The following is a 56647-nucleotide window of genomic DNA, read 5'->3' as shown; positions in this document are numbered from 1 at the left end:
CCTTGCTGCTTTTCCTTCATTCTGTGGCCCAAACCATCTCAATTGGGTTGAGGTCAGGTGATTGTTGAAAAGCATTCCAGGTGACTACCTCATGAAGCTGGTTGAGAGAATGCCAAGAGTATGCAAAGCTGTCATCAAGGCAAAGAGTGGCTACTTTGAAGAATCTCAAATATAAAATATATTTTGATTTGTTTAACACTTTTTTTGGTTACTACATGATTCCATATGTGTTATTTCATAGTTTTGATGTCTTCACTATTATTCTACAATGTAGAAAATAGTAAAAATAAAGAAACCTTTGAATGAGTAGGTGTGTCCAAACGTTTGACTGGTACTGTGTATATATTTACAAAGCTTGCAAGGTGGTTGTTATTTTCCCTCTATATGTTTCCTGTCTCACTCTGTCCTTCTTTGTCTCGCTTCTTGCCTTTAAGCTTCAGATTATACCATTTCCTCTCACAACCACGACTACTGTGTCACATCCTGATCCCTTCACCCCCCTGCCCTTCTTTATCTATCTCCCCCTCTCTCTCTCTCTGTCGATGTAGGTAAGTGACCGCTTACGCTACCTCTTTCCTATTCAACTTTGAGCAATTATTTGTTATGCATTTTCTTGTCATGTAGACTACTGTGCGCATCAGTGTACTGGCATGAATGTGGTATCCCTCCCTCAAGGGGATTTTGTTTTGGAAAAAGATTTCAGCTGTGTCCTTTGTTCCTCTCAGCCTGTGGTCTAGCTTACCTGTGTCACCATGGTGACGGTACCTGGTGTACTGACGACCCTTGTGTTAACAGGATTGTGTGTGTGTGTCCATATCACAGGTGAGTCTGTTTCTCTCTTTACCCACCTTTCTTAACCCGATCCCTCCATATTGGGGACAGTGACTGATCTAATTTACACTATCTATGGGGGGCTCACCACAGAGTTACTCTATATATGGTTTGATCTCAATGGTTTACATGGCTAACTAAAGGTTAAAATAGTGTCAATCATGTTAAGTATGTGTGAGTTGTGTTTACGCATAGTTATCCTTGTTTCTGTGAGATCGTGAATAGGAAAGGGTAGCCTATGTGAGATTGTGTGTGATCTATTCCTGTGTGTGTGTTGACTGAAGTGTTCTGTGTGAACTCTCAGGATCATCTGGGGCCGTCTGTACCACCATTGTGCATTCCCTGAACTTAAACTGTGTCCTGCAGTGGGATTGTCCCCAGGCCAACGCTACCACCACCTACACCGTCCAAACTAAGACTCAGGGGTGTGTCTGTCTGTCTGATTCCTCAGTGCTCACTATTGACTTAATGGACTAGTATCTAGCTCTAAATGTCCTCTCAGCTAAATTACTGTTCTAAGATTCGGGGGTCTGCCTCGGTCTGCTCTCTCTATTGACCTAATCGATCTAGCCCTAATAGTATGCTGTATTACTGTTCTGCTATTTTCTAGAATTGGTAGCGAATTGTTTAATAGAAAACCACTACATTGATCTATGACAATGTTCTGTATCTTATTCTGTAATGTTTGTTCTGTGTGTAACTACTACCTAGTCATTTAAATAGAGTATTTTAAATCAAGTCGTTGTTTGTTTGAAAGTTGTAATCAGTATCCTGATAGTCATTTACTTTACAATGACAGTTAATATGAATAGTGCAACTGTTGGGAGTGTGAGGGGAAAGCTATCCTAGAAAGGAAAGGGAAAGCTAATTATTGTGTGAGAACAAACCGCTCTGATGACGCATGCGGAGAGGAGCCGGTGAGAGGGGTAGAGTGAGAGCGGTAAAGCGAGAGAATTTAAAACGTGTGGTTTTGGCAGAAAAAACACAAAGGGTTTTAATCAGAGGGATGAATCAGTCACTCCAGTCCATGGTTGATTGCCCTTATGGATAGATGGGCTCTGATAGATGGGCACGATTGTTTTCTACTACAGCCGTGAAACTCTGGCTTCTCCTCTCCCCTGCCACCTGGTTTCAGTCATAACCACCACCACCACCACCCAAGTAGTCCAACAACCAGTGTGTATGTGTTATCTTGTGTGGGTATTGCATATTTTCAGAAACATTTCCACATACATTTTAATAAATAGGAATAATAAATAAACACTATATAGTTTGTATCTCTGTGTTCGTGTAAGTTTCTCTATATATGGTACCAGTCAAAAGTTTGGACATGCCTACTCATTCCAGGGGTTTTCTTTATTTTTTTTACTATTTTCTACATTGTAGAATAATAGTGAAGACATCAAAACTATGAAATAACACATGGAATCATGTAGTAACCAAAAAAAGTGTTAAACAAATCAAAATATATTTGAGATTCTTCAAAGTAGCCACCCTTTGCCTTGATGACAGCTTTGCACACTCTTGGCATTCTCTCAACCAGCTTCGTGAGGAAGTCACCTGGAATGCATTTCAATTAACAGGTGTCCCTTGTTAATTTGTGGAATTTCTTTCCTCAATGCGTTTGAGCCAATCAGTTGTGTTGTGACAAGGTAGGGGGGTTATGAAAAATGTATGCACTCACTAACTGTAAGTCACTCTGGATAAGAGCGTCTGCTAAATTACTAAAATGTATACAGAAGATAGCTTTATTTGGTAAATGACCAAGTCCATATTATGGCAAAAACAGCTCACATAAGCAAAGAGAAACGTCAGTCCATCATTACTTTAAGACATGAAGGTCAGTCAATACTGAACATTTCAAGAACTTTGAAAGTTTCTTCAAGTGCAGTCGCAAAAACCATCAAGCGCTATGATGAAACTGGCTCTCATGAGGACCGCCACAGGAAAGGAAGACCCAGAGTTACCTCTGCTGCAGAGGATAAATTCATTAGAGTTAACTGCACCTCAGATTGCAGCCCAAAGCTTCACAGAGTTCAAGTAACAGACACATCTCAACATCAACTGTTCAGAGGAGACTGTGTGAATCAGGCCTTCATGGTCGAATTGGTGCAAAGAAACCACTACTAAAGGACACCAATAAGAAGAAGAGACTTGCTTGGGCCAAGAAATCTGTCCTTTGGTCTGATGAGTCCAAATTTGAGATGTTTGGTTCCAACCGCAGAGTAGGTGAACGGATGATCTCCGTATGTGTGGTTCCCACCGTGAAGCATGGAGGAGGAGGTATTATGGTGTGGGGATGCTTTACTGGTGACACTGTCTGTGATTTATTCAGAATTCAAGGTACACTTAACCAGCATGGCTACCACAGCATTCTGCAGTGATACGCCATCCCATCTGGTTTGCGCTTAGTGGGACTATCATTTGTTTTCAACAGGACAATGACCCAAAACACACCTCCAGGCTGTGTAAGGGCTATTTGACCAAGAAGGAGAGTGATGGAGTGCTGCATCAGATGACCTGGCCTCCACAATCACCCGACCTCAACCCAATTGAGATGGTTTGGGATGAGTTGGACCGCAGAATGAAGGAAAATCAGCAAGGAAAAGTGCTCAGCATATGTGGGAACTCCTTCAAGACTTTTGGGAAAGCATTCCTCATGAAGCTGGTTGAGAGAATACTAAGAGTGTACAAAGCTGTCATCAAGGCAACGGGTGGCTACTTTGAAGAATCCAAAATATATTTTGATTTGTTTATCACTTTTTTTTGGTTACTACGTGTGTCATTTCATAGTTTTGATGTCTTCTATTATTTTACAATGTAGAAAATAGTAAAAATAAAGAAAAACCCTTGAATGAGTAGGTTTGTCCAAACTTTTGACTGGTACTGTATGTGTGTGTGTGTGTGTTACAGGGATTTGTGGCAGAACGTGGAGAGCTGTGTGCGGTTCTCCTCCCAGCTGTGTGACCTGTCCGATGCCTTCTCTGACTTTGAGCTGTACAACATGATCCGCCTGGGCCTCCACCAGGTCCCGGGGAGTCCAGTCTGGACAGAATCACTTGTGTTTGGCCCCAGTGATTTCAGTCAGTAGCCTGCTTCTGCTCTCAGACCTATCACATTTCTTGCCTTGGTGACTTATTGTTCAAATCAAACAAAACGTAGAAGAGCATTTAAACATCTTAATACACTGCAGAGTTCAAACATAGAGGGCTAAAATTGCTAAAGGCGCTCACATGAAGAGATTGTTGTGATTGGAATTAAAGTGGCTTCTTTGTTTCTCCTCTCTTCAGCCTTCAGCAGCCCCTCTGTCTTGGTCTCTCTGTCTGGAGAGAGGCTGTTAGTGGAGGTGCACTTACCTTGTTCTATCAAAAAGGAGTGTCTTCCTCTGCAGAGCTGCTGTCCACTGTCAAAATTCATTCACCCCTGGGTCACCGTGACAGTATATAACCAACAGAACCCCTCTGACTACATGGTACCCCTATTGCCATCTGTAATACCACTTTTTGCTCACCCTCCATTTCTCTTGCTCTCTCTCGTTCACATGTTCCCTCCTTTTTCCTTTTACCTGCTGCTATGTAAGTTAATCTAAGTAGTACAATAGTGAAGGAGTGAGTGCTCAAACCAGAAACTACACTCTTATGTTGTTTCCAGTGGTGTAAAGTACTTAAGTAAAAATACTTTACTATTTATATTTTTGACTACTTTTACTTTTACTTCACTACATTCCTAAAGAAAATTATGTACTTTTTACTTTCCCTGAGACCCAAAAGTACTCGTTACATTTTGAATGCTTAGCAGGATAAGAAAATGGTCTACGTCACACACTTATAGAGAGAACATCCCTTGTCATCCCTACTGCCTCTGATCTGGCGGACTCACTAAACACATGCTTCGTTTGTAAATTATGTCTGAGTGTTGGAGCGTGCCCCTGGCTATCCGTACATTTAAAAAAACAAGGAAATGGTGCTGTCTGGTTTGCTTAATATAAGGAATTTGAAATGATTTATACTTTTACTTTTACTTTTGATACTTAAGTATATTTTAGGAACTACATTGACTTTTGATACTTAAGTATATTTCAAACCAAATACTTTTAGACTTTTACTCAAGTAGTGTTTTACTGGGTGACTTTCACTTGAGTCATTTTCTTTACTTTTACTCAAGTATGACAATTGGGTACTTTTTCCACCACTGGCTGTTTCTTTGTCTGCTGCATGTTTTTTGTGTGCCTTGGGTTAGTACAAGTGTCCTTGATTGGCTCTCTGTGAAACACCATCTGATACAGCCTCTCTGACTGGCATGTGTCTAATACAGCGTTTGTGATTGGCTGATCCTGATGCATGTGTCTGATACAGCGTTTGTGATTGGCTTGTCCTGTTGCAGACGCAGACTGGTTCGGCCCAGAAGGTGGTGTACGGGGCAGAGTTCTCAAACCTGGCCCCAGGACAGGACTACTGTGTCGTGGCTAACTTCTCAGTTGAACCCTCCACCTTCCCCCAGGCCTCGTCTCCTCCCTCCAACCCCCACTGTGTCCACCAGGCTGCCCCAGGACCAGGTGAGAGGTCAGAGGTTTACGTTGTGTTAAGGTTGAGCCGGGGTGTGGACATGAAGCTAGGGTTATGAATACGACCCTAATTACACAATGGACGTTTGTTTGTGTTTCCCAGGGTTGCAGCTAGTGTTGTTGGGGATAGGAGTGTGTGCTGTGCTCTTCTCTCCTCTCCTTGTTCTGGCTCTGTACCGGCTGAAACAAAAACGAGATGCAGCAACCATAAACACACTCCCCAAGTGTCTAGTAAACTGTTCTTGTCCTCTTGACACACACACACACACACTGAGTATTTCATTTCATTTATGTGTATAGTACTATATTAAATGCAGTATTATATTGAATGTCCATGGTCCTTGGGTATATCATTACACAGTGTTTTTGTGTATTTTTTTTAATGCAGGCATCTCTTCAGGCATTCCTCCAGGACCCCCCAGAGTCCTCTTCAGACCCTGTTGACCCCAGTGACATCCACGTGGAGGTTGTAGACGACCACATCTCCTTCATGTCCTCTTTCTCCAACTGTGTCTGCATCGCGGCCCAGGCCCCAAGCCTGGGGGATGGGTACAACAGCAAGCCCTTCCTCAGTGACTACAGTTCAGGCAACGTGCACTGGGACACTGGGGGAATGGAGCTGGGCCTGAACTCTGGCAGCACCCTATCCCTGCCGTGCTCCACTGTGCATATAGGCCTACATATGAACCAGTGCAGCTTAGATTCACCTCGACAACCACATCCAGGGCCCAATGTGCCAACACTACCCTACCCTGGTTCTCTATCTCTGTCAGAGGCTGTGGAGGGTCAGGGGGTCCTGCTGTGCTCAGTGAGGTTTGGGGGGGCGAGTGAGGGGGAAGGGGGTGAGAACCTGGAGGGACTACAGTGGTGTAACCTGTAGCACATTGAACTTCAGTACTCATAATGCTATGTTCAACATATTCCTATGAACTCCACAGTGTTGAGAGGAGTTCAAAAACTTTATTGACCAAAATTGTAATTGTGTCCACAGTTTATAGGCATACATTGTCAGTTCCAACCGGACTGTGGTATGGTCCAGCACCATATCAAGATCAACCATAACAAGTAAGGACAATACTGGACTGTGCTATCATAAACATATACACTCTTAGAAAAAAAGGGTTTCAAAAGGGTTCTTCAGCTGTCCCCATAGAATAACCCTTTTTGGAACCAAAAGTGTTCTTCCTGGAACCAAAAAGGGTTATCCTATGGGGACAGCTGACAAACCTTTTTAGGTTATAGATGGCACCTATTTCTTTCTAAGGGGGGTTTATTACAGGGATGTAGATCAGTTGATAGAGCATGGCGTTTGCAACGCCAGGGTTGTGGGTTCGATTCCCACGTGGGGCCAGTATAAAAAAAAAAAAAAAAAAATGTATTCACTAACTGTAAGTCGCTCTGGATAAGAGCGTCTGCTAAATGACTAAAATGTAAATGTAAATGTAATTATTCTGACTCCCCTTCATTGCCTTTGCTCTCTGCCTTGCTTCTGACTCACTGTTGGCCCATCCCATCTCTGGCCTGGCTCTCGCTGTCTCTTACCCGTGTCTGACACCTCATTCTGGGGGAGGAGGGCAGAGGGTTGTGGTACATCTCGCTCCTGCCTCATTTTGCTGGTGGTGCACTCTTCCGGAACATTAGGAAACCCAGGGGGGTGAGAGGGAGAGACAGGAGACAATGAATGGGAAACAGTGTTGTTTGGCCCCATAGTTCTGGAACCCCCATAGCCTTCATATGGCTCATAATAATCTCACTGTGTCAGGGGGATTTTGATTCATAGTGTTGGTCTTGGGGGTTGGATCATGAGTGAGTCCAAACTAAGCAGTGTGTTTGCCTGCTAATCATAAATGTTACTTCTCAGGCGTCCAACAGAGATAGCATCTAACCTTGAACTTTTGGGGCAGCTTTTTATGGGTTCTGCTATATTTGCAGTCAATTCACTGGAATCCTGATTCAAGATGGTTGCTTTGTGGCTCTTCACTAATGTGTGCTGGCTGGCTCTGCAGCTGTGGTGGTGGTGAAGTTGGATGGGGGATTTATGTGGTGTTCGACAGGGTGACCTTTTCTAAAATGACTAATTCATGTGTCAGCTGAAACAGTCTCTGCTAGTGTCTAAAAGTGAATCAATTATACATTTGCTTTCCATTCAGTGCATACTGTTCTGTAAATGTCAAATTTCATATTTACCGGAGAGGAGACAGAAATGTATATGAGAGTACAGCAGAGCTTGAAAAATCCACCACCAACAAGCCTAATCAAAACGCTTGAAATGACAGAGGCTCTGCTAAATGAGAGCAACCATTTGAGTTCGCTTATAAGACTTTGTTGCACAATGCTAGATAAGTGTAATTGCTGATGTTCTTTATGTATAATTCACATTCCAACACCATGAGGGTAAATTATGAGTGAACAATAAATGTTTATCATTTGAAGTGCTTTTGTGTGTAATATCTTACATTGTTCTTGATTTCCCTTACCAGTTGTTCCCACGGGGGGCCAGTATGAAAATAAAAAAGAATAATGTATGCACTAACTGTAAGTCGCTCTGGATAAGAGCGTCTGCTAAATGACGTAAATGTAAATGTAAATGTTGTAAATGGATGTCCTTCAAAAATACAGAAGGGCAATTGAGTACTACTGTTCTTTCGTGTGTATATATGTTTTAAAAAAGTATCTAAAATAAAAAGCAACTTAAAGGTTGTTACATTTGCACCTGTGATGGTAAATTCATAAAGTCCTGATTCCTTCATAAATGCAGAAGTGTACATGCAATGTGCAGTGTCCTTTCTTATACCTCATATAAAACATATCTGATAATGATCTGACATCTAAAGTACATCTAAAAAGCAACTTAAACGTTACAATTACGCTTGTAATAGTATAAAGTCTATTCCCATCAAACAAATTGATGTTGTGTTGCTCGTGGTCAGGGTATCAGCTCAAACATGATAAACCACACAGGCATGACCACACAACTAACCACCTGTTACCTCAATCTACAGCGTCTTCAACTGACCTAGATTGAGGATGAAACCAACCACATGTTCTAAACTAAATTGACCTTATTTTTAAAGATAAAACATTGCTTTGTATGGTGATGGGGTTTTAAAAGTAACCATTTGAAAGTCCTCTGTTGGAATAATACATGCATATTCATGAGGAAAATAAATTGCCAGAAACTGCATATTGCCCTTTATGACCATGATAAATGACAATCACAGCTACATATGAAGGAGAAGAAATGGCGGTTCATCTCTTGTACAGGAAACCCTGACTCACAGGATTAACCCGGTGCCTTCACCCCCAGCATAGTCATCATAATAACCATCCCCATATGTGTGTTGATGCTCAATAGACACAGCCAGCCATAACTGTTAATCATGTCAAAGATTGATGTATTTGTATGGCATCCCTGGAGACAAAGCCGACTACGGCACTCCAGTCCTCTGTTGGTTGATACTCTACAGTGAGACACTGGCCCCGTTTACACCGGAGCTACTACAATAACCATTGTACCACACACAAGTCCCAACGTATTATTTTGCGAATCTGTACACACCGAATCCCTGGGAATCTGTACACACCATTCACTGAACGCTTGTGAATGCCATGTGTGTTAACGACCTGAAACACAACTCACACACAAAGACAAGGCAACACCAGTGTTGTACTGTATCAACATGGTTTTATTTGGCCATTAGTTTAATAATATCTATATATAATATATACAAAATGAAAACATCAGTCAGCAGTGTCATTTTTAGTCATTTAGCAGACGCTCTTATCCAGAGCGACTTACATGAGTGCATACATTATTTTCATACTGGCCCCCCGTGGGAATCGAACCCACAACCCTGGCGTTGCAAGCGCCATGCTCTACCAACTGAGCTACACGGGGCCCATCATGGATGGATCATCTCAATCTCTCACACACACAGGGGCGGGGGACCGGGTGTTACTATGGATACAACCCCTCCTGTCTGTCCATCCGTCACGTCTCAGACAGTTCTGTCCTTCTCATCTGCGCCAGTACTGGGGGAGAGATGGGACACCACCGTTAATGAACCTCACACATCTGGCTCCTCTTTTCAGTTCACTGCAGCTAGCGACTGGAACGAGCTGCTAAAAATCACTCAAACTGGACAGTTTTATCTCCATCTCTTCATTCAAAGACTCAATCATGGACACTCTTGCTGACAGTTGTGGCTGCTTTGCGTGATGTATTGTTGTCTCTACCTTCTTGCACTTTGTGCTGTTGTCTGTGCCCAATCATGTTTGTACCATGTCTTGTGCTGCTACCATGTTGTGCTGCTGCCATGTCGTGTTGCTACCATGATGTTTTCATGTTGGGTTGCTACCTTGCTTTGTTGTTGTCTTAGGTCTCTCTTTATGTAGTGTTGTGGTGTCTCTCTTGACATGTTTTGTCCTATATTTTTCTATCCTAGCCCCGGTCCCCGCAGGAGGCCGTCATTGTAAATAAGAATTTGTTCTTAACTGACTTACCTAGTTAAATAAAGGTTGAATAAAAAACAAAACTCAGTCTTTTAACCAATCAGATCAGCTCTTTTGCCAATAATTGGGCTGCCTGTTTAAACGCAGCCTTACATTGCCAAATACAGTGTTATAGAAATAAACACTGTTACAGTTAATCAGTTAACCCAGAACTAAAGTCACGCATAATTGGTCAGATGCTCGATTAAGTATTGGGTCCATACATGTTAAGAGAAGAGATTGAACAAGGTTCGGAACCGGAACAAAGAACTCCACCCTCTCTCTTTGCAAGTATATGGTCCAAATGTCCCCTAATGAAATTCTAAAGATGCTAACACCTGCGAAATTGTGATTTGCACAAAGCACCGGAACTAATGCTGCTCGTTATCTCACACATCCTGTTGTATCATGACAGACCTACAGTACCATTTATGTTTATGTAGTCTGTCCATGAGATACTAAGTAATCAGTCATCCCCCCTGTTGTGAGACACACCAAACCCCTGTTGTGAGACACACCTGGGCAAACTTGTGTATCTGCTCCACCACGGCAGCAAACAGAGCTCCCACGCTCTCATCAATCAGACTCTGCATGTAATGCACCGCCTCCTCATCCGACAGGTCCAATCGGAACTTGTCCTGCACCTGGAGGAGACAATATTCAGCGAACGAGTGGGGGAGTTCCTTCGTAATGGGACTCTTACAATGCACATAACCGTTCGCTTTACAGTGAAGTACACACACACCTTCTTAACAGTCTTGTCAGGCTCCAGGGCGATGTCGGGAATGTTGGCGTCCACCATGAGAGAGAACAGATTTAGGATGAGGTTAGAGTACCTGAAGAGAACAAGAGACAGGGATGAGAACGAAAGAGAAATGAAAAAGGTAAATCACAGCTGATATAAATGAGTGTGTACTGTGTGAGTGCCTTCGTACAAGCATCTACGTCTGCATCCGTGTCTCTCTGGCTGCGTTTACACAGGCAGCCCAATTCTGATCTTTTACCCAATTATTGGCAAAAGATCTGATCTGATTGGTCAAAAGACCAATTAGTGGTTAAGATCAGAATTGAGCTGCCTGTGTAAACGCAGTGTGTGTGTTTGTCCTACCTCCTGAGGTGTAGGAAGGCAGTGTAACACTGTTTCCTGAACTCCTGGTACTGTTCACTCTGCATGCCACCCATCCCCTCCACCATCTCCTTACTCAACTTCATGGGCGGAGGCAGCGGCTTGGGGTCACGACCCAGGATGTAGCCAAAGTCTATGTGGAACAACTTTCCTGAAAACGGAAGTTGGAAAGGTATTCAAATCAATCAAATGTGTTCATGAAGCCTTTTTATAACAGCAGTTGTCACAAAGTGTATTCAGTCATACAGAACAGAGTGGAGCAGCATTTGAAGGAAAGGACTAATGATCAGACAATGTATTGTACAAATCCAACCATAGGGTGTTGGAGGTACATTACACATAATTCCTATAGACTCACCAGTCTTTGTGAGGAGCAGGTTGTCCAAGTGTCTGTCTCCCACACCCAGGATGTATGTGATGACACAGTAACCAGCTGGAACAAGACAAAAATGAATGTCACCAAGGCCAGGGATTGGTCAGAGACAGTGAGGTGGGAGGGTGTTAGTGGTAGTAGACTCACCACAGCTCTTGACGTAGGTGTCCATCACCTCAGGGCTGATGCCATAGGGCCCCTTTTCACTGGGGGCGTGTTTTCTGAAGAAACTCTGGAGAGACACAGGAAGAGAGGAGAGTCTTACTCAAATCAAATCAAATTTTATTTGTCACATGCGCCGAATACAACAGGTGTACAGCTTACCATGAAATGCTTACTTACAAGCCCTTAACCAACAATGCAGTTAAGAAAAATAAGAGTTAAGAAAATATTTACTAAATTAAACTAATTTCTCTCTGCCTCCTTCTTTCCACTCCTCTCCTCTTTTGACCTCACCCTCTCACCGTCCCCCCCCACTCACAAGGCAGGCAATACGCTTGACCTCATCTTTACTAGATGCTGTTCTTCTACTAATCTCACTGCAACTCCCCTCCATGTCTCCGACCACTACTTTGTATCCTTTTCTCTCTCGCTCTCCTCCAACACTACTCACTCTGCCCCTACTCAGATGGTAATGTGCCGTCGCAACCTTCGCTCTCTCTCTCCCGCTACTCTCTCCTCTTCCATCCTATCATCTCTTCCCTCTGCTAAATCCTTCTCCCTCCAATCTCCTGATTCTGCCTCCTCAACCCTCCTCTCCTCCCTTTCTGCATCCTTTGACTCTCTATGTCCGCTATCCTCCCGGCCGGCTAGGTCCTCCCCTCCCCTCCTGCTCCGTGGCTTGACGACTCATTGCGCGCTCACAGAACAGGGCTCCGGACCTGGCATCTTTTCACTCCCTCCTCTCTACATTTTCTTCATCTGTTTCTGCTGCTAAAGCCACTTTCTACCACTCTAAATTCCAAGCATCTGCCTCTAACCCTAGGAAGCTCTTTGCCACCTTCTCCTCCCTGCTGAATCCTCCCCCTCCACTCCTCCCTCTCTGTGGATGACTTCGTCAACCATTTTGAAAAGAAGGTTGACGACATCCGATCCTCGTTTGTTAAGTCAAATGACACTGCTGGTCCTGCTCACACTGCCCTACCCTATGCTTTGACTTCTTTCTCCCCCCTCTCTCCAGATGAAATCTTGCGACTTGTGACGGCCGGCCGCCCAACAACCTGCCCGCTTGACCCTATCCCAGCCTCTTCTCCAGACCATCTCCGGTGACCTTCTCCCTTACCTCACCTCGCTCATCAACTCATCCTTGACCTCCTCCCAGAGTTCGAAGAGCCTTGGCGTGACCCTGGACAACACCCTGTCGTTCTCCGCTAACATCAAGGCGGTGACCCGATTCTGTAGGTTCATGCTCTACAACATTACACAGGAAGCGGCACAGGTCCTAATCCAGGCACTTGTCATGTCCCGTCTGGATTACTGCAACTCGCTGTTGGCTGGGCACCCTGCCTGTGCCATTAAACCCCTACAACTCATCCAGAATGCCGCAGCCCGTCTGGTGTTCAACCTTCCCAAGTTCTCTCACGTCACCCCGCTCCTCCGCACACTCCACTGGCTTCCAGTTGAAGCTCGCATCTGCTACAAGACCATGGTGCTTGCCTACGGAGCTGTGAGGGGAACGGCACCTCCGTACCTTCAGGCTCTGATCAGTCCCTACACCCAAACGAGGGCATTGCGTTCATCCACCTCTGGCCTGCTGGCTCCCCTACCTCTGCGGAAACAGTTCCCACTCAGCCCTGTCAAAACTGTTCACTGCTCTGGCACCCCAATGGTGGAACAAGCTCCCTCACGACGCCAGGACAGTGGAGTCACTCACCACCTTCCGGAGACACTTGAAACCCCACCTCTTTAAGGAATACCTGGGATAGGATAAAGTAATCCTTCTACCCCCCCCTTACCCCTCCCCAAAGAAAAAAACAACAACATATTGTAAAGTGGTTATCCCACTGGCTATAAGGTGAATGCACCAATTTGTAAGTCGCTCTGGATAAGAGCGTCTGCTAAATGACGTAAATGTAAAAATAATAATAATAACACTATCACTTACAACAAGTTAGACCAGAGAAGACGTCACAAGACTTGTCTACAGACGTGTCTGCACAGAGCAAAGATGCTAGACAAACACATTTTACATTTTAGTCATTTAGCAGACGCTCTTATCCAGAGCGACTTACAGTTAGTGAGTGCATACATTTTCATACTGGCCCCCCTGGCCCCCCGTGGGAATCGAACCCACAACCCTGGCGTTGCAAGCGCCATGCTCTGAGCTGAGCTACACGGGGCCACAAATACCTTAGATAGCAAATAATGCTAACAGTCTCTTAGCCATAGATACAGTAAATTCTTACCTGGATGTTTCCTTCAGTGGCCAGGACCTCAGCCACAGGCACTGACTGGACAAACTGCATGAACCCTGGAGGAAGGAGAACACACAGGTCAGAGGTCACTTCACACATGTCCTGACCCAGTATTCTATCACTAGCTACATCAGTGGTGCTCACCATGTTTGGTGCTTGTGGCCAGCACTTTGTAAGGTGTCAACTTCAGGTCCAGGTTCTCTTTCCTGAGCAACTGAGAGAGAATTTACATAATTTACAATACACTGCCTCTTAACCTTCTAGGTGAGGCTGAAATATAAACAACAGCCTGTGTATTTACATTTCAGTCATTTAGCAGACGCTTTTATCCAAAGCGACTTACAGTAAGTTTGCAATAAGGTAATATGATAATACAGTAATAATTTGCTTGTTTCAGACCATGTCCATAACAATACAGTATTATGTTTATACGATAATGACATGGCAATAATGTTCGTTTCTGACTTTGTCCATGAGAGAGATGATCTGTAGGATGAGCTGGTCTTGTCTCAGGTCGTCTCCATGTTTAAAGATGACGGGGTACATCGCCCCATCCTCCGCCTTGAAGATCAGCTTGGCTGGCATCAGAGCGCTCTATAATACACGCACAGATATACAGCAATGAGATGATAAACACTTATTAAAAAGGTACATTATCATATAATCATAACAGTTACAAATAAACAGCAAGAAAGTCCAAACTACTACTACATACAAAACCAAAGAAACGGAAGAGAAAGTGAGGATGAAGAGGAGGTAGAGGAGAGGAAGGATAGACAGCGAAGGGAGATGGAGGGATGGTGGGTGCTGTACCTTGAATAGCGTGGCGGTGTCTGGTACGATGCCTCTGATTCTGACCGATGGTTCCAGAGGTAGCGGGATGGGGTCAATCTCACACAGGTTCACCTTCTCATTGTCCGCCAGCAGAGCCTGCAGTCGCTCCGTCTGAAACACAGGGGGGGCGCCACTGTCAACCAATCAATCATAAACACCAGTCACAGGAAAGACCTGGGTCATGTTCATTAGGCACCAAACGGAAGGAAACAGACGGACACAGGGAGGAGTGTACGTGTACGTGTTATAGGTCTCTCGTACCTTCTTCTTGCGGTTGCCGCTCTCTCTCTGCACGGCCTTCATCAGCTGTACCAGTCTGTCCACAAACGTCTGCTGGGACGCCAGGAGAGACCGCATCACCCTCACACTCTTATCACCCTGGAGAGAGAGGGAGATGAGCAGAGAGAAAGGGAGTACAGAGAAGAAAGTGGGATAGTGAAAGAGAGGGGGAAATTAGTTATACTCATGGTTACCAAACAAAAACACTTGTTTTTACTGTGCTGTATCATTCACTGCACATGCAAATTCATAGTCCTGAAAGTGTAAATTAACTGAAGGATGAAGTAAGATATGAGGTGCGTTGAAAGTCTAACCTTGAGCAGTGCTTGGCTAAACCTCCCGATGACGTTGAGGTACATCTTGTGGGTCTTCAGGTCTCTCTGCTGAGTGTCCTGGTCCTCACACTCCACTATTACATACCTGAGGGAGCACACACAGATTTAGTACACACACACACACGTTTATATACACACGCACACACACATACATACTAATTGATCCTCACCAGTACAGGTAGTTGGCCAGTGTTGAGTTCTTACAAGCACGGGAGATGAGGAAGGTACAGAGGTCCTGCTGTAGAAACACAGAACAAACATTCATTACTACCTAAGATAACAACCAATGCCTCTCTCTTCAGTCAAACTTCTGTCCTCTCTCTTTCCTGTACATCTTTCACCTCTGGATTCTCGCTGTCCACCCCTTCCTTTCCATTCGGGACAGGTGAGGGCACTGCTGGAGCAGTCAAGATCTGGGAACTGGAGACATGCAGACAGTTCATTACACTGTTACAACACAGTTATATAGCACAGTAGACAACCAACACCAGACATATCTAGGACCAGGAATTTTTTCCTGTCCAACACTGGCCAACTACCTGACCAGAACAAACTCAGGGCCCTAGGCTATAAATTAGGCCCAGAGTTTTCCCTGATTCGGTCAAACTTTCAACCCTCCACCTTGACCCCCCCTCTAACCTGTCCAGGTCCCCCAGGGTGGAGCTCTCTCCCAGGCCCTGGCTGTCCCGCTTGCCTCCTGGCTCCAGCCCACCCTGGATGTCGTTGAAGTTCTCGTACTTCAGAGCCTGGACCAGCTGGAGAAGGTACATCAGCAGGTCCTGGAGCACAGGGAGAGAGATACGTAGATGTGTGTGTATGAAGTGTATATATATATATATATATATATATATATATATATATATACACATACATACACACACACAGTGGGGAAAAAAAGTATTTAGTCAGCCAACAATTGTGCAAGTTCTCCCACTTAAAAAGATGAGAGAGGCCTGTAATTTTCATCATAGGTACACGTCAACTATGACAGACAAATTAAGAAAAAAAATCCAGAAAATCACATTGTAGGATTTGTAATGAATTTATTTGCAAATTATGGTGGAAAATAAGTATTTGGTCACCTACAAACAAGCAAGATTTCTGGCTCCCACAGACCTGTAACTTCTTCTTTAAGAGGCTCCTCTGTCCTCCACTCGTTACCTGTATTAATGGCACCTGTTTGAACTTGTTATCAGTATAAAAGACACCTGTCCACAACCTCAAACAGTCACACTCCAAACTCCACTATGGCCAAGACCAAAGAGCTGTCAAAGGACACTAGAAACAAAATTGTAGACCTGCACCAGGCTGGGAAGACTGAATCTGCAATAGGTAAGCAGCTTGGTTTGAAGAAATCAACTGTGGGAGCAATTATTAGGAAATGGAAGACATACAAGACCACTGATAATCTCCCTCGATCTGGGGCTCCACGCAAGATCTCACCCCGTGGGGTCAAAATGATCACAAAATCCCAGAACCACACGGGGGGATCTAGTGAATGACCTGCAGAGAGCTGGGACCAAAGTAACAAAGCCTACCATCAGTAACACACTACGCCGCCAGGGACTCAAATCCTGCAGTGCCAGACGTGTCCCCCTGCTTAAGCCAGTACATGCCCAGGCCCGTCTGAAGTTAGCTAGAGTGCATTTGGATGATCCAGAAGAGGATTGGGAGAATGTCATATGGTCAGATGAAACCAAAATATAACTTTTTGGTAAAAACTCAACTTGTCGTGTTTGGACGACAAAGAATGCTGAGTTGCATCCAAAGAACACCATACCTACTGTGAAGCATGGGGGTGGAAACATCATGCTTTGGGGCTGTTTTTCTGCAAAGGGACCAGGACGACTGATCCGTGTAAAGGAAAGAATGAAATGGGACCATGTATCGTGAGATTGAGTGAAAACCTCCTTCCATCAGCAAGGGCATTGAAGATGAAACGTGGCTGGGTCTTTCAGCATGACAATGATCCCAAACACACCGCCCGGGCAATGAAGGAGTGGCTTCGTAAGAAGCATTTCAAGGTCCTGGAGTGGCCTAGCCAGTCTCCAGATCTCAACCCCATAGAAAATCTTTGGAGGGAGTTGAAAGTCCGTGTTGCCCAGCGACAGCCCCAAAACATCACTGCTCTAGAGGAGATCTGCATGGAGGAATGGGCCAAAATACCAGCAACAGTGTCTGAAAACCTTGTGAAGACTTACAGAAAACGTTTGACCTGTGTCATTGCCAACAAAGGGTATATAACAAAGTATTGAGAAACTTTTGTTATTGACCAAATACTTATTTTCCACAATAATTTGCAAATAAATTCATAATAAATCCTACAATGTGATTTTCTGGATTTTTTTTCTCATTTTGTCTGTCATAGTTGACGTGTACCTATGATGAAAATTACAGGCCTCTCTCATCTTTTTAAGTGGGAGAACTTGCACAATTGGTGGCTGACTAAATACTTTTTTCCCCCCACTGTGTGTGTGTGTGTGTGTATATATATATACACACAGTGGGGAGAACAAGTATTTGATAACCTGCAAAATCGGCAGTGTTTCCTACTTACAAAGAATGTAGAGGTCTGTAATTTGTATCATAGGTACACTTCAACTGTGAGAGACGGAATCTAAAACAAAAATCCAGAAAATAACATTGTATGATTTTTAAGTAATTAATTTGCATTTTATTGCATGACATAAGTATTTGATCACCTACCAACCAGTAAGAATTCCGGCTCTCACAGACCTGTTAGTTTTTCTTTAAGAAGCCCTCCTGTTCTCCACTCATTACCTGTATTAACTGCACCTGTTTGAACTCGTTACCTGTATAAAAGACACCTGTCCACACACTCAATCAAACAGACTCCAACCTCTCCACAATGGCCAAGACCAGAGAGCTGTGTAAGGACATCAGGGATAAAATTGTAGACCTGCACAAGGCTGGGATGGGCTACAGGACAATAGGCAAGCAGCTTGGTGAGAAGGCAACAACTGTTGGCGCAATTATTAGAAAATGGAAGAAGTTCAAGATGACGGTCAATCACCCTCGGTCTGGGGCTCCATGCAAGATCTCACCTCGTGGGGCATCAATGATCATGAGGAAGGTGAGGGATCAGCCCAGAACTACAAGGCAGGACCTGGACAATGACCTGAAGAGAGCTGGGACCACAGTCTCAAAGAAAACCATTAGTAACACACTACGCCGTCATGGATTAAAATCCTGCAGTGCATGCAAGGTCCCCCTGCTCAAGCCAGCGCATGTCCAGGCCCGTCTGAAGTTTGCCATTGACCATCTGGATGATCCAGAGGAGGAATGGGAGAAGGTCATGTGGTCTGATGAGACAAAAATAGAGCTTTTTGGTCTAAACTCTACTCGCCGTGTTTGGAGGAAGAAGAAGGATGAGTACAACCCCAAGAACACCATCCCAACCGTGAAGCATGGAGGTGGAAACATCATTCTTTGGAGATGCTTTTCTGCAAAGGGGACAGGACGACGGCACCATATTGAGGGGAGGATGGATGGGGCCATGTATCGCGAGATCTTGGCCAACAACCTCCTTCCCTCAGTAAGAGCATTGAAGATGGGTCGTGGCTTGGTCTTCCAGCATGACAATGACCGAAACACACAGCCAGGGCAACTAAGGAGTGGCTCCGTAAGAAGCATCTCAAGGTCCTGGAGTGGCCTAGCCAGTCTCCAGACCTGAACCCAATAGAAAATCTTTGGAGGGAGGTGAAAGTCTGTATTGCCCAGCGACAGCCCCGAAACCTGAAGGATCTGGAGAAGGTCTGTATGGAGGAGTGGGCCAAAATCAATGCTGCAGTGTGTGCAAACCTGGTCAAGACCTACAGGAAACGTATGATCTCTGTAATTGCAAATAAAGGTTTCTGTACCAAATATTAAGTTCTGCTTTTCTGATGTATCAAATACTTATGTCATGCAATAAAATGCAAATGAATTACTTAAATACAATGTGATTTTCTGGATTTTTGTTTTAGATTCCGTCACTCACAGTTGATGTGTACCTATGATAAAAATTACAGACCTCTACATGCTTTGTAAGTAGGAAAACCTGCAAAATCAGCAGTGTATCAAATACTTGTTCTCCCCACTGTGTGTGTGTATATATATATATATATATATATATATATATATATATATATATATATATATATATATATATATGGCTCTACTGTGTCACTCCTCCTCCCCCCACTCACACACACCCCAACCTACCTCGTCGTCGGCCTGCTGCAGCCTGGTCACAGCGTAGCGTCTTACGGTGGGGTTGGTGAACTGGGAGGAGAGCAGCTCTAGGGAGTCCTCTACGTCCATGGGCCTCCACTTCCCCAGCAGCTCCAGGGCCTGCTTAGCCTCCCCGGGCAGCGCCCAGTTCACACACTTAAGGAACTTAGTCAGTGCCTGGAGGGGGAGAGGGGAGAGGGGACAGGACGGGCTCTTAGGTAATTAGCTTAGACAAGTGTGTCAACACACATGGAGTGTATTTGAATGATGTTGCGGTGAAAATAGGGCTCTGGTTTTTCTTGACCCCGTGACTTGACCAGAAAAAACTGGGACCATGCTAAACTAGGATTCTTCCCTGGTCAGGTTTCCATTTTGTAGGTAAATGTATTCTGCTATAAACATGCACATACTGTGTGTGCATGTGTCTATATCGTTTAAACCACATCAAATGGACAACAATACATTTTACATTTACATTTTAGTCATTTAGCAGACGCTCTTATCCAGAGCGACTTACAATAAAAGGACTTCAAACCTAGCAGGACACACACCTTCTCCTGAGTGGTGAGGTAGTAACGGAACTTCCACACCAGGTCCTGTTCCTCTGAGCTCAGCTGCTTGGTCGGAGGGTAGTTCACTATGACCTGTAGATGCACACACACAAGATTGAGTCTACTGCGAAAATCACACACACAGACAGTTGTGGTTGAGTAATGGTACTGACGTTGAGCTGGTCTCGTGTGGCAGCGTTAGGCTTCAGGTCGTGGTCTGACGGGCCACTCCGAAGGCTACGGGCCAGTTTATGGTGCTTGCTCTCCACAAGGTTCTCCTATGGCAGGGGCAGTGAGACATGATCAATTATGAATACATTAAACTCAATACATTAACATATGTCATTATTGATATGTTGAAAATTAAATAAATCTCCATTCTAACCCTGTGTGTGTGTGTGTGTGTGTGTGTGTCTCTCTTACCATGCACATCTGAGGGTCAGGGACTTTAACGATGTCAGCGCTGGTGAGCACCGGTGAGGCGTCATCTCCATCCTGGAGGGGGAGGAGTTAGTCAGTCAGCCAATCAGCTACCACATCACCACGGCAATCAACCAATCAATCCCTTTCAGAACTCTGACAACAGCTCAATGTCAAAACCATGTAATGTATGAGTGTGTGTATGTGTATACAGTATATATACTTACCTTCTCATAATAGACAATACTGTACTCTGGCTTTTCTCCAGTTTTGACACGAGGAAACTCCACCATAAGATACATGAAGTTGGAGCTACGCTTCTCACTCTGTCGGAACACACACAAACATAAGAGGCTGACTGACTTTTGATAAAAGAAGATGTCTCGGCAGAAACGAGAGATAGCCTTTACATATAAAGTATGTCATGTTATGTGTCACACATAAAGCATCTGTGATGGGGCTATTCAGGTGATTGTAAGTGTGTATGGTTTACAGTATAAGGCGTCAAAGATTTTAAAGCTGACCCCAGATCCTCCAACTCACCTCGTTGATCATCTCTATCTCTCTGAAGGTCAGGCGGTCCAACCAGTCTACCTTCACCATGTGACCCTGCCGGTGGGCCTTGGTCAGCTAGAAGGAGAGAAAGAAAGAGGGATGGATGGAGGGAAAGAAAGAGGAGGAGAGATGGAGATGTTAGGAATAAAGGATGCAACAGAGGTGTGCAGAAAGCTAGCTCGGCCAATCAGAGCGCAGCTTGGTGCCAGCGGCCAATCCAGTGCAACAGAAGTATTGAACACACACTCAGCAGCCAATCCGCTCAGAGGCAGTGTGGGTGACAGGGGCACACAAGCACACCATTCGCCAGGGCTGTTAGAGCTCACTCTGAACTTGGTACAGATTGTAAATACTGGAAACTATCAGTCAACACACCCATGGATCCCTTTTGTTTTGACTTCAGCTTGATAAAATGGTCAGTGGGTCTAATTCTTAGTAAATTACTACAAAATGAAAACCAGCACACCAAAGGCTAATGACACATTAGTGTAAGAATTAAATCTGGGTTTCCAAACTTCGGTCCTCAGGACCCCAAGGGGTGCACGTTTTGGTTTTTGCCCTAGCACTTCAGCTGATTCAAATAATCAACAAATCATCTAGCTTTGATCATTTGAATTAGCTGTGTAGTGTTAGGGCAAAAACCAATACGTGCACCCCTTGGGGTCCCGAGGACAGAGTTTAGGAAACGCTGATTTAAATTATATGAATTAGACAAAGGTGGTGCTTCTTAGTTGTTTCTCTTGTAAAATGGCAGGGGGGGTTGATGCACCATATTCCTAACAAACATGGACAAGCCACACACACACTCAGCAAGAAGTAGCTATAGGGCATAATATATGTACCAACAAAGACCTAGACACAAACACACACAGGCCTACATACACACATCCAGCATTCCGACCCGCTCTCCTCTCCTTCCAACCCCTAGTACTCACATCACTGAGAAACTCCAGGTCAGGGGCCTGGAATAGACAGTGATTTAGACGGGTCCATTCAAAGGAGTACATCACACACACACTGTCAAACACACGCATGCTCACTCACTCACACACACACACAGAGTGCTCACAAACACTCTCTCCGCCATCAAACACACAAACCCAAATACACACACACAAACCCAACCCTCCAGGGGACCCCTGACCCTGTGCTTACCTTGGCCAGTCGCCCCATCTGGTCCTCTGCCAGACTGCTACTGGTCCTCCCTGGGGTGCTGGTGGGCTCCCCTCCATCCCCCTCCACCCCCGGCCACACCTTCAGATCATGCATGCCCTGCCGGAACATCCTGAGAGAGAAGGGGAGATGGAGAGGGGACGGGAGATGGTGTCAGTCAATGGTCTGGTTGGCTTTCGGAGTGGTCTCCCCCCCCCCCCCCCTAATAATTGCCACATACTTCTACCATATAGAGTCAGCCAGGGTTGGGGTCAACTCCATTTCAATTCAGAAAGTATACTGAAATTCCAATTCTCTTCCACAGTACAGTAATATACAGTATGTGGACAGATATTTGCTGAGACGGACTCACCCATATTTGCCGAAGAGGGTGACGGTGGTTCCCCCCACAGGGGTGGCTCGGCCCGGTCCGTACACATCCCACACCGTCAGGGCCACCTGGGCACTCTGGGGCAGGTCTGGGTACTTCACTGGCAGCTTCAGCCACTCATTCCAGCTGGGGAAGGGGAAGGAGGGAGGGAGGGGGGGGGGAGAGAGGAAGAGAGAGGTGATAGGGAGGAGAAACAGGGAGAGAGTTTACAGAACAGTTCACAAGGACTATATTATTTTGTATCCATTATAGTGAGATAGGACTACAATGTGAGATACAAAGACCTACCAGGCCAAAGAGTTGATAATGGTTGCGTCCCAAATGGCACCCTATTCCCTATATAGTGCACTAACCTGGTCAAAAGTAGTGCACTATGTAGGGAATAGGGTGCCATTTGGGACACAACCATGGTGTCACTCACTTCCAGCGGGTACTGAAGGCCTTGTAGGAGGTGCGTACGGGCAGCGCCAGAGGCTTGCCCTCTGCAAACACCTGACAGGTAACATAGAGGTCAGAGCAGTTCTCCTGGTAGAGGCCAGAGAACCGCAGCATGGGATCCTGCAGCAGGGCCTTGTAGCTCTTCTGCTCTCGCTTGCCCTCCAAGCTGCCTCTGTAGGGGGGAGAGAGGGGACAGGAGGGAGATCATGTGAGACAGAGGGAAGTAGTTTGACACCACCACCACTATTGTCACTTGTCATCCTCCCCTTTCAGAAGCAGTATTCTTACCCACTCTGCTCAGCCAAAGTTCTAGAATCTAGACAAAAGTAGTAGATCAACGTTAGCTCTAACACTCTGGGGGTCCACAGATCTATGATAACCTGCAAGTATGTTCACATTTGGCTAAATTAGTTGTTTTGCCACTAGGCTAAATGACAGGGCATATCCCAGAACATATATTTGTGCATTCTGCTGTGTTGAGACAACGTTAACAGTCCCCTGACAAATTGTGACAAAATGCATCACACTATTATTCCAGTGTGTAACGGCCTAACGGGAAGCGCTACACTGAACGGTTTGTTGAGAATTATGAACGTTATTTACGGGCCACCACAGCGAAGCATAGCTCGTTAAGTGACCTCACGAGAGGAGCGCGAGGTAGATGAGCCGTTGGAATGTGCATGATGTTTTCCGTGTTCCCAAATAAGAGCCCTCACCGGGAACGTTATGGAGCCGTGATACCAGTTGAGTCATGGTGTTGCCATGCTCGCTAAGGTAAATAGAAGACAAACAACTAGCTGGGTAACTAGTAATATAATGATACTTTTGGGACAAGTGTTGCAATCATTTGTCATACATGCAAAGTGGTATTAACCAACATTGGAGACTCGAGGTGAATCGTAATTGCTGTCAACATGCTATCATTCAACCGTACGCAGTTATAGACAGAAGTAGGCTAGCTAGGTCACTGACTAAGTATAATATACAATAAGGTATAATAAGACGTAGGTAGCCAGCTATAGCTACACTGACTGATATTGTTTGTTGACGTCAATCATTCACATGTATTTATAAAGTCCTTTATACATCAGCAGATGTCAAAGTTCTTATACAGAGACCCAGCCTAAAACCCCAAAGAGCATGCAAAACATTTAAGGAGCGCGTTAACGTAGGTAGTTTACTTGCTACTTGTATGGCCCATAGTAGCCCAAGGTAACAAAATACTTACATTTTCAGTTGAACATTAATGTCCAAGTCACAACTGTAGACATAGTTAAACTTGTCTGTTTCCATCTTATTTAAAACATACAAGCAAAAAGCTAGCTAACGATACTCATAAATTCGCAGAGGCAAATTGGATTGTAGCTAGCTAGCCTTTCCGGACCGTGGGCTTGCTTGGAAGGCCTCAGTGCAAAAATCCCCTTGGTAGCGCTCAAACAATAGTCTCTACAGTTGGCTTGCAAAAAATACTGAAATACAGTCAGTTTATAGACCATCAGTCCGATCGAAATGTTATCGTGTCGATTCACGGTAATGACATTATAGCGACAAATGTATTTTCGGACCTGATGATGTTTTTTTGTTACCACAACAGTCTAAAGCTCACGTCAGGAAAACGTAATCAATCTCTTAAGTCACTGTCAATGAGAGCGTGTGTTGCCAATCGTTGTTTTCAAATGTTGATTTAGCTGGTCTGATAGTTCACTTACTTCCTGGATGACAAGGGACATTGGGGGCGGGGTTTACTGTGTAATCTTAAAGGGATAGTCAACAGAAGTAAATGTATGGTTTTTGAGTTCCATTATAGATTTGCAACACATCTATGTGCAAATGAAATGGTTTACTTTGAATTGTGTATTCGCCAACCCTCTTCGTTGGTCTTCCTGTTGGATCACATGCCATCATAGGCACTACTAGCACAGTTTTTAAAATGAACTGCATCCCTTGCTCTCTACATCTCCATGGGGCAGTCTTGTGGGGTTATTGTCTTGTGTGGGGGTGATGACAGCAGTTAGCTAGTGGTTAAGAGCGTTGGGCCATTAACTGAAATGTCACTGGTTCAAATCCCTGAGCCGACTAGATGAACAATCTGTTGATGTGCCCTTGAGCAAGGCACCTAACCCTAATTGCTCCTGTAAATTACTCCGCATAAGAGTGTCTGCTAAATGACTAAAATGTAAATGTTTGAGTCAACTCAATCTCTCCTCCTGTGTCTACACAGTGTCAAACCCTAAAAAAGGAGGGTTTGTTTGGGATGTGATTTGGCCGGGTAGAGTTGTTCTATCTGAAGTAGCGAGTTAACGCTCCCTGAGCCAGAACAAAACATTAGCTCATCTCCTTCCACTTTCGCTGTCAATCTGCAGACAGACAGAGATCATAGGAAAAACCTGTGATGAGGGAACATGTTTTTCACAATGGACCCCGCGGGCCTCACAATTTGTGTTTTACGCCCATGTTCCCTCCGACCCCCACAGAAGTCTGCCGGGTGTTGATAGGTCTCCCTCGTCAGCCAGGGGTGCTACTGACAGCAGGGCCTTGATGTGCTCTGGTCCTGTATTGGTGTGACTCAGTGTGTGTGTATGACAGAGTTGCCCCTGTCTTTCCAGCTCCACAGCTTGACTTGTCACAGTCTGAGGAGGAACATGTCTCGACTTTGGGACCTTGTCACCTCAGTACCCTGTGCACATTATGAGTGCGGCCCAAATGGCACCCTATTCCCTATATAGTGCACTACTTTTGAGCACAGCCTGTATGGCTCTGCCTGGTCAAAAGTAGTGCACTATATAGGGAATAGGGTGGCATTTGAGACGCAACCCACAGCACTAAATATTCTCCTGTCCCAGAACCTATGGGTCCTATACAATAAGATGATGACGGATGCTGACGGATTCCCACCCTTTGATTGACGCCATTTGAAGAGGTGCTGAGTAGGAAAACCCTCTTAAAACAAAAGGAATTTGTGTCACACCCATTAGTGTCTTCATGGACGAGCAGTTCATTGGTGACATGAGAGTGAGAGAGTCTCCATCCTTTTCCATTTGACATTACAGAGACCAGGCTGACACATTTCATCCTAAATTGAAGATTGGGTGTATAAAAGCCTACAAATGCATACCTGCCACCTGCCTGCAGCAACCATAGCAGCAGCCACTATAAAAGTAAAAAGTCTCATCCTGTCCTTTATGAGCTTCCTCCTCCCAAACATCCAGCGTCTCTGTCTCCGTCTCCTCTCCTCTGGGGGCGACTGACTGACTGCTGCTGCTGGACAGGGCCCACATGAGGTCACAGATTGGAGACATGACAGCACGCCATGACATCATACACATGAGATCATCCAAATGAGGTAGACAGGGGTCAGTGGAGGCAGTAGGCCGCTGAATTCATCTGCAGTATGCATCTGTGTTTGCATGTAAGAATGTCTTAGTAACCACATAGTAACACATCTGGTAGTAAAAGATAACACAGCTAGTCACTCGCTGGTACTTTTTTCCTCAGGTGGAATCCTTAGTAAGATAGTGATGAAGATATTTAACATCAATCCCAATAGGGAAATCTTATGTGAATGAATACAGAAAGAGTTCAGATTTTAATCAATGGATGAATCATGTTAGCCATTTATTACTCTCTCTCTGTTACTGGTTCCCCACGGGCCTCCCCTCCCGCTCTCCTTTCTATCTCTCTCCCTCTCTCTCCCCTCTCTCTCTCCCTCTCACCTCCCTCCTTCCTCTCACCTCTCTCTTAGCCTCCCAGTCTTAGTCATTTTAGGATGTGTCAGTGTTTCTATCATTTTAGAGGTCATGGCCACTGGAGCGAAGAGGAGCTGATCTCCGGATTGTCAAGGCGGTGCCAAGACACAGACTTTTTCCCCTTGCCCCACCAAATCCAACCCTGTGACACCCCACATGCCCCTCCCCCGTGCCCCACACCCCTGCCTCGACCCTGGTCGGTCCTCATGATGGAGCTAACTAACCCCACCTCCACCCTGTATGCTGAGGTCGTAAAGATGTTGGGGTATAAATGGAGGTGCGAGGTGGAGGAGAGGAATCAGAAAACTCTTGAGAACTAGATCTAGAACTATAAAACGAGAACTAGAACGTTAAGAATATGGTGATGATGGACTCCATTGTTGGGAGAAACTGGCCACTGACCTTCCTGGCTGGGACTCTGCTCTGGACAACCTGCCTTGGAGCTGCTATGCAGTGCCACTTCAACTCCAAAGGTAAGCAAAGCCATGCTCTGGGATAGGGTGTTTAGCGTTAATCTGAAGAGCTGTTGAATGGATTTCAAGTTCAGAGTATATTTTTATTACCTGGTGATTCAGGGTATTATTCAGGTTTGTTCGTCTTAAATGAAAGTCCATCGTCTACACTTTCAAGCCTGGGAAGACTGCTTTTGGTGCTAAATGACTTGTTTATGTTAAAGTTGTGATTTATAAATTGAAGTTGAAGTTTATTTGGATAAATGAAGGTTGGTTTATGTATGATTGGGGTAACACCTTTGGTGGGGACTCTCTCTACCCTAGCCATGTGTGTGTATGAGGGGAGACACTACTCTCTGGGGGAGTCCTGGATGGAGGATGGCTGTCTGCAGTGTACCTGTCTGCACCCTGTCGGCGTCGGTTGCTGCGAGACGTGAGTACACTACGCACCTGTGATCAATGTGCCTTTCTGGGTTGCAGCGGTGGGAATAGGAACGAGATTGCCATGGTTGGGATAAGCTTGCCATGCAATACAGCCATGCAAATTGTGTCCAGATGCAGAGGTCCTTGTAAGGGAATTTTGCTTTTTGTTCTCTAAATATGATCTAATAATTATAGTTTTGATTTTAAAATAAATGCAAGGAACTATATTCCCCAGGCTCTGAAATACTTAGAGCTGTTCTACATTATCTATGTGGCGTTGTTACTTCATATTGTTATCATCATGCTTTCAGAGAAAGCATACATGTACTTAGGGTGGCAGGTAGCTTAGTGGTTAAGAGCGTTGTGCCAGTAACCGAAAGGTCGCTGGTTCTAATCCCCGAGCCGACTAGGTGAAAAATCTGTCGATGTGCCATTGAGCAAGGCACTTAACCCTAATTGCTCATGTAAGTCGCTCTGGATAAGAGCGTCTGCTAAATGACTAAAATGTAAATGTATGTAAAGCAAGCCATTGAAAACCTTCAGACTACCAGCTCAACAACCTCTCTCTCTCTCCATACAGGGTGCATCACCCGGTGGACTTCCCAGCGTGGTGTGAGGTTCGGGTGGACACTCTGACCTGTAAGATGACCCTCGTTCAGAGCGCTGACCCCCGCCTGCCCTGCGGACCCGGGGATGGACACAACCTGGACCCCAGCCACGGCTCACTGGACAACTACTTGCAGCTAGCGGAGTAGACAGGGACGGAATCACAGTGGCTGGTGGAGGGAGAAATCGAAGAACGGGCTCATTTAATTCCAGCCATTAAAATGAGCCTGTTCTCTGATTTAAAGTGGGACCAGCCTCCACTGAAGTCGGATGATCAACTCCCTCCACCACCGACCACCCCAGTCTGTCTGTCTACTCCAAACACTACATTCTCACGTGTTGCAGACCAGTAATCCGTTAACATTTAAACCGCATGAATATTACAATATACTGTACCATAAGCAGAACATTATACTCAGTTGGAATGCAGAGGTGAGCCCACATAATGTAATCCCACATGTATGGCACACTGTTTTGCACTACTGTAAATATCAGCTCTTATAGTAATATATAACAATTCTTGTTGTATTTGTTCTGTATTGCAGTTATTCAGTTATCCTCTAAATAAAATTATCATTCAGTGAAACTTGGTATTTTGTTGATTTGTATGTGGTTAAAAGCAGTCTATTCACATTTTCACATCAAACTCAAAACCCACTTTTTTATTCATGATTCACATTGTTGAACCGTCTTTCGTTCACAATGAAAAAATACAATAGAATACAACCGTTGTAGAGCACAAAGCTCTTGAATATGAAATACCAATAAATGTCGTGACAAATCTATGGACTGTATTTTGGGGGGGTTTTGAATGAAGGGATAAAAAATTAATACAGAAATGTAAATGACCCCACAGACAGACAGTAGCATATTACATTGGTTGTCATCATCTTTTAGCTATATAAAAAAAGGAAGGAGGCAATCCCCCCAAAATTATAGGATGCACTGCATAATATGTTAAAATATCAAACACAAAAAAATAGTTGCCTGCTTTACATCACCATTCGTGCAAATATAACCCTCCTTCACTCCTCACGCGCACACGCTCAAATGTTGATGCTGTTGGTCCCTGTGAACTGGGAGACGTAGGACGTCAGGGCGGGATTGGTGGGGAGCACTTTGATTGGCAGGTTCCAACTGAACGTATCCACGTCAACATGCTCCGCCCCCGTCCACAAAGTGACCTCTGATTGGTTCTGCAGCACGGTAGGCGGTTCCATGGGCTCTCGGGATGTGACAAACTCAAAGTGCAGACGCCATCGCAGGGTCACTGTGTACAAGTTGAACATGTCATAATTCATTTAGGTTGTCATAGAAGTGTCTGAAGTATAGTTAGGCTGTACAGGCAGAAGGACGCTGAGAAGGTTGAGGAGCTACTCTTATGGATGGATTCCCATACAGATTTAACCTAGTCTTTATCCCCCCAAAAAAAGTTTAAGCATGTTCAATGGAAATTCACCATTGAAAGTCCATCTTAGACCAAGACTAGGCTTAATCTGTGTCTGGGAAACCATCTTATTGTGATGGCACTGAGCAGCATCCTCGGTAATCTGTGAGAACAATGGTCCTTCTAGTCAAGTGCTCAAACCCTCTCTGCTAAGCCAGATAATAAACAAAAAGCAGGGCAGGCTACTCACTAATAATAAACCAAGGACAGGGAGACGAGAGTGGAGGGCCCTGTCCCAAATGGCATCCTATTCACTATACAGTGCCGTGAAGAAGTATTTGCCTCTTTCTGATTTTCTCTATTTTTGCATATTTTTTCGACACTGAATGTTTTTATATCTTCAACCAAAACCTAATTTAGATAAAAGGAACTTGAGTGAACAAATAACAACATTTTGATAATTATTTCATTTATTTTATAAAACAAAGTTATGCAACAACCAATACCCCTGTGTGAAAAAGTAATTGCCCCCTTACACAATAACTGGTTGAGCCACCTTTAGCTGCAATGACTGCAAGCGAAAACGTCCTGTAGTTGTTGATCAGTCTCATCACTGTGGAGGAATTTTGGCCCACTCTTCCATGCAGAACTGCTTTAACTCAGCAACATTTGAGGGTTTTCAAGCATGAACTGCTCATTTCAGGTCTTGCCACAACATCTCAATCGGGTTTAGGTCTGGACTTTGACTAGGCCATTCCAAAACATTACATCTGTTTATTTTCAGCCATTCTGATGTAGACTTGCTTGTGTTTTGGATCATTGTCTTGCTGCATGACCCAGCTGTGCTTCAGCTTCAGCTCACGGACGGATGGCCTGACATTCTCCTGTAGAATTATCTGATACAGAGCAGAATTAATGGTTCCTTCAATGAGGGAAAGTCGTCCAGGTCCTGAGGCAGCAAAGCATCTCCAAACCATCACACTACCACCACCATGCTTGACTGTTGGTAGGAGGCTCTTATTGTGGAATGCAGTGTTTGGTTTTCACCAGACATAACGGGACCCATGTCGTCCAAATAGTCGACATGGGTCACCTGGAAGATTGTCAAGACTCATGGAAGAATGTTCTATGGACAGATGAGTCAAAAGTGGATATATTTGGACGACATGTGGCCCGTTATGTCTCACGAAAACCAAACACTGCATTCCACAGTAAGAACCTCGTACCAAAGGTCAAGCATGGTGGTGGTAGTGTGATTGTGTGATGCTTCGCTGCATCAAGACCTGGACAACTTGCCATCATTGAAGGAACCATTAATTCTGTTCTGGGTGAAGATCTAAAAACATTGTGTCGTAAAAATTCACAAATATAGAAAATCAGAAACGGGGCAAATACTTTTTCATGGCACTGTATAGTGCACAACTTGACCAGGGCCCATAGGGAAAGGGTGGCATTTGGAACGCAACCGGTGACTGAGGAGAGATGGGTCTAAGTAGGTAAATAAGTAAGCAGACTAGGCTACGTACCAATGTCTGTCCTGAACCCGGGGATGACGTTAGGGGGACGGTGTGTGTGTGTAGAGAGTTGAGATTGGGTTACGTACCGATATCTGTGCTGAAGCCGGGGGTAACGTTGAGGGGGACAGGGAGGGAGAAGTGGCTGGAGGCCGTGTGGAGGCAGGACTCTAGGTGACGACCGTGACCCGTCACACTGATCGACTGATCGGGATGCCTCTGGTACCCCTGCTGGATCTCCTCCTCACTCTGCAGGCTGACCGAATACTGACACACACACAGACACTTAATATCTTCATTCAGGTAAAAAATATGACAGAGTCAGATATACACACACACACACACACACACACACACACACCTGTATACAGGGAATGTCCCCCTCTGAGAAGTTGAAGGTGCCAATGATATCCTCCCCTAGTCTGTAGACGGTCTTGAAGATGCAAAACTTGGCCACCTTCCCACGCATGTTGGTGATGTTGAACAGATCTGTGGTGAGGTCAAAGGTCATATGCATGTCAAGTGCTGGTAAACACCCAAAAACAAGCAAACAAACAGTGGGATAGATTAGAGACCATGGATCATAGTCTGCCCCAAAAAAACTCAGTACATCACATAGATGATGTGGAACACAAATAAGATATAACGGGAAAAGGCACACATGAAGAGCTGTCACATACTGTAGGGCTCCGGTCAAACGTAGTGCACTATAAAGGGAATAGGGTATCATTTAGATGACACAGACTGGGAGGGCCAGAGACTCACGGGGACAGCGGCGCGAGGTGGAGATCATCAACATGTCCAGGGCCATCTCCAGGGGTCTGGCGTCTCTGCGGCCACCCTCCTCCTCCTCTAGGAAGGGGTTAGAGGGAGTCACCTCCTCGTCCTGGTGGAACGGGGGCTCCGGCATGCCTACAGAGGGGACACCAACATTTTATAGGCGAAAGAAAAACATCTTCGTAAAATGTATTTCATACATAGGGCATAGAGTGGCAAAGCGTTTTGCCACGGAAAAGGAAAATCAATGTTCTTATTGCACAAATTAAGGTAGTATATCACGGTTTCAAAACATTTTCTCCTTACTGAACACAACCCTGATGTGAGGTGTGCTTCTGTTAGATTAGACGAAGTGAGAGGGTAGCTCACCGTGCAAGACGAGGACTCTGAAGGGGACCCGCAGGAGTTTGATGGGGGAGTTGACCCTCTGGCACCCGATGGTCAGCTTATAGAAATACTTCACTGACTGGCCACAGAAACTAGGGGGGCCATGGTTGGGCACCACCTCACTGTACGAGTCTGAAGGAGGAGAGAGAGAGAACAAGAGAGAGAAAGAAAGCGAGAGAGAGAAAGCAAAAGAGAGACAGAAAGCGAGAGAGAGAGACAGAAAGTGCGCGTGAGACAGAGAAAGCGAGAGAGAGAGACAGATGATTGAGTGAATCCCCCCTGAACTCTGATTATAGCTATACTCCGGTGTATGTTATAGAGTCAGGGTTGTGTGCTCTTACAGGTTTTGCTCTCTCCAGGGTCCAGACACAGGTCACAGAATAGTATCTTGGGAGGGGTGTCCAGCATGCACTGCCCTCGCTCTCCTGGTGAAGACAGTGGTTGAAGGGTGTCAAGCAAGCATGAGCATACAGTACATGAACATACCCAGGAGAGGGGGGGTTCTTAGGACTCTAATCGCCATCACAAGGATCATTTACAGTCATGGTGGCTCGGACAAACTGGATATGTACAGTAACAGCCATGTGATTGCCCAGGGAGCAGAAACACATTGGAGTGCAGAGGTCTAAAGGCTTCGGGGAGGCGCTTCATACTGACCACATGGGTAAAAGTAAGAACGTATCTAAAATGTAAATATTAGTTGCATTTTGACACTTGTCCATCCATAAGTCTCTCTGGATAAGAGCATCTGCTAAATTACTAAAATGTAAAAAAAAATGTAATGTAAAACATATCAGCTAACCACAGTATATGTTATAGCAATCTGGTGCCTGACTGCACAGTTGTTGGCGTGATACGCAACCATTGGTTGATGCAATGCCATGCCTCAGCTGGGGAACACGACCAATCTCGCTCCATCGCGAAGCTCTCTTTCCTTTCTTTCGTTCCCCATTCTGTCCATCCCTCCACTCACCTCTGCTGGGGATGAGGACTGTGTCACTCTCTGCCTGGACATCCTGTTTGGTGCCCTGGGCTGGCAGGGCCACTCTGCTCTCACTGCCATGGAACTGACAGTGGATCTGGGCACTGGCCCACGCCAGCATCTCACTGACACAGGGAGAGAGGACATGGGTTTAAGTGATGTTGAGCCATTTTACCCAACTGTAAGACTTACATAATGCATGAATATCAGTGTTTCCCTAGGAGTTTTTCAGCAGTGGTGGCAAGGTTAACGGGGGAGGACACTGAAGAAAAATGTGTGGAGTGTGAACGAGTGAGTGAGTGAGTGAGAGAGAGAGAGAGACCTGCTGGCGGAGGTGGAGAGGTGAGACATGGGGTTGGTGAAGGTGATGAGACACTCCATCATCTCCCCGGCCAGGAACACCGGGCCTCGCGCCATAGAGGCCACCACCTCGATCATCTTTACTCGAGGAACAAATGTAAACAGTGTATGCACGTTATTTGGAACACAGCTAGGTACGTTTTGAAACGCGCATTGTATCGTCTAGCCAAATTAGTAAATAGGGTAAGTTTGTTAGGTAGCTACCATGTTAGGCTATAATAAAGGCTCTAAAACCATACCTTGGCTGCCCTTAGATGTGGCAGCGGCTAGCCAGTTGGTTACGACTCAAGCCCCAAGTCAGCAAAGTCAAACTGTCAAATCGATATGAAATAAGTAATTGTAACTTCGAGACAAATTCAGTAACACACAAACATAGCTAGTATAAACAAAACATTCCATCCCCGCAGCTGCACAACAATAAAATATCCCGGGGTTAAAATGAAAAGCCATAAAACGTACTATTTTCCCGGTAGTGTGGAAACAATCAATGAACCCAATGAATGTAAAAAGTAGCAGTTCAATTTAAATAAGCTAGTACATACACATTTTTAACACGAAATATCCCAACTGTGCATCATTCAGGAATAGCATGTTATTGGCCATCAGCTCTCTAGCGCCCCTCTGACAGGAAAATGTCAGGAGGAATTACACGTCAGCCCACTAAACTTCTTGAGACTTCTTCTTCTTCTTCTTCTTCTTCTTCAGTGGGATTTATTGGCGGTTGGCATCCACCGTTATGGTACATTACCGGCACCTACTGTACTGGAGTGTGGGCCAGATACAGGGAGAAACTAAATCCAACCTGCCAGCCCCGTTTCTCTTAAAAAAGATAACAAAATATTTGAGACTATATCTAATTACGTTCTACTCAATATACTCTTTAAACTAATTTCCTGTATCCCCTTCTCCCTCATACTAGATCTCATCCTCTCTCTTTCCCTCTGATACTGCCCACACTGTAGCAATACATAATCCACAGACTCTGTTTCCTGACAATAATCACACTTTCCTGTTGGATTCTTTCCTATCACATTTAATGTCTTATTCAACTGGCTGTGTCCCACCATTAATCTTGTAAAAATAGCCTCCTATCTTCTGTCCCTTCCTGCCGTCCTCCCCTCCCCAACTTTCCTCTGTACTTGAAATAAATGCCTTCCCTTTATTATCTATATTCCACTGCTCCTGCCATCTCTGCACCATCACTGTATATATCAGTATTTTTGCCTCTGCCTTGCTCATTGAAACTTCAACATCAACATCCCCACTACTAAGTGCTTGTTTAGCCTGTTCATCTACTGCCTCTTTCCCCTCCACCCCCACATGGGCTGGGACCCAAGTAAATCTTATCTGAATACCCATCTGTTTAATCCTGCCATGGGTTTGTAGCACCTCATAAAGCAGGTCTTGTCTGCTACGTGAGCTAAAGGACTGGAGACTCATTAACACTGCACATGAATCAGAGCAAATAACTACTCTGTCTTGTTTGACTTCCTCCACCCACTGCAAGGCCTTAAACACTAGTAAAACTAAATGCATGCTTTTCAATCGAACGCTGCTGGCACCCGCCCACCCGACTAGAATCACCACTCTCGACGGGTCTGACCTAGAGTATGTGGACAACTACAAATACCTAGGTGTCTGGTTAGACTGTAAACTCAACTTCCAGACTCACATAAAGAATCTCCAATCCAAAGTTAAATCTAGAATCGGCTTCCTATTTCGCAACAAAGCCTCCTTCACTCATGCTGCCAAACATGCCCTCGTAAAACTGACTATCCTACCGATCCTTGACTTCGGCGATGTCATTTACAAAATAGCCTCCAACACTCTACTCAGCAAATTGGATGTAGTCTATCACAGTGCCATCCGTTTTGTCTCCAAAGCCCCATACACTACCCACCACTGTGACCTGTACGCTCTTGTTGGCTGGTCCTCACTACATGTTCGTCGTCAAACCCACTGGCTCCAGGCCATCTATAAATCACTGCTAGGCAAATCCCCGCCTTATCTTAGCTCATTGGTCACCATAGCAGCACCCACCCGTAGTCTGCGCTCCAGCAGGTATATCTCACTGGTCATTCCCAAAGCCAACACCTCCTTTGGCCGCCATTCCTTCCAGTTCTCTGCTGCCAATGACTGGAACGAATTGCAAAAATCTCTGAAGCTGGAGACTCTTATCTCCCTCAATAACTTTAAGCATCAGTTGTCAGAGCACCTTACCGATCACTGCACCTGTACACAGCCCATCTGAAATTAGCCCACCCAACTACCTCATCCCTATATTGTTATTTATTTTGCTCTTTTACACCCCAGTATCTCTATACAGCCAGATGATCTGTAATACGTTTCCTGACTTCCACCCCACATTCCTGCACTACAAATGCTGACCCAGTACGTCCTGTCCTTGGATCTTTTGAACCATCTGTGTAAATGGCCACAAAATCCTGATACTCAGTTTCCAGATGTCTCTTAAAGAAATCAGCTGGATCAACACCCTCCCTATCTTTCTGTAGTCTCTCCAACACTTCTAGATCAACTACTGGAGGCGGGAGTATCCATCATGTTCCCAGCATGCCTGTAAAATCCCTTTCGCAGGATGAGACACCCCATGTCCTTGTAGGTTGACCCAATAATTCATTGCCAGCTGCTGTCTCCTAATCTGCAATGGCATATCCCCCATCTCCACCTGTAATGCAGCCACTGGGGACGTCCGAAACGCCCCACTACATATTCTGAGTCCTTGCCCCTGTATAACATCTAGCCTTTCCAGTGAGGTCCGGGCTACCGAACCATATGCTATATTGCCAGTCTATTACAGATCGGATCAAAGCAACATACACAGTCTTCAATGAGGAACGCCCAGCCCCCCACTCCTTCCCCGTCAGACAGTGCATCACATTTAGCACCTTCTTACACTTTCCCACCACTCTCTCAATGTGTTCTGCCCAGGTCAGTCTAGTGTCAAACTATACCCCAAGGAACCTGAAGCCCCCCACCCTCTCCAAGTTTCTCCCATATAACCTTAAACATACCTCATCACCCATTCTCCTCCTGGTAAAGAACTGTTTGAGTTTTCTCTACAGAGAACCTGAATCCCCACATTAATGCCCACCACTCTACCTCATCAACTGCTTCCTGTACCTTCCTGACTATGTATGGCACATTTCTTCCCCTCTTCCATAAGGCCCCATCATCTGCAAATAACGACCTCCCTATATCAGGCTGTACCTGAGAGTAAACATCACTGATCATGATTGAGAACAACAGAGGACTAATCACGCTCCCCTGTGGTGTACCGTTATCCACCAAGTAGCTGCCTGATAAAGACTTCCCCACCCTCACCTGGATAGACCTTCCAAACAGCAAATCCTTTATCCAGTTGTACGTTCTTCCTCCTACCCCCATAACATCAAGCTTGATTAACAACTCCTCCTTCCACATCATATCATATGCCTTCTCCACATCAAAAAAGACAGCTACAACAGTCTCCTTGTTCACATGATCCTTCCTGACCTCTGCTTCTAAGCAGAGCACTGGATCCATATCTCCCCTACCCTTCCTGAACCAACTCTGATGTGGCGATACTAGCCCCCTGCTCTCCAGGAAGTAAGTTAGCCTCTCCGTAATCATACGTTCCATAATCTTACATACATGTGATGTTAAAGCTATTGGCCGCTAGCTTGTTGGCTTCGTTGGATCCTTCCCGGGCTTCCGGATTGGTACCACTACTGCCTCCTTCCAACTGCCTGGTAGTTTCCCCTCCTCCCACACTCTGTTGTACAACACCAATACCTTATCCAGTGCCTCATCACTAACATGGGCCAACATAACATAGCACACCACATCTTTCCCAGGTGAAGTTAACCCAGCCTTACCTATTGCTCTTTTCACCTCTGCCCTGATAAACAGTGATTATAGGCTGGGTTTCAGTATAAGCACTTTGTGACATCTGCTGACATAAAAAGGGCGTCAATTTGATTGATTGATAAAAGAGCTCGGTGCCATATGGGAGAAGCTATTTATATCGTAAGTAGCTAGTGGGGGTTTATAGCGTGTTTGGGGACATTTATTGGACATAACATATTGCTTGTATGTTTAATAACATACATTTACATTTTAGTCATTTAGCAGACACTCTTATCCAGAGCGACTTACAGTTAGTGAGTGCATACATTTTTTTGTTGTTGTTTTTTTCATACTGGCCCCCCGTGGGAATCAAACCCACAACCCTGGCGTTGCAAACGCCATGCTCTTACCAACTGAGCTACATCATGTTTAATATGACACTTGCATACTTTATGTGATCTTATATGATCAACCTTGGAACATATAGAAGAAAAATACAGCTAGTTTTGCACAAATTGGAAGAAGGGCCATACACAGAAATCTCTGTTCCCTGTGAGTTGGTCCAGTCTCACACGTCCACTTCTGCAAACTATTGGGTCTTCACTAGTTACCACAGCCACAAACGTATAAACCCCGCCCATTTCTGCAATTTCTTAAAATTTGATTTTAAACCTAACCCTAACCTTAACCACACTGCTAACCTTATTCCTAACCCTAACCTTCAATTAAGACCAAAAAGCGTTTTCATACATTTTTAAGATATAGCCGATTTTCACTTTGTGGCTGTGCTATCTAGTGGAAACTCAATGTATTTGGTATTTTTGGTAATTGATCATTTGCATATTGGGCGCCCTCCTGTCCTAGCACTACATTGACCCAAAATATATACACTTATAATAATTAGTTTTTTCTTAAACAATGTATTTGTAAACTAACACTGTAAACCTCAAAAAACATTAATATTATATTTGATGTATCATGTATCATCTGTCCTTGCATCCCTTTGCATTCATCAGGTTCTCCTGTCTCTGAGCTTTGTCCTTTGTTCCTGCAGTGCCGATGTTCTTACAGAGTCCATTGTCAACCTTGCTCAACTTGACATCGTCTCTCTGTAACATCTGTATGGCAGTCAGACTCCTGGACCGGAGGACATACAGTATTTGGTGGTATGAATGGCATTGAAGGTAGTCATGTTCATGTTGGTGCTCTTCTGGTCTATGATGTCTCCCATCACATTAAACAAAGACCCCACAATAGGACCATAGTACAACATGGTTCAGGCCTGGGTACTTTCCAGTGTTCTTGACTTCAGCCCACCACTTGACCATGTTGTCCTCACCATCCCTGTAAGAGAGAAGGGTGGAACCCACATTAAACTTCACGACTTCCAGTGGTACATCACATTCGGGTGGCTCTAGGTGGCCCATCATCCCCGCAAGTCGCTTCTGCAGGATGCCAGTCTGTGAATGGCCTCTCATCCTGGGTCAGAGAGTGATTGCAGGGTTTCTTCTGCATGTAGGATGCAGTTGTCATGTATGCCATCTTCACCATGTCAAGAAACAACTGCACAATCTGGAAAACATTATGACAATACAGATTGTAAATGAAAACATTTTACCCATACATTATCCTTATACATTTACTAACCGGGTGCAGTGGTCTAAGGCACTGCATCGCAGTGCTAGCTGTGCCACTAGAGATCCTGGTTCGAATCCAGGCTCTGTCGTAGCCGACTGCGACCGGGAGACCCATGGGGCGGCGCTTCTCAGCCACTGATCCAATATACAACTCTCTGGAAGGCAGCATCTTGTCAATGAAGTCCATCTCCATGAGCTTCTTGGGTGTGGTGTGGAGATGCTCAGTCTTGAGGAAGCATGCCATGAAAGTGTCATGCAGCTTGTGGACAAGGGTTTGGCTGCCCTGTGCAGTGGCAATGTAAATCTTAGTGGGGCAAACTCCCCCAATTTTTTTAAATGAATGCTAGCAAAGCCAGGACACCACACAACACTAAACAATACATTAATTGCACAATAACGTTGACAAACGGTGCCCACAAACTGTTAGGGCCTACATAAAGCTGTCCCAACAGCAGAGCTTTCTTTTCAGTACTATGGAGTGAATCCTTACCACCGCTACACCTGGCTATCAGCTGAGCCTTGTCTGGCAGCAAAACAGTTCATTCAGCCTCCTTTACTGCCTTTTTAAAAAACATAGCTGATTTGGCTGACTTGTTTAAACAAATGTGGTTTCTACTGACAATTGAGATGTACAAACTATATCATAAGCGAACGATGAGCGGATAAGAGGCAATCTGTAATTTCGATTAAGACATTAATGAGCGAGCTAAGACAGACGTAGTCAATATAATTATTTGTTCAGCACTTTTGAAATGTACAGTGACAGAATTCAGAACACGGGCCGTTCTTACAGTATTCTCCCTGTACACCAAGTCAGAACCGTAGGATAAATAAAGGGGGCATATGAGCAGACAATGAAAGCTCTTACACTATTCGATGATGACATTTCTCTAAAACAGGTTATAGGCTACATGTGCACCACCATGTCAGAATAGTAGGCTAAGTTATGAGGGGGAAAGGGACCAAATTACATGGGCTACTAACAGCTTACTACACAACATACACTTAGTATTACTTTCTTAGCTACAGTATACATATATGCCTGGCATATTACATCATTTATGCAACAGCATACAATACATTTTTGGACTCACCATGTTGTGCAGTGTTCACTTGAACAGGAAGGTGGCGCAGCGGTCCAACTTGGAATTCCGAGTTGGATGACCGTTCAAAACGTAGTTTTCCAGTCGGAGCTCGTTTATTCCAGACTTCCCTCGCAGTTCCGAGTTAACAGTTGTTTTGACCGCGGCACAAATCATGCTTCATTGACAGCATGGCCAATGTTGAATGTTAATCATTTTAAACTTGGAAAAGTTTCATCCCAGATTTGGGACCACACAGCCACTCCACTGACTAGCAGGCTAGTGATTGCTTTGCAATGCTTGCAGTTAGCCACTGTCACCGATTCCTTCCAAACCACTCATTGTTGAATTTGCGATTTCCAACTTGTTGTGTAATGTTTATGTCCAATGGCCGATGAGCACCGATACGTTTTATCTATAATTTCTCTTCATATGACAAGGATTGAAAAGGATTTGCCAGTAGATTGTCGACTTGATTCATGATGATGACTGCTTGTGTAGCTTGTTAGCTAAGATTTTGAAAGCATGATGTTAACATGATCAGTCCAATCAAAGCTACGGTAGATATAACGTCATTTGATGTCATTTTATTTGTGGCCAATGACCTTGAGCCTTCTTGGATGGGCCCTTCTAATGTAAATCTATGGCAGCACCCAAGGGGCTTGAACTTTCTAGCTCTCCCTGAACACTGAGCCAATCACGGTGCATCTAGAGAACATTACCAACCCCTACGCTCTGTATTTTCTGCTGGTTGCCCCACCACCACAGAAAGCACTGAGCTAGGCTGAAACGCCTGCATTTTGGAGCTGCCTTACTCAAGAAAGCAAAAGAGAGACCATGTTTGTATGCAGATTTATTAAATCAATGCTTTAAAAATATATGTTTTACATTGTTTGCAAACTGATATGTGATACGTATTAATGCCAAAATAACATGCAACACAGGCCTGCAAAGCAGAGCCCCACCTGTTTTGAGCCCCACATTTTTAGCAAAATGGGCTTGCCTGTTTTGCATGTTATTTTGGTATTAATACATGTCACATATCAGTTTGCAAACAATGTAAAAAATATATATATCATTGAGTTAATAAAGCCACATACAAACATGGTCTATTTTTTGTTTTCTTGAGTAAGGCAGCTCCAAAATGCAGGTGTTTCAGCCTAGCTCAGTGCTTTCTGTGGTGGTGGGGCAAGCCAGCAGTGATTGGCTCAGTGTTCTGTCACTCATAGGGACACTACGTCACCGCCAAGTCTAAGGGTAGAGCTAGAAAATTCAAGCCCCTTGGGTGCTGCCATAGAGTTACATTCGAAGTGCCCATCCAAGAAGGCTCAAGGTCATTGGCCACAGATAAAATGACGTCAAATCACGTTATATGTACAGTAGCTTTGATTGGACTAATCATGTCAACATCATACTTTCAAAATCTTAGCTAGCAGTCATCATCATGAATCAAGTCCACAATCTACTGGCAAATCCTTTTTAATCCTTGTCATATGAAGAGAAATAATGAAGTCAAATTATAGATCAAATGTATCGATGCTCATCGGCCATTGGACATAAACATTACACAACAAGTTGGAAATCGCAAATTCAACAATGAGTGGTTTGGAAGGAATCGGTGACAGTGGCTAACTGCAAGCATTACAAAGCAATCACTCACCTGCTATTCAGTGGAGTGGCTGTGTGGTCCCAAATCTGGGATTAAGGGTCTCTTTTCCAAGTTTAAAATGATAAACATTCAACATTGGCCATGCTGTCAATGAAGCGTGATTTGTGCCGCGCTCAAAACAACTGTTAACTCGGATCTGCGAAAACTTGACTTCAGTGAGTTCAAGACAACTGGGACCGCCGCACCACCTTCCTGTTCAAGTGAGCACAGCACAACATGGTGGGTCCAAAAATGTATTGTATGCTGTTGCATTAATGATGTAATATGCCAGGGAGATATGTATACTGTAGCTAAGAAAGTAATACTAACTGTATGTTGTTTAGTAAGATGTTAGTAGCCCATGTGCCTCGCCCTAATAATTTGGTCTATTTTCCCCTCTTAATTTCGCCTACTGTTCTGACTTGGTGGTGCACATGTAGCCTATAACCTGTTTTAGAGAAATGTAATCATTGAATATTGTAAGAGCTTTCATTGTCTGCTTATATGCCCCCTTTATTTATCCTACGGTTCTGACTTGGTGTACAGGGAGAATACTGTAAGAACAGCACATGTTCTGAATTCTGTCACTGTACATTTCAAAAGTGCTAAACAAATAGTTATATTGACTGCATCCGTCCTAGCTCGCTCATTCATGTCTTAATCGAAATTACGGATTGCCTCTTATCCGCTTGTCGTCCCCTTATGATATAGTTTGTACATCTCAATTGTCATTAGAAACCACATTTGTTTAAGCAAGTCAGCCATATCAGCTATGTTTTTTTTAAAGGCAGTAAATAGGCTGAATTAACTGTTTCGCTGCCAGACAAGGCTCCGCTGATAGCCATGTGTAGCAGTGGTAAGATGTCGGGACAGCTTTATGTAGGCCCTAACAGTTTGTGGGCACCGTTTGTCACTGTTATAGTGCAATTAATGTATTGTTTAGTGTTGTGTTGTGGCTTTGCTGGCATGCATCCCACTTGTTTGTTTTTTTGCCCCACCAAGTTTGCATGCTAAAATTACCACTGGGCCTAACCTATAAAATAGGATAGAGAACAGACTAATAACTAGCTAGCCAATTAAAAAACATATATTGTACCCTCTAGTTAACTGTTTAGCTATTATTTGCATGTATTAATGTTTTTGTCATGTCCCCCCAAAAACAATTCACAGACACTCACGAATAATGGTGGTCCTCTGTAGCTCAGCTGGTAGAGAACGGCGCTTGTAACGCCAGGGTAGTGGGTTTGATCCCCGGGACCACCCATACACAAACATGTATGCATGCATGACTGTAAGTCGCTTTGGATAAAAGTGTCTGCTAAATGGCATTATTATTATTAGAATAAGGACATACAAAGTTGATTTTTGTGAATGATTCATATGATTAATTTCAACGATTCTTTTTGACGAAAATGAACGATTCACTTCGCCATTATATTAGTTGGGATTCTGTTCAATCGCGGTGAATTGAATAATGTGAATCAACATTTGTGAATCATGAACAGTTATTTTAGGAAAACATATTTGATGTAGCCTTTCTTTTGGATTTTGTGGCTCAAAACTTGTTTTGTAGATACTTACAGTGTTTTCTTCTTTTTTTTGGTCAATTAGCAAACACTCTTATCCAGAGCAACTTACAGGAGCAATTAGGGTTAAGTGCCTTGCTCAAGGGCACATCGACAGATTTTTCACCTAGTCGGCTCGGGGATTAGAACCGCTCTTAACCACTAAGCTACCTGCCGCCAGTTTATTTGGGAATCCAATGTATGGGACTTTGCAACTCAATAGATGCTAGTCAGCATGTAAAGTAAACACTTCTAAGGTAGCTAAGATAAATATAACTAACCTCGAAAATATACATTTCCTGAAGAAAATGTGTGGGCTTGCTTAAGCTGAATAAAAAGATTTGTAGCCTATCATATCATTGTAGCCTACCGGCTGGTGGGTTGTCGGGAGAGGTTGTGTTTTTCTCTAGCTGGAGGTAAGCAGGAGGTAAGCTTCTCATATGGTGTTGAGTAAAGCTTAACCATGTATTAGATCGTAGGTAGGTAGTTAGCTGTAGTTAGGTATTGTATTTATTATAGGTTAGTATTGTTGTTATTGTAGGTTTCCGTAGGTAATTGTAGGTTAGTATCGAAGCACGAGGCTAGCTAGCTAGCGGGTAGCTACTGGTAACGATTAGCAACGCTGGAGAGCTGTTTCCAATGTTAATGTGCTGCTAGCCAACGTTTAATTTTTTGCTGCGTTATGCGTTATGAAAGGAACTAGACACGGACTTGAATTATCTGTTTAGTGTGCTAACACACTCTTGGCAGTTTGTTGTAACCAAGTATTGGTGCTAAATTGTGTGTTAATGGATGCTAGCTTGCTAGTTAGCTACGGCGTCATAGCTAGGCATCGTGGGTTGTTGTGGGTAGTTACTGTGTCTTGGCAGTGTCTTCGGCCGTGCCGGCTGTAGCACGAAGCGAGCTAACTAGCTGTTTTTTGAACAGAGTCAGAGTCAACACAGTAGCCATTGTGTGCCGGGTGTAGCACGAAGCTAGCTAGCTAGCCGTTCTTCAAACAAAGTCAACACAGTGGCCATTGCTAGCTACCCAACACGACCAGCTAACTGTACTGTAGTAGCTAACTACAATATACTTGTCCTAGCTAGCCAACGTTTAATCATTGCTGCGTCATGAAAGGAACTTGACACAGACACGAATGATCTGTTTAGTGTGTTATCACACTATTGGTGTGTCTTGGCAGTGTCTTCGGCCGTGCCGGCTGTAGCACGAAGCGAGCTACCTAGCCGTTTTTTCGAACAGAGTCAGAGTCAACACAATAGCCATTGTGTGCCGGGTGTAGCACGAAGCTAGCTAGCTAGCCGTTCTTCAAACAAAGTCAACACAGTGGCCATTGCTAGCTACCCAACACGACCAGCTAACTGTACGGTAGTAGCTAAATACAATATACTTGTCCTAGCTAGCCAACGTCTAATCATTGCTGCGTCATGAAAGGAACTTGACACAGACACGAATGATCTGTTTAGTGTGTTATCACACTATTGGTGGTTTGTTGTGACCAAGTGTTGGTGCTAAACGGTGTGTTATTGTTATTGGATGCTAGCTTGCTAGTTAGCTATGGTGTCATAGTTAGCTAGCTGAATAAAGTGGGTTGAGTCTATTCCTTTAAACATTGAACCGCTGTGGTTCACAACAATTCTGATTTCTAAAGGTGGAAGTTGGGAGAGTTTTTGTTCGGGTGGTTCAGCGAAACAATTTTAGTTTCTGAGGTAGAAGTTTTTGGTGAGGGAGGCCCTGCTCTCTCCTCTCCCAGATGCTTAGCTCATTTCATTCCGATCTCCTCTGCATTTTTGTAGCCATTTGCTACAGCCTGTCAACTATGCCTCTGCCTATCCCTGTTCTCTCCTCTCTGCACAGGCTACACAAACGCACCACACCGCGTGGCTGCTGCCTCTCTAACCTGGTGGTCCCTGCACGCACCACCCACGTGGAGTTCCAGGTCGCAGGCAGCCTCTGGAACTGCCGTTCTGCTGCCAACAAAGCTGACTTCATCCCAGCCTATGCCAACCTCCAGTCCCTCGACTTCCTGGCGCTGACGGAAACATGGATCACCACTGAAAACACTGCTACTCCTACTGCTCTCTCCTCGTCTGACCATGTGTTCTCGCATACCCCGAGAGCATCTGGTCAGAGGGGTGGTGGTACAGGAATCCTCATCTCTCCCAAGTGGACATTCTCAATTTTTCCCCTAACCCATCTGTCTATCTCCTCATTTGAATTCCATGCTGTCACAGTCACTAGCTCATTTAAGCTTAATATCCTTGTCATCTATCGCCCTCCAGGTTCCCTTGGAGAGTTCATCAATGAGCTTGACGCCTTGATAAGTTCCTTCCCTGAGGATGGCTCACCCCTCACAGTTTTGGGGGATTTCAACCTCCCTATGTCCACATTTGACTCATTTCTCTCTGCCTCCTTCTTTCCACTCCTCTCCTCTTTTGACCTCACCCTCTCACCGTCCCCCCCTACTCACAAGGCAGGCAATACGCTTGACCTCATCTTCACTAGATGCTGCTCCTCTACTAATCTCACTGCAACTCCCCTCCATGTCTCCGACCACTACTTTGTTTCCTTTTCTCTCTCGCTCTCCTCCCACACTACTCACTCTGCCCCTACACAGATGGTAATGCGCCGCCGCAACCTTCACTCTCTCTCTCCCACTACTCTCTCCTCTTCCATCCTATCATCTCTTCCCTCTGCTCAATCCTTCTCCCTCCAATCTCCTGATTCTGCCTCCTCAACCCTCCTCTCCTCCCTTTCTGCATCCTTTGACTCTCTGTGTCCCCTATCCTCCCGGCCGGCTCGGTCCTCCCCTCCAGCTCCGTGGCTTGATGACTCATTGCGAGCTCACAGAACAGAGCTCCGGGCAGCGGAGCGGAAATGGAAGAAAACTAAACTCCCTGCCGACCTGGCATCTTTTCACTCCCTCCTCTCTACATTTTCTTCATCTGTTTCTGCTGCTAAGGCCACCTTCTACCACTCTAAATTCCAAGCATCTGCCTCTAATCCTAGGAAGCTCTTTGCCACATTTTCCTCCCTCCTGAATCCTCCCCCCCCCCCCCCCCTCCTCTCTCTCTGTGGATGACTTCGTCAACCACTTTGAAAAGAAGGTTGACGACATCCGATCCTCGTTTGTTAAGTCTAATGACACTGCTGGTCCTGCTCACACTGCCCTACCCTATGCTTTGACTTCCTTCTCCCCTCTCTCTCCAGATAAAATCCTGCGACTTGTGACTGCAGGCCGCCCAACAACCTGCCCGCTTGACCCCATCCCCTCCTCCCTTCTCCAGACCATCTCCGGTGACCTTCTCCCCTACCTCACCTCGCTGATCAACTCATCCTTGACCGCTGGCCATGTCCATTCCGTCTTCAAGAGAGCGAGAGTTGCTCCCCTTCTCAAAAAACCAACACTCGACCCCACTGATGTCAACAACTACAGACCAGTATCCCTTCTTTCTTTTCTTTCCAAAACTATTGAGCGTGCCGTCTTTAGCCAACTCTCTTGCTATCTCTCTCAGAATGACCTTCTTGATCCAAACCAATCAGGTTTCAGGACTGGTCATTCAACTGAGACTGCTCTTCTCTGTGTCACGGAGACTCTCCGCACTGCTAAAGCTAACTCTCTCTCCTCTGCTCTTGTCCTTCTAGACCTGTCTGCTGCCTTTGATACTGTGAACCATCAGATCCTCCTCTCCACCCTCTCCGAGCTGGGCATCTCCGGCGCGGCTCACTCTTGGATTGCGTCCTACCTGACCGGTCGCTCCTACCAAGTGGCGTGGCGAGAAGCTGTCTCCGCACCACGTGCTCTCACCACTGGTGTCCCCCAGGGCTCAGTTCTAGGCCCTCTCCTTTTCTCCCTATACACCAAGTCACTTGGCTCTGTCATATCCTCACATGGCCTTTCCTATCATTGCTACGCTGACGATACACAACTAATCTTCTCCTTTCCCCCTTCTGATAACCAGGTGGCGAATCGCATCTCTGCATGTCTGGCAGACATATCAGTATGGATGACGGATCACCACCTCAAGCTGAACCCTGGCAAGACGGAGCTGCTCTTCCTCCCGGGGAAGGACTGCCCGTTCCATGATCTCGCCATCACGGTTGACAACTCCGCTGTGTCCTCCTCCCAGAGTGCGAAGAGCCTAGGCGTGACCCTGGACAACACCCTGTCGTTCTCCGCCAACATCAAGGCGGTGACCCGCTCCTGCAGGTTCATGCTCTACAACATTCGGAGAGTACGACCCTGCCTTACACAGGAAGCGGCACAGGTCCTAATCCAGGCACTTGTCATCTCCCGTCTGGACTACTGCAACTCGCTGTTGGCTGGCCTCCCTGCCTGTGCCATTAAACCCCTACAACTCATCCAGAATGCCGCAGCCCGTCTGGTGTTCAACCTTCCCAAGTTCTCTCACGTCACCCCCCTCCTCCGCACACTCCACTGGCTTCCAGTTGAAGCTCGCATCCGCTACAAGACCATGGTGCTTGCCTATGGAGCAGTGAGGGGAACGGCACCTCTGTACCTTCAGGCTCTGATCAGTCCCTACACCCAAACGAGGGCATTGCGTTCATCCACCTCTGGCCTGCTGGCTCCCCTTCCTCTGCGGAAGCATAGCTCCCGCTCAGCCCAGTCAAAACTGTTCGCTGCTCTGGCACCCCAATGGTGGAACAAGCTCCCTCACGACGCCAGGACAGCGGAGTCACTCACCACCTTCCGGAGACATTTGAAACCCCACCTCTTTAAGGAATACCTGGGATAGGATAAAGTAATCCTTCTAACCCCCCCCCCCCCCCCCCCCAATTGTAAAGTGGTTATCCCACTGGCTATAGGGTGAACGCACCAATTTATGAGTCGCTCTGGCTAAGAGCGTCTGCTAAATGACGTTAATGTGCCCTTGAGCAAGGCACTTAACCCTAATTGCTCCTGTAAGTCGCTCTGGATAAGAGCGTCTGCTAAATGACTAAAATGTAAATGTAATAGCCATTTGATCTTTGATATATTGAGTGAGTGAATTATTTCAAAAGGCATAAAACGTATTTGGTTGCAATGTTATAATCAAGGGTGGTCAATCATCCTCCAGGAGAACTAATGGGTGTGCAGGCTTTTATTCCAGTCCCCCACTAACAGACCACATTTTAGAAATTAGCTGGCCAACCGGACCTTGATAAACTGTCTCTGATGTGTTTGAGCAGGGCTTGATCAAAAGCCTGCACACCCAGCTCTCCAGACTGAAGGTTGACCACATGTGTTTTATACAACGAGAGGAGATGGTTCATGGGATCAGAGAGCAGCCTCCCAGTGTCGATACCACATTGCGCTTACGTTTTGATGTACTTATAAAATGTAAGCGCCAATTGTTGGTCATGCCGCCAATTGTTGGTCATAGAAATTTGGTTAAAAGTCATGGAAGAGTAATGAATTTCCATCTGTCCAATTGTGTAAGAACCCTGATCGTTAAATCTCTGAGCTTTTTCGCAAAACCATCTTTACTAAAGTTGCACTTGAAAACACTTGTGCCCTCCTACTAGCCCCCAGGCTCCAGCCCTTCCACCCAGAAGGGGGAGAGGGTGGCAGCAGCCCTGGCAGTGGGTTGTTCAATGCCGTCTCAGGGACACAACGCCCTGGAGTTCAGCCTGACATGGGACATGCCCTAACAGCTTCTACCCCCAAGCCATAAGCTGCTAAACAGTTAATCAAATGGCCACCCAGACTATTAATCAAATGCCCCCCCGCTGCTAATTATCTATGCATAGTCACTTTACCCCTACCAACATGTACAAATTCCCTCGACTAACCTGTACCCCCGCACATTGACTCGGTACCGGTACCCCCTGTATATAGCCTCGTTATTGTTATTTTATTCTGTTACTTTTTTTAAACTTTAGTTTATTTAGTAAATATTTTCTTAACTCTATTTTCTTAAAACTGCATTGTTGGTTAAGGGCTTGTCAGTAAGCATTTCACGGTAAGGTCTACACCTGTTGTATTCGGCACATGTGACAAATAAAATGTGATTGGATTTGACACATGACTGACTGTTACTTCACTGGAGCACAACCCCTTCAGTGACACATAGCCTCAGGGCAGCCAGGGGCAGACAAAGACAACTTGTACACGTAAACATGGATTGCACTATGACTATATCTCTGTACTATGTTAAACTTGCACCTTCTGGGGGATTGACTCGATTAGTCTCTTGACTGGTTTTCCTACCCTCCCCGCCCTTGTGCGACCCGCCACTGGGCTAGGGGCCATGGTGACTACCAGTGGTTCTGGCCTTAGATCATTGATCAGAGGAGGGTTTGAAGGAATCAGCTCCAGGATCTCAGAGGTGCTTCCCAGGTAATTTTCCTCTGGCAGGCGAGGTTCTTCATGTTCTGTCTTTCCATCCGATGTCCAGAGCTCAGAGTAATCGCTTGAATCCTCTGCCATCCAAGATGCACTTTCCTCCCCAGAGTCCTCCATGTCTTCCCTGTCCAGTCCATCGCCGGAGTGCGTGGCCTCTCCTTCATCTACATTGATTGAAGGTCCTGCAGCATCACTGTCATTGAAGTACTCTGAATCATCAATTTCAAATGGCAGGAAGTTCACCTGCAGCAGTAGATTTCTGTGAACTACCTTCTCTCTGCCATCGCGGTCTTGGATTCTGTACGTGTGAGTTTGTGGATTGACTGAAGTCACTGTGAAAATCTGCCTTTGGGCAACAATCATAGCTTTCTTCAGCCCAGTGATCAGAGTCTTGACATACTTGTTGCAATCCACAACACTGGAGTCATCCAAGACATTGTGGAACATCACATCCACTGGTAGCCGAGGGACCCTACCAAACATGAGAAAGAATGGAGCATAGCCCGTAGTCTGCTATTAACTTGCTCTCGAAATTCGTGCACTGATCAGTATGGATCCTTGCAGCAAATCCGTAGACACAGAAGACATGATCCCACAGTTTACAAGCTACTTGCTTGGCTGTCTGGTTTCTGCATGGCGATGCATGGGCAAGTTTAGTGAAGTGGTCAGTCACCACCAGAACGTCAACTGAGTTCTTCTTACTGTCTTCCGCTGTCCAAAAATCCAAACACACCAACTCCATGTGAGAGCAGGTTTTGATGCCCTCTAACGGGGCTCTAGGCACTGGCTCTGTAGTCTTTGCTAGAACGCATCTCTGGCAGCAACGTACATACTCCTTGATGTCTCTCTCCATTGCAGGCCAGAAAAACCTCTGTCTGGCCAGGGCTAGAGTTCTAGCCTGGCCTTGATGTCCTGCAAGGTCGTGAATGCCGGTCATTGCTTTGAGTCGCAACACCTCTGGTAAGACATACTGGAACTTTCTCCAGGTTGTGTGACTCTCCTTAAAGACACGATAGGATCAAGCGATCCCACTGCTTCATCAGCAACAACACTTTAGAATAAACATCATATCGGTCTCGTCTGGTGGGCCGTTTCTTATTGAAGACGAAAGGGATGACCTTGGAAATCACAGAGTCTTGCAAATGGAGATCTCGAAGTTCCTCATGCGAGAGTTCAGGCAAAGTGTCAACACCAGGAGAAAGCAGCTGTTGGATGTTGGAACCAAGCTGGATTGCTTGCATCTCCGTTGAACATTCCCAGTCGATATGGAGTTGACATATAGCTTTCAGTTCAGCAGTGGTCAAGGAGGTTATCTCCTGGGGATAAGAAGCCCACCGGAAGGCATCTTGGACATCATCATTCAGCCACCCAACAGCCTCAGACAGAAGTGCTAGGTAGGACTCCCTCATCAGTCTCTGCGTGACAATCACTGCGAAGGGGTCGCGGCTCAGTGCATCTGCTACTGTATTCTTGCTACCTGGGATACGCATCAAATCGAAGTTGTACGATGCCAGTTTGGCAACCCATCTTTGCTCGCAAGCGTCCAGCTTGGGTTTTGTCATGATGTACGTTAACAGGTTACTATCTGTCCAGACAGTGAACTCGTGCCCCTTAAGCCAGTGACTGAATTTCTCAAACAAGCTCCATTTCAGTGCTAGAAATGCAAGTCTGTGTGCCGGATACCTTCTCTGCGACTTACTTAGGGTCTTACTCAGGAATGCTATGGGCCTTGCTTTATCTTCACCTTCAGGCACTTGACAAAGCACAGCCCCGAGACCATCCAAAGAAGCTTCAGTGAAGAGAATGAACGGCCTCTCAAAATCAGGGTGAGCCAGCACGACACAATTCAGAAGAGCATCCTTCAGCTTCTGGAATGCAACGACACACTCCTCAGTCCAATCCGATAGCATCAGCTTCCGGAAAATCCCACTGTTGCCCTTCTTCCTCCCATCTCTTCCTCTTCTCTTTTGACCCCCAGTGAGTGCAAACAAAGGCTTGGCTATGGCGGAACAGTCAGGAATGGAGTGCTGGTAATATATTACCATACCCAAGAAGGATTTCAGCCTCCATCAGCTGAGCTTGGCTCATTTTGGCAATGGCCTCCACCTTCTCAGCGTCCACTGACACACCGTCCTCTTTAATGATATGTCCGAGGAATTTCACTGTTCTTCGTAGGAAGTGGCATTTCTTGGGTGCTAGTTTGAGATTGTTGGCACTTAGACGGCTAAACACAACTTAAAGTCGCTGCAGAGCCAGTTCCTTGGTGGGTGCAAAGACCAACAAGTCATATACAGTGGGGAGAACAAGTATTTGATACACTGCCGATTTTGCAGGTTTTCCTACTTACAAAGCATGTAGAGGTCTGTAATTTTTATCATATGTACACTTCAACTGTGAGAGACGGAATCTAAAACAAAAATCCAGAAAATCACATTGTATGATTTTTAAGTAATCAATTTGCATTTTATTGCATGACATAAGTATTTGATACATCAGAAAAGCAGAACTTCATATTTGGTACAGAAACCTTTGTTTGCAATTACAGAGATCATACGTTTCCTGTAGGTCTTGACCAGGTTTGCACACACTGCAGCAGGGATTTTGGCCCACTCCTCCATACAGACCTTCTCCAGATCCTTCAGGTTTCGGGGCTGTCGCTGGGCAATACGGACTTTCAGCTCCCTCCAAAGATGTTCTATTGGGTTCAGGTCTGGAGACTGGCTAGGCCACTCCAGGACCTTGAGATGCTTCTTACGGAGCCACTCCTTAGTTGCCCTGGCTGTGTGTTTCGGGTCGTTGTCATGCTGGAAGACCCAGCCACAACCCATCTTCAATGCTCTTACTGAGGGAAGGAGGTTGTTGGCCAAGATCTCGCAATACATGGCCCCATCCATCCTCCCCTCAATACGGTGCAGTCGTCCTGTCCCCTTTGCAGAAAAACATCCCAAAAGAATGATGTTTCAACCTCCATGCTTCACGGTTGGGATGGTGTTCTTGGGGTTGTACTCATCCTTCTTCTTCCTCCAAACACGGCGAGTGGAGTTTAAACGAAAAAGCTCTATTTTTGTCTCATCAGACCACATGACCTTCTCCCATTCCTCCTCTGGATCATCCAGATGGTCATTGGCAAACTTCAGACGGGCCTGGACATGCGCTGGCTTGAGCGGGGGGACCTTGCGTGCACTGCAGGATTTTAATCCATGACAGCGTGGTGTGTTACTAATGGTTTTCTTTGAGACTGTGGTCCCAGCTCTCTTCAGGTCATTGACCAGGTCCTGCCGTGTAGTTCTGGGCTGATCCCTCACCTTCCTCATGATCATTGATGCCCCACGAGGTGAGATCTTGCATGGAGCCCCAGACCGAGGGTGATTGACCGTCATCTTGAACTTCTTCCATTTTCTAATAATTGCGCCAACAGTTGTTGCCTTCTCACCAAGCTGCTTGCCTATTGTCCTGTAGCCCATCCCAGCCTTGTGCAGGTCTACAATTTTATCCCTGATGTCCTTACACTGCTCTCTGGTCTTGGCCATTGTGGAGAGGTTGGAGTCTGTTTGATTGAGTGTGTGGACAGGTGTCTTTTATACAGGTAACGAGTTCAAACAGGTGCAGTTAATACAGGTAATGAGTGGAGAACAGGAGGGCTTCTTAAAGAAAAACTAACAGGTCTGTGAGAGCCGGAATTCTTACTGGTTGGTAGGTGATCAAATACTTATGTCATGCAATAAAATGCAAATTAATTACTTAAAAATCATACAATGTTATTTTCTGGATTTTTGTTTTAGATTCCGTCTCTCACAGTTGAAGTGTACCTATGATAAGAATGACAGACCTCTACATGCTTTGTAAGTAGGAAAACCTGCAAAATCGGCAGTGTATCAAATACTTGTTCTCCCCACTGTAGGTAACAAAGGAGATTTGAGAAATGTAGGTCCACAAATATACTTAACATCATTCTCATGAAAGTGGCCGGGCTGTTACACAGACCTTGTGGCATGCGATTGTACTCATAAAGTTCCATAGGTGTGGTAAAGGCTGTGTACTTCTTGTCCTCTTCATGAACTGGAATGTTATAAAATCCTGAGGTCAAGTCCATGGTGCTGAAAAATGCACTGCCACCAAGGGCTGCGAGGCAATCTGCTTGATAAGGAAGGGGATGAGCGTCCTTCACAGTTCGTGCATTCATCCACCTGAAGTCAGTGCATAACCTCAGACTCCCATCTTTCTTCCATACCATGACTAAAGGGGAGGCATACTCACTAACCGACGTGCGTATAAGGCCTACTTCCTCCATATCTGTTAATACCTTCCTCAGCTTTATGTAATGAGCATGCAGAACCCTTCTGTATGGTTATCTGTATGGATACGGTGAACATAACCCCTGGCTTCTCCGCAGTCCAGATTATGTCTTGAGAAGATGTCTTCATATTTTGTGATGGTATTCACAAGCTTCTCCTTCCACTGGTCAGTCACTTGGCATCCATCAATGTCGATGTCTCCTAATCCTAGATCACAGTCTTTGTTTCTGGTTGTGGCAGCCATTGTCATCCTGCTTCTGTTTCATTGGGGTTTTCCTCACCTTATGAAGGCCCTGAAAAATTGTTGCATCCTCAACAGCTAAGCATGTAGACACATCGGCCAGCTTCATGTTACGTCTTAGAGTGAGATGTTTATCTGAACAGTTTCCTACCTTTAAAGGGACCAAGCCATCTCCCCACATGGGCGTAATAATTCTACCCACAGGTATGTTTCTGGGCATGACCTTTGACCTGGTAGGCTCGACTATTACAGTGCTGCCTGGAGACAATGCCACATTTTTAGGAAGTTTACCCCAAACTAAGTGTTCACTCTTGGAAAAAAGAGTCACAGCTTGAGTGAGCTTCACGGTCCCAATCTTGCCATCAACTTGCTGTCCTTTCCATCTTGTGACACTTGTCATCATCTGCAGAAACTGCTTACCCTCTGGTGAGTGAGTCTGGCCATCCATGTTGTTGACTAGCTTCCAGTATTCGTCAGTGCCCTTCATCTCATGCAATAGATGCTTAATGACATTCGATCCCAGGATAAGATCATCACGCTGTCCAGGAACAACTAGGGTGGGTACTTTAACATCAATCCCATAGATTTGCATCTCCAAGTCATAGAAACACTTTGGTGAGGCATTCTTCCCCCCACAACCCACTAACACTAACTCTTTAGGAGGATGATATTGCTGAGGAAGGGCACCTGCTTCCAAAAGTCTCTGCTCAGTATGTTCACTCAATGTACATGTCATAGACCCAGTGTCAAGCATGTCCTTAAGCTGCACTTTCCCATGTACAGACACAGAAGTGTAAAACAAATCTGAAAAAGTCTCAACCTCTTGTGAACATAACATAACAATTGTCCCTTCTTTCTTTTGCATCAGAGCACAAAATCTCATGTGTTTTCTCAAGATCATCAGTTTCTTTCTAGGGGGTAGACAGTTGAAAACCAACATTTCCCCCCTTCACCTGTGGGCGTGTCAGGTTAACGGTTGCTGCTGTGGTGGGTTTCTCTGCTGCTGTGTTAGGCGTCTCTCTCCGCCGGGATTGGCATAGCGTTCCCCCTGTTTTGGACAATTTGACTTCCAATGATCTGGGGAAAAGCACCAGAAGCACAGGTTCTCATGTTTACAGTGCATCAAAGTTGAGTGATCTGTTGAGCCACAAACCCTGCATTCCCTACGCCTGAACGGCTGGGTGGAGAAAAATGGCGCCCTGGCCTGTGTCTGTGAAACCATAACTGCTGGTATGCTCTTCTCTAAGGTACGTTCAGGAAGGTGAATGACCCTCTCGATACTTGCACTCTGCCCATCTTGTTTGGGGCTTGATGTGAGAGAAGTGTCACTGCACGCACCAGCATTGGCCCCGCCTTCAAACTGAGTTGTCTGGGGATGTACTGTTACTTGCTTTGAGGATACTGCGGTAGAATGACACACGGTGGCCTTTCTGCTGCGTTCATGTTCATAGATTCTCTCCTGTACTTCACTCGCAGTTCATTTCTCAGCAGACTTGTATTGGAATAATGCTGCCAGTTTGAGGTCAGGGCAGTATGTTACAAACATCATGACGACATCTGAGTTGGAGCTGTCAATCTTCTTACCTTGTCTCTTAAGACCCTCGTCAGCGACATCTACGGCAATCCACTAATCATCTCATCCGATTGTTCCCCAACAGGACATCCCTTCCTCCTCAAGTATATTCTCATCAACTCCTCCCATTCATGAATGGAGCATTTGTCTATACCATCTCCACTATATGTAGGAGGTTCCTTCACGTCTGATTGCATGATGAACTTCATTTTACTGAGGTCTACGTATCCTGCTGACTCTGAGTGATGATCACTTATCTTCTCTGTACTTACTGGTGGCTCATGAGTGCTGGACCTGCCACTCTGCATTTCCTCCCTAAAGGAGCTCCCTACTTCCTGGGCTAGCTGAGTGACCAGCTCAGCTAAACCATCTACAGGGACATTTTGATTAACAGTAGCTTTCATCCGTATTTTTAGTGGCGCAAAACATGGGGGAACCTACTGCACCTACACGCTTTACAGGGGTTTGATCAGGGTATGAGAAAAACCTCCCCATCCCAGCAGTGAATTTGGGTACATCATCACCATTATAAGATGCCATGTCACTAAACCACTAATGTTATGTTAACATTTCTGTTGATGAACACACTTCTATATTAGTTAACTATAAACAGCACTCTCAATACATCGTTTTCAGAAAAAAAATAAACAGGAGAGAATATAGACTGCAGATCCGCTTTTTGCCACAAGGCGGCAGGAGTACCTTAATGATGTAAACATAGTCTCTAGAGCAGCAGCGCCGCCGTGATTGAGCTGACGTCGATCAACGATGAATCCGGGTCTAGAAGGCACCG

General features: G+C 45.3%; 3 protein-coding genes across 6 annotated transcripts; 1 reads left to right on the top strand and 2 right to left on the bottom strand.

The window, feature by feature from the left end:
• Positions 1 to 9062: 9062 nt before the first annotated feature.
• Positions 9063 to 24369, bottom strand: pik3c3 (phosphatidylinositol 3-kinase, catalytic subunit type 3). Of its 2 annotated transcripts, none has more exons than XM_084165232.1 (25): positions 24216 to 24369; positions 22971 to 23159; positions 22532 to 22675; positions 22162 to 22291; positions 20995 to 21081; positions 20679 to 20777; positions 20455 to 20526; positions 20205 to 20309; positions 20032 to 20124; positions 19472 to 19657; positions 15887 to 16026; positions 15589 to 15667; positions 15418 to 15485; positions 15227 to 15332; positions 14895 to 15011; positions 14613 to 14744; positions 14265 to 14393; positions 13944 to 14013; positions 13791 to 13855; positions 11533 to 11617; positions 11371 to 11445; positions 10995 to 11163; positions 10632 to 10722; positions 10405 to 10530; positions 9063 to 9427 (listed from the first exon to the last, which is right to left on the bottom strand). In XM_084165232.1, exons 1-25 carry the CDS (start codon positions 24278 to 24280, stop codon positions 9413 to 9415), a joined length of 2637 nt encoding a protein of 878 aa, XP_084021358.1. In that variant the 5' UTR covers positions 24281 to 24369; the 3' UTR covers positions 9063 to 9412. The 2 variants fall into 2 exon arrangements, with proteins under 2 accessions (XP_084021358.1, XP_084021359.1); XM_084165233.1 differs by having other exon boundaries at positions 15418 to 15482.
• Positions 23636 to 28797, top strand: LOC311132066 (prostate-associated microseminoprotein-like). The gene is made up of 4 exons (XM_084165234.1): positions 23636 to 23761; positions 26763 to 27206; positions 27510 to 27618; positions 28189 to 28797. Exons 2-4 carry the CDS (start codon positions 27092 to 27094, stop codon positions 28361 to 28363), a joined length of 399 nt encoding a protein of 132 aa, XP_084021360.1. The 5' UTR covers positions 23636 to 23761; positions 26763 to 27091; the 3' UTR covers positions 28364 to 28797.
• Positions 28798 to 28851: 54 nt separating this feature from the next.
• LOC311131673 (RAB6A-GEF complex partner protein 2-like) lies at positions 28852 to 34241 on the bottom strand. 3 transcript variants are annotated; one of them, XM_084164784.1, is made up of 10 exons: positions 34164 to 34241; positions 33861 to 33932; positions 33584 to 33699; positions 33253 to 33386; positions 32621 to 32704; positions 32262 to 32411; positions 31881 to 32027; positions 31477 to 31604; positions 31205 to 31382; positions 28852 to 29484 (listed from the first exon to the last, which is right to left on the bottom strand). In XM_084164784.1, the coding sequence occupies exons 3-10, from the start codon at positions 33697 to 33699 to the stop codon at positions 29261 to 29263; spliced, it is 1161 nt and encodes a 386-aa protein (XP_084020910.1). In that variant the 5' UTR covers positions 33861 to 33932; positions 34164 to 34241; the 3' UTR covers positions 28852 to 29260. The 3 variants fall into 3 exon arrangements, with proteins under 3 accessions (XP_084020910.1, XP_084020911.1, XP_084020912.1); XM_084164786.1 differs by lacking the exon at positions 28852 to 29484 and adding an exon at positions 30079 to 30497; XM_084164785.1 differs by lacking the exon at positions 34164 to 34241 and having other exon boundaries at positions 33861 to 34034.
• Positions 34242 to 56647: the final 22406 nt, after the last annotated feature.

Source organism: Coregonus lavaretus, assembly GCF_964263955.1.
Source record: "Coregonus lavaretus genome assembly, chromosome: 7".
Lineage (NCBI taxonomy): Eukaryota > Metazoa > Chordata > Actinopteri > Salmoniformes > Salmonidae > Coregonus > Coregonus lavaretus.
This window is presented reverse-complemented; position numbering and strand designations above follow the sequence as displayed.

What these genes read in the sequence shown, in the direction of transcription:
- pik3c3 (XM_084165232.1), bottom strand. Translation starts at nt 24,280, where the DNA reads ATGGAAACAGACAAGTTTAACTATGTCTACAGTTGTGACTTGGACATT. An exon ending in GTATTGTCTATTATGAGAAG is followed by an intron (nt 20,527 to 20,678) that starts GTAAGTATATAT and finishes CTCCCCCTCCAG; the next exon opens with GATGGAGATGACGCCTCACC. An exon ending in CCACTGAAGGAAACATCCAG is followed by an intron (nt 11,618 to 13,790) that starts GTAAGAATTTAC and finishes GTGTCTCTCCAG; the next exon opens with AGTTTCTTCAGAAAACACGC.
- LOC311132066 (XM_084165234.1), top strand. Translation starts at nt 27,092, where the DNA reads ATGGTGATGATGGACTCCATTGTTGGGAGAAACTGGCCACTGACCTTC. An exon ending in GTGCCACTTCAACTCCAAAG is followed by an intron (nt 27,207 to 27,509) that starts GTAAGCAAAGCC and finishes TCTCTACCCTAG; the next exon opens with CCATGTGTGTGTATGAGGGG. An exon ending in GGCGTCGGTTGCTGCGAGAC is followed by an intron (nt 27,619 to 28,188) that starts GTGAGTACACTA and finishes CTCTCCATACAG; the next exon opens with GGTGCATCACCCGGTGGACT.
- LOC311131673 (XM_084164784.1), bottom strand. Translation starts at nt 33,699, where the DNA reads ATGATCGAGGTGGTGGCCTCTATGGCGCGAGGCCCGGTGTTCCTGGCC. An exon ending in AGTCCTCATCCCCAGCAGAG is followed by an intron (nt 32,705 to 33,252) that starts GTGAGTGGAGGG and finishes TGTCTTCACCAG; the next exon opens with GAGAGCGAGGGCAGTGCATG. An exon ending in CACCTCGCGCCGCTGTCCCC is followed by an intron (nt 31,605 to 31,880) that starts GTGAGTCTCTGG and finishes ACCTCACCACAG; the next exon opens with ATCTGTTCAACATCACCAAC.